Source organism: Nelumbo lutea, chromosome 3 (assembly GCF_056320005.1).
Source record: "Nelumbo lutea isolate HS-2025 chromosome 3, American lotus-T2T, whole genome shotgun sequence".
Classification (NCBI taxonomy): Eukaryota; Viridiplantae; Streptophyta; class Magnoliopsida; order Proteales; family Nelumbonaceae; genus Nelumbo; species Nelumbo lutea.
The window spans coordinates 114366854-114437255 of NC_142686.1; the positions used below are offsets into that span (position 1 = coordinate 114366854).

General features: G+C 38.5%; 3 protein-coding genes across 5 annotated transcripts; 1 reads left to right on the forward strand and 2 right to left on the reverse strand.

The window, feature by feature from the left end:
* Positions 1–1662: 1662 nt before the first annotated feature.
* On the forward strand, positions 1663–24187 carry LOC148867784 (Metallopeptidase M24 family protein). 3 transcript variants are annotated; one of them, XR_016110413.1, is made up of 14 exons: positions 1663–1900; positions 2721–2804; positions 2967–3230; positions 3567–3659; positions 5725–5931; positions 6525–6628; positions 8141–8207; positions 8298–8405; positions 21205–21297; positions 22526–22622; positions 22829–22894; positions 23110–23165; positions 23504–23564; positions 23692–24187. XR_016110413.1 is itself a non-coding variant. In XM_088980009.1 (14 exons), exons 1-14 carry the CDS (start codon positions 1853–1855, stop codon positions 23803–23805), a joined length of 1467 nt encoding a protein of 488 aa, XP_088836135.1. In that variant the 5' UTR covers positions 1663–1852; the 3' UTR covers positions 23806–24187. The 3 variants fall into 3 exon arrangements, 2 of the variants coding, with proteins under 2 accessions (XP_088836135.1, XP_088836136.1); XM_088980009.1 differs by having other exon boundaries at positions 22829–22899; XM_088980010.1 differs by lacking the exon at positions 21205–21297 and having other exon boundaries at positions 22829–22899.
* An 823-nt stretch (positions 24188–25010) lies between these two features.
* Positions 25011–47223, reverse strand: LOC148867785 (Chaperone DnaJ-domain superfamily protein). Its single transcript, XM_088978764.1, has 10 exons — positions 46964–47223; positions 43882–44805; positions 40069–40198; positions 39516–39964; positions 35531–35611; positions 35337–35435; positions 32994–33152; positions 32814–32900; positions 26638–26709; positions 25011–25768 (listed from the first exon to the last, which is right to left on the reverse strand). Exons 2-10 carry the CDS (start codon positions 44695–44697, stop codon positions 25460–25462), a joined length of 2202 nt encoding a protein of 733 aa, XP_088834890.1. The 5' UTR covers positions 44698–44805; positions 46964–47223; the 3' UTR covers positions 25011–25459.
* Positions 47224–67957: 20734 nt separating this feature from the next.
* LOC148867786 (uncharacterized) lies at positions 67958–68365 on the reverse strand. The gene has a single exon (XM_088976510.1). It carries the CDS (start codon positions 68363–68365, stop codon positions 67958–67960), a length of 408 nt encoding a protein of 135 aa, XP_088832636.1.
* Between the last annotated feature and the right edge of the window lie 2037 nt (positions 68366–70402).

A 70402-nucleotide genomic window follows, 5' to 3' on the forward strand; every position in this document is an offset into this window, starting at 1 on the left:
TTATTTTTAAAGCTTCCATAAACGACCAAGCGTTTATTCACTGTTATGCTGATATGGAGCGTAGTGGCACCTATTTGTCATAAACGGTTATAATTATTGCATTTCTCGGTTTTACTAGCAAATAAAGTACAAATATTTATTCAATAAACATAAATGGAACCAAACACATACAAAGTAGGCCAATTCAAAATTTGACAGAAGCATAACCTAGGCCAGTCCAAGTTGCACCCCTACCATATACAACCTAAGGCTTAGTTTGGAAGGAATACAAATACAAATATGTAGAGTGCAAAACCTTGTATTTTGTATTATTTTGCATGCATTTGCATTGCATATATTTGTATTTTCTAAATTGAACCTAAATGTTGTGATTAAACCTCACTTTACTTTCATACTAATCCTTAAAGGCTTAAACCACCTAATAGTCTCCTATAGGGATGGCAATTTTTCCTATCCCTGTCGGGTACTTGACTTCCCAGACCCAATCAAGTTGGGGTAAGTTTTGGAGTTTGTATTTTTTATTCTCATAGATCTCTTTTATTGGCTATAGGAGGTCAAATGAATATTTATGGAAAGCATATGGTAGAATTACTTTTTGCTTTTTAGTTTTCATTGGTTTTAGTTAATGAACGAATTGGAGGTGTATTTTGGTTTTGTCACATGTAAATACTTTTAAACTAGTTTTTCTTTCCCTTTATTGTGGAGGTTTTTGTCTAATTGATTGCATTTCACAGGAAAATAAATCGATGACCATTTTAGTCATAAAAATCTATTATCAAAAGGGACATTTTTGTCCCATCCAAGTGTTGGCAACTTTCCCTTAGGTGGGAAAATTATCTAATAATCCCATTGGCCAACTTTTCATTCTCTCGAAATCCAAAAATACGAACTGATGTGTCCGATTAAGTCTCTTGTTCCCTCCTTTTCTTTTGTTAAGTTTAATTTTTATTTTTATTATTATTATTTTTTTTTGCATAAGAGTCTTAAGGGCTGCCCATAAGTTTGCTTAGGTAGGTAAAGTTTTGTATTAGAGTTTGTTTGCTGGACCAGCCTCATAGATTATTGTATAGAACAATTTGTTTCTTCTTTTGTTAGTGGTATTTTTTTTTTTTACTTATAAAAAAGGGTTGTTAATTTATTGGAGAAATTCATGATTAGTACCTTGTAATTTGGGCCTAGTGTCACTTTGATCCTTGAACTTTTAAAATGCGACAATTCAATATCCAAACTTTCAAAATGTGCAAATCTAATACTTATTGTTAACTAATCCCTTAACTAACCGTTAAGTGACATTTGGAAAGACATAAATACCTTTCAAACATCATCTAAATTTATTTATCAACCATCCAAATGTTGATAGTAAATGAAAAGTCCCGAATAATGCCACTTAACAATTAATTAACGAACTGAATAACACAATTACTAAATTGATACATTTTGAAATTTGAATTTTGAGTTATCACATTTTTTAAAATGTAGGACCAAAGTGGCATTATGTATGGAGATAGGTATATTTTTAAGCCTAAAACTAAAATGTAGTCAAGTACGGCCCCAAAATGCTATGTGCTTGTTTTTGAATTCGAACTTGATTCGGTTAAGGGCGATCCGAATTTGGTCCGTTTCATCCTATAAAACCCGATCGATACAATCGAACCGAATCCCAACAATCAAAATTTGGATTTTTTTTGGTAGAAAACAAAGTTTGGATCAGCATTACCTACGCTTCGATCCGATCCGTTTACAGCCCTATACAAGTCTACAAGTACAAATACAAAGTAGAAGAATCGATAAAAAAGGAGAGAGAAAGGGGGTTGGTAACTGGTAAGGGGGCAGCGAGAAGCTGGAAGCAAGAATGCAGCGGTTGAGAGGAAACCTACTACGGAGGTTCTCGTTGAAACAAGTATTGCATTTCCAATTTCCACATTTTTCTATTTGATTTTTTTGATGTTTCACTTTTACAAATGCTTGTTCAAACAAGTTCACAAACTTTCTTCGTTCTGTAAATTTTTTAGTCGATTTACTGGAGGGGAACTTGCTGTCAATCAGAACTGACTCATTCTGGATATTACTAACTAGGATTTTGTTAGAATTGAAAAAGGCGAAAACCTAGCTTTGGTTTAATTCTAATGGAATACATTCACATGAAAGATAAAAAATATCGATGAGTTTTTGCTGGTTTTTGGTGATAGCTTAGAACTTCAGCTATTCCAAATTATTGTTCAAAGCCATCAATTCGAACAGTCATTTTTGAATTTGGGATTCTTTTGAAGTCTCAATGTTACGCGTTTCCTATGTATCTTCATTCATTTCGTTTTATTTTTATCGCTCATTTTGGATGTTGCAAATAAAGAGTGCTTTTCTGCTGAGTTGTTTCTGCTTATTGTTCTATGTTTTACCCTTTTGTGAGTTCGAGTTGTTATTTCCTATTTTTTCTCCTTTACTAAGTCTAACTCTATACTAGTCTGAATGTGGGTAGACGAGTTTTGATCAAATACATTGCTGTCTGTTAAGCAGCTTAAGGGTAACCTAGGTAGTTCATGTCTCTCTTTACATGCAAACAGTAATCCAAGATTCTAAAATCAATTTATTTTTTCCTCTCCCATTTTCTCTCCCTAATGTCGAGGAGGACTCAATAGAGGAAGAAATCAGAATTCTGCTGTCCAATTGCAAATCTATTGGCTTGGACTAATTGATGATATTTGGCGGATTGTTTTTTTCAGCATACTGGATTGAGTGGAATTTGCACATCTTCTACCAGGAAAATCTTTGATGCGGGACAGCCAACTGCCACATCTCATCCTCAGGTGTTGCTGCTTTACAGATGTCTGAGATTCATTTCTATTTTTTCCTTTAGTTAGATGTATGTGTCGATCCAATTGGAATAACTTATCTTCGATATTGATTTTTCTTTGTTATTGAAAGAAAAGTATTATTTTCTAAATCATGCTTTTCTTGTATTTTGCTAGTTGGTAAAGGAAGGAGAGATTACGCCGGGCATCACTTGCGATGAGTACATCTCTAGGAGGCAAAGATTGCTGGAGTTACTTCCGAAAAATAGTGCAGCCATCATTGCAGCTGCTCCAGTAAAGATGATGACTGATGTTGTGCCTTATCCATTCAGACAGGATGCTGACTATTTTTATATAACTGGTTGCCAGCAACCTGGTGGAATAGCAGTTATAGGACATGAGTGTGGTTTATGCATGTTCATGCCAGAATCAGATGCTCAAGTAAGCACAAACAATAAAACTTTATCATGAAAGCTAGGGTCACCTCAAAGTGTAACATTTTTATATCCTTTATACTTTGTTACCCTCAAGCATCTCTTATGGCTGACCTTGGTAAGAAGTCGAGGTGCTTCTGCAATCACATTGTTGTCATATTTGGGGTGCAGTTAGGAAGCATGGCCTGCCATTAATTCTGAATCTATTTCTACCTTTCGACCGGCTTGTATAAGTCACAATCCATCTAGCCTCTAACCAGAACTCTTTATGTATTAATTTTGAGCCATGGCTTACAAATCATTTATTTTTTTCTTCTTCTCCTTTTCCCTATTTTTTTTTAAGGATGTTATTTGGCAAGGAGAAATTGCTGGGGTTGATGCAGCTTTGGAAACATTTAGGGCAGAAAAGGCATTTCCAATGAGTAGAATGCATGAAGTAAGTCAGTTTCTTTTGATTCTTTTCTTTATGTTAGAGTAATGATGCTTTTATTCATAAGTTGGTCAAATCCATAGATGCATTAACAAATTTCATATTTCACACTTACAACTCAACTTCTATATGATAGATGTAGACTATCAACTATTATTATCATGGTGCAATAAATAAATATAGTTAGATTAATAAAAATGAGTTAGTGGTGGGTGAGTGGGTGGAACTAAAGAAATGCTTAAGGGCCTGTTCGTTTACCAGCAAATAAGCTTGGGAAAGTTGGTCAATGGGTATCTTTTTCCCATTGACCAACTTTACAATGTTCTTTTTGCATTTACTAATGGGCCCCACGATAAAATAAGTTCCACTTCCCCAGGTAAAACTTACCCATCTCCCAGGTGGGTAAGTAACTTTCCCACATGGGGGGAAATTTTATAAAGCATAATGGGACAACTTTTCCCATTTTTATATTAGATTTTTATGGGTAAAAATGTCATTCTGTAACTTACTTGGGAATCCTGGAAATCAAAAGAACATGCGTAAGTGCACTTACCTAGGTAAATATTACCTAGGAAACATTTACCTGGGCAAGTGCACTTACCTGAGTAAGTTACAAAGATGCAAACGAATGAGGCCTAAGTTCAAAGATGTAGAACACATGTGCATGCACATATTCCTCCATAGAAAAACATGTATTTGTATTTGTATTTGTATCCATGTCTCTCTATGAGAAAGTCTAACCTTTACCTTGAGCCTAGGACCTTGAAAGCTTGGAAACATGCTGAAGAGATATCATGGCCACATGCATGATGCAAGATATGCTTTTTGGGATTTTTCTTTTTTATTTACTCTATGAGATACAACTATAAAATCATAGATTGTTAGTTGACTCCTTGACAACTTTGGATGCAAGTATGGAGAAATGCCACTTAAATTCAAAAAAGTAGATGTGGAAACATCATAAGATCATATTTAATAAGATACCTGTACCTGTATGCTGTATTGGTGTCTAGGATCTTAGGAAATGGAGAGTCACATCCCTGTTTCCCATATCCAATTTTTTGTAGTTATCTATTATCTAGGCATCATAGTCTGCATCTAGTTTTTTCTTTTTCCATCAGTTATTAAATTATTTATCTATCAAATTCATCAAAAAAGTTATTTATCTAGCAATTTTTTTTCCTGAAAGTGAAAAAGTAAAATATATTATATTTCCTTTGCAATATCTGTTTACATAATATCCTCTGTGCAGTAACTGTACAGGAGCCAGAAAAACAAAAAACTTCAGCTTTTGTTTTTATTTTTGATAAATAACTCAGCTTTTGTGTATGTCTTTTATTTGCAAAAAAGAAGCCCGTTACAGCTTTATCTATTGCCAGCTTAGCAAGTCAGAGAATGGGATGTCTCCATGTCCTTACTTGCTGTTATCCATGAGTTTAATTAATTGGGCTTCTGCCTTCCTTGCCACATCTCCCAGCTCCAATTCCTTACCTTCAAAAATCTTGCGGGTGTTTGATGCATCTTTTCTGTGTGTCTTTCGGTCTGCAGGAAGCTCAAAAGATCAAAATATCTGAAAATCGGGAAGCTTCAACTGAAGCTTTTGGTCTTTCCACACTTAAAACCTTACAGTCTGTTTTTAACAGCCCAGTAGACCAAGATGCTTACCAACAGTCTTGGTCTTTAAAGATAAGACCTGAAAGCTCAGTGCATCTTCTGGTCTGTTGGGTTGTCGAAGGATCTACTTAGACTTGCTAGACAGCTCCAATGTTTCTTTCTCTCCAAATGGCCCATATAATCACCAAGAGAATTTTTTCCAGGTCAATTGTCTCCTTTTGTTTATACCCATATGCCATCCTGTTAGCAATTGTTCCACTGTGGGAAGCACTGAATCCTGCTTTTTGCGGTTATATTCATGTCCAAGTCCATGAATGACTCATCATAAATGACTATGCAATATTTGAGCAGAAGGTGCTGTCCCCTTTTACCTATTACTTGATAATATAATGAAGTTACTATAAAACAAAGGACATTCTTACAGGAGAATACTCAAATTTATCATCCTTGGTTACAGATACTTCCAGATATTATCAGAAGATCATCCAAGTTGTTCCATAATGTGAAGACAGCTGTACCAGCTTATATGGATTTGGATGCGTTTTGCAAGGCAGCTTACAATGGAAATGTGAAAGATCTTTCGGTTTATACCGATGAACTTAGATGGATAAAATCACCATCAGAACAAAAGCTAATGAGAGAATCTGCATCAATTGCATGCCAGGTACTTTCTTTCGACTTTCTGGTTGTTAAACCCTAACTTTAGTTGATTTTTTTAATTAATCTTTGGTTTTTCTAGTTTTGATGCAAAAGTCTTTAGACTTTTTTATTAAACATTATGAAAAGACCAAGAATTAGATAAAGTTAAGAAGTATAGGTAGAAAGTGAGATAGGATAGAGCAGTGATTTAAAAGGCGCGCCTAGGCGCACAGGCGAGGCACATTTTAGGGTAGGTGCCTCGCCCAGGTCCTAGGCGCAGCACTTTCAAAAGGTGCACACCTGGTGTGCCTTGGCCCAAGTGTGTGCCTTTTGAAAATTGTACGTTTTACTGGAGCTCCGAGAACCCCCTATTTGCTAATGTTTGTTCATTCATTCATCTTAAAAAGAATTGCTACTTCTTGAATGCTTTTGTGTTCATTTATCAATCCTTATTTGGACCATATACTTTTTGAATTAATACAAGACACTTTACCTTTCTTCCAAATAAAAGATTCTGTCTTTGATAAATATGTTAATATGGTGTTTATTAAATGAATGAGTATAATGAAAGTTAATGTGACGATTCTCATAATAATCAATATTTATTTTCTTGGACAGGCCCTACTACAGACAATGTTACTTTCAAAGGCATTACCAGATGAGGGTATTCTAGCAGCTAAGGTTGAGTATGAATGTAAAATGAGGGGTGCCCAAAGAATGGCGTAAGCATCATTTATCTTTTTGTGGTTAGCATTATTTGCTTCCATTGCTGTGTTGTTTTTTGATAATAAATAAAAAAGAAAATTTATTAATAAGAAGTAGAGAATACATAGAACATCAAAAGGTGATGAGGAAACACCCTAATAAAAGAAAAAAAAAATTAAAAACAACATAAGTGTAGACAACTCCTCCAAAAAATCCAAGTGACCCAGAAATCAGACCCAAAAGAATCTCTTTGAAATTAGAACCGAATCCAGCAGCTGGTTTCCTATTTCTGAACAGATCCTTCTCCTTGCTTTTAATCATGTCTTCGAATAACCTTCTATTTCTTTTCGTGCAAAGACACTAACATACTGTAAAAGGAATACAGCTCCAAAATATCTTCACCTTCTTGCTTCCTAAAGCACTGGCCAACTTGAGAAAATATCCTTAGTACTCCTTGGATTCCACATGCTTTTCTTATAGAGGTGGAAGAATCCGAAGAATAATCCCATACAAACTTGGTATAAGGACAACAGAAGGAAAGATGCAACACATCTTCAGTCTTATAGCCACAAAATAACACCTGCTAGCCAACTGAATTCCTCTGCTATTCAAGTGATCTTGGAGGGATGGAGTTGCCCCAAAATGCCTTTAATAGAGGAAAGTTCAACCTGATTTCTTGTTAGGGCTTTATAAAAGGATTTAAATGTAGAATGACTATTCTTCATTCCTTCCTCCACCTTGTATCAAACTTCCCGACTGATCTCTGCCTCTTGAAGCTTTAACAGCAGCATGACAGTCCTCAATCTCTCTGTCAAAGAGAGGCCTTTTAAATGTGGTACACCACAAAATCAGTACTTGCCTTACCTCAAAACCTTTTTTTTTGAAGATATTACCTCAAAACATTGACCGATGGGAATGCACTTATACTTACCTGAAAAGCCTCAGACATGATTTCCCAAAACTAGTCCAATCGTCCTCACAAAACTGAACGCTTGATCCATTACCCACTTTGGATTTTTCCAGATTTGAAAATTCTTCGATAAAAAAAAAAAAAAAACTTAATTGTGACTTTCCACACACTAACTCCATATATGGCTTTCACTTCTCTAGAAGCTCGGAAAAGTCTGGCCACACCATCCTTACAAGCTATAGCCTTTCTTGGTTCCTTCAAAGAGCTTATCTTTCTATACCAAATATACACATCCATAAGAAAGCTTTATTTAGTAATCCTACCTCCTAATCCCCAACCCCCCATCTTGGTCTATATGCTTAATCCCACTTTACTAGATATGCTTCCTCCCCTCCACCTTAATGTTCCAAAGAAAGTCTCTTTACATTTTCTATAATGATTCAGCCACTGAACTTTCATGGTTATTAGCCAGCTAATAAATGCCTTTTCTCATCATTTTGAGTTTTAATCTTTGGGTTTTCTATAATGATTCAGCAGTGCATTTCTGTTGTCATTCATGGAGTATAACTATGCGATAACTTATTGGTTATATATGCATCTTGTCATACACATTCACTAGGTTCAACCCCGTGGTTGGTGGTGGGCCAAATGGTAGCGTTATACACTATTCTCGAAATGATCAGAAGGTAAGATGATCAATTTTGCACTTGCATCTACTTTTGTTTGGTTATTAATCACACACATAAAAACATGTACATTAGTTTTTTTTTTCCTAGATCAGTGATGGTGACCTTGTCCTAATGGATATTGGCTGTGAGTTGCATGGTTATCTTAGTGACCTTACCCGTACCTGGCCACCGTGTGGCAACTTTTCTTCAGCTCAGGTACACTCTCTACTTTTAAAATTCCATTGACTTAATTTACCACAAAAGTGAACAAGACCATATTGTCTTAGTTTATCTATTGGTTCTTGATACATTCTTATAGTTCTATTGATCTTTTTTTTCCTAATTAAACTTGATTTATACGTGTTTCTTTTCTTAATAGTAAATAGATAAAACTTTCTTTAAGAGAATAAGAAGATTACAAAGTAAAAGATAGAATGTTGTGGTAACATTGAAACCGAAACCCCAAAATCTTTTCTCAAAAAAAAGGAAAAGGAAAACTAGGCATCATTTTTTTTATCAAGAACAGAATCAATTTCATTTAAAGAGGAAATTTAGTACAATAAGAAAGGGGAGGAATAAAAAACTAGACATCATCAATGACAATATATTAATGAAATGCTTCATGTTATTGATAAAAAAATCATCAATGACTATATTTTTTTGATCAGCAACAGAAAAATAGATTCATTAGGTTAAATATAAGAAATACAACAAGGATTTGTGGGCCAAAACAAATAGCCCAAATGGCCCAAAAAGAAACTATGTACTATTTACAGAGCTGTCCAGAACATAGATTGTCTCTGAATTCCTTACTTTGCTAGACCATCAGCCGTACTGTTTGCAGATCTCCTATATCCACCTAATTTGGATAATCGTGTCTTTAGAAATCTGCTTGAAGCACCTGAAGTCATTCCTTAACTTCCAGATGATTCCTTCCCCCTTTTTCAGCCAGCCCACAACTACTTTTGAATCACCTTCAACTAAAAGTCTATCAATCCCCATTTCTTTAGCTTTCTCTATTCCATTGACTGCTGCCATCAGTTCAGATCTCACCACATCACCATGCTAAATAGGCCCTGAATGCAGAGCTAGAATATTTCCGTCTTCTTCCCTAATTACCCACCAAATACCTGATGGGCCAGAATTGCCCATTCAAAAGATGAATGGCAATCTCATCATTCAACTTATATAAGGAGCACCAACTTGGGGACAAGAACCAATATGGTCTTTTCCTCTGAAGCAGATCATAGGTGTTAATGGAGCCATGAAACACTTCCCAACAAAAAACACCGACTTTTGGAGGGATGGGCTGTGACCATATCAACAGGGAAAGAAGGAGAGGGGGAGGTGGAAACCAGAGAAGTCAAAAAGGACTTACAAGAAAAGGAACCAGAACGATTAGGGGCCCATACTCCAGAATCTGAGCCGCCCTCCCCCAAAACTACTGAGCAAAGCAAAGACATTGGGAATTTCAGATTCTCTCAGATTTCTAGTGAAGCCCAGATTCGAACTTAGGTTTGAAAGGGACGATGAAGAACTAATAAAATCACAAATAGGTTTTCCTTTAAAGTTAGAAAGATCAAAGAGAGAAGGAGAAATCTCTGAAAGGGGGGCTTCCCCAACCCAAATATCCTCCTAAAATCTGATTCTGTGATCCAAAGCCAAATCATACCTTATGCGATTGAGGAACACAGGAAGGTTCTCATGGATAGCCTTCCAAGGAGCAGCCAGAATAGCTCTATGCAAGCAGCCCGCATCCCAACCGTTGTTTGACAGCCCATGGATACTTGAAATAGCTCTAGTCCTCAACCTCTCATTTTCTTTAGGAAACCTCCAAAGCTATTTGTTCAATAAAGCTGAGTTCTTCAATTTAACATTTCCAATGCCCAAACCCCCTTCAACCTTCAGTTGCATCACCTTATCCCATCTAACCAAATGATCCTTCTTCCCTTTACCAGGCTCCCATAGGAAATCTCTCATGATCTTTTCAACTCTTTTGACCACAGCTTGAGGCATCCTAAAAACCGACATATAGTACACTGGGGGGTTTGCTAAAGTGGATTTGATCAACATAATTCTCCCACCCAAAGAAATGTAATTCATTTTCCAACTTGCCAGTCTTTTCTCAAATATCTCCACTACTGGGTTCCAAAAACTAGCCGACCTAGGGTTGCCACAAGGAGGTAATCCTAAATAACACAAAGGGCAATTTCCTTTCTCACAACCCAATAAATCTGCCATAGATTTCAGATCATCATCTTCCACATTGATACCAGTCACTAAACTTTTAGACCAATTGATTTTTAAATTAGAAATCCTTTCAAAGAGTTTCACTACTGACTTCAGATTTTCTACCCCCTCTCTGCTTTCCCCATATTAAGGGTTGACTGAAAGCTCAGTCCATAGGATGTCTCTCATATTCTGGAATTTATTGTTGAGAATACCAATTGCATCTTTTGTAATGAGGGTTTAGAGTCAGTGGATCATTTATTTTTTCTTTTTTTTTTTTTTTGATAATTGAAAGCTGATTTCATTAATCAAGTAGAATAAGACTTTACAAGCATCCCTTGGAGAGGCACAGGGTGCAGCCTCTCCTAAGCATTACAAAGGATCATAAAAATGATTACATGGTTGCCCAAAATAACCCATCCCTAGAGGACCCTTGTTTAGCAAGAGTGTCGGCCAAAGTATTTGCCAACCTGCTCACCCATTGGACTCTAAGAGTTATATGTCTCATTAAGCACTTGACTTATTTATGAGGTCCCTATAACTCCAAACAATTGAATCTGGATTCATCAGCCGGCTCACAATCACCTTAGAATCCCCTTCAGTGGATTGTTTATTATTATTATTATTTTGTAAAGGTAAGGTAAAATTTTATTGATGATATAGGAAAATAGATTACAACTATAGATACCCAAGAGGTCAGCTTGTTACAGCATGGATTAGCTCATCTATATTTTTCGCCTTGTTACATAAGATTCGATTATTTCTTCAGTGGATCATTTATTTCCTCATTGCAATCTTTTCAAAAGACCTTGGGTGAGGCTTTTTGACATTTTTGGGATACAATAGTTTTTTTTCTCTGGAAACTGTGTTGGTTTTTTTGAGGAGTTGTTATCTATCTGAGCTGGGTAGGAAAGAAAAGGTGATTTGGGATGTCCTTCCATTGGCCCTAGTATGGACCTTGTGGTTGGAAAGAAACACCAGAGTTTTTGAAGAGGGAAATTGGAGGATGAAACTATGAAGGATCTTTAGGATAGAATCTGCTCCTGGATTGCAATGCAAGATGTTTTGGGGACACCCCTTGTAGTTCTTTTTTTACATTTCTGATACATTTTTTTTTTGGTAATTACCAAAGAGCAAATTGATGTCAGATGGTTTTAACATTGGTTTTTACAAAATGTGTTGGGATATAATAAAAACGATTGGTTGACTTTGTTTAAAGAATTTTGGGAGGATAAAAATTTGGACTTCATGGAAGAAAAACTACTTGTCTTTTGGTGGTAGGATAACCTTGATTAAAGGAACCTTGGCAAACCTCCCAATCTTCTTTCTGTCTGTGTTTAAAATTCTTGAGGGAGTGTGTGTAGGGTGCTGGAGAAACTTATGAGAGATTTCCTATGGGAACCGAGGGAAGAGAAAAGGGATCATAAAGTTAGGTGGGATCTAGTCACTAGAGCCAAAGATGATGGTGGTCTTGGCTTGGGTAACTTGCAGAAGAAGAATGAATCTCTGTTGGGGAAATGGTTATGGAGATTGACAAAGGAAAGAGATAACCTGTGGGCTAAAATTATCCTAAGTACTCATGGGCAAGAGGTAGATGGCTGGGACAAGGGTGTTTCATCTAGGGCCACAAGAGCTTCTCCCTGGAAGTCTATTCATGCTATTCTTCCATCCTTCCTTCCTTTTATCAGGTATGACCTTTGCTCTGGTAATTCTATAAGATTTTGGGGACATATCTGGGTGGGTGACACACCTTTGAAAGAGCAGTTTCCCTCTTTGTTCTCTCTCTCAATTCCTAACCTTTTCTAATTCTTTCCCTGATTGGAACCTAGGCTTTTGAAGGGCTCTTAGAGACTTTGAATTGGATTCCATTTCTAATTTGCTTAAGATTCTGGAGGTGGTAGTTGTTGACCCCTCTAGAATAGACAATAGGATTTGGGCTCCTACTCCTACTCCTTGATTTTCCTTTCTCGGGCCCGAAAGTTTGGGGTAGACTAATTCCTCCCAAAGTGGGTGCTTTTTGCTAGGAAGCTATCCTAGGAAAGTGTAACATTTGTGACATACTTCAAAATGAAAAGGCTAAGTTGGTTTTTATCCCTGCATTGGTGCATCTTATGTAAGAAGAATGGCGAGAGCTGCTATCACTTGTTAGTTTCTTGTCCTTTTGTATCAGAAATCTGGTGTTGGTTTTTCTCTCTCTTTGGTTGCAGGTGGCCCACCACCCCTCCAAGTGTGCAGAGCTTGTTTATGTCTACTTCAGTGAGGGGTTTAAAAAAGAGAGGTAAAATCTTGTGGAGATGTGTAAGAGCAGCTGTAGTGATTTAAAAGGCGCGCCTAGGCGCACTTTGGGGTATGCGCCCTGCCCAGGTCCTAGGTGCACCCCTTTCAAAAGGTGCACGCCCGATGCGCCTTGCACCTTAGCCCAGGCATGCGCCTTTTTAAAATTTTGTGCTTTTTGCTTTTTTTTTTTGTCTAATGCCTTGTACCTCACCCCCTATTTGCTAACGTTGTTCATTCATTCATTGCAATAAAATATCTTCTTAAAAGGCAATGAAAGTTATAAAATCATTGTTTTTTATGCGAGAAATAAGAATTTCAGACACTAACATAGACTTGTTCGGGCTTGTTGCCTTGAGGGGCGTGGTACAAAGGCAACTCATAGAATCAAGAATGCAATATGCTTTACATCACATTAGCTACTTGAAGCAATGCAATTAAGGAGAAAAAGAGATTGTGGGTTTTACATGCTTGAAAATGCTTTATATGTTTGCTTTTATTTTTAAAATTTCATTTGAATATGCTTTACATGTTATGTTTATGTATTTTAATTTTAGATAATAGGATTTTTAAAACATTTATTTTAAAATTTAAGTTTATATTTTTTATTGACATTATGTTTAATATTTTATTTTATTTTTTTTTAGTTTTTGGCTTTTTTTTTAATTTTCTGACTTTTTTTATTTTTAGCTTGTTTTTTTGTAATTTTGCGCCTTTCTTAAAAATGTGTGCACCTCAGGCGCAAATTGGCCCTTGCGCTTTTTTTGCGCCTTGCACTTTTAAAACACCGAGTAGCTGTATACTGGACAGTGTTGGGAGGAAAGGAATCAATATACTTTCCATGAAAAAGAAAAGAACAAAGAAGCCATCATTGACTTGATCTATGTTAGGGTGATTCATTGGGTCAAGTCTATGAAGCTATTTGAAGGTTTCTCAATAGGAGATATCATTAGAAATTGGAAAGAAGTGTAGCCTGGTCTGCTCGGTTGATTAATTCCCCTGTTCCAACTTGGTCTCCTCCAACTTTGGGGTTCACTAAATTGAACTTTGATGGCAGCAGTGAAGGAAGCCCAGGCCCTTCAGGAGTAGGTGGAGTGTTCAGGGACAAAGAAGGTCGAGTTTTGGCCATGTTTTCAGGGCCTATAGGTTGGGGGGTGTTAGAGTCGGCTATAGAAGAGTAGTATAGGCTTTTTATATTAAGTTATATGTTGATTGTACTGATGAGTAGATATTAAGTTAGCTGATGTGGCTCTCACTTAAGTGAGGTTATAAGAGTAATTCTTGTTTATTTAGAAAAGTATAAATAAAGGCTGGCCGACTAGAGAAGATAATTTTCTCTCTAGTTCGACTAGAACATTTCATCTTCTTCTCTACATCTGAATTTTATCAGGGGGATTCTCTGAGAGCTGAAATTTCAGCAGTTTTAGAAGGAATAAAAAGAGCCAAACAGCTGAATATTAGGAAGTTGCTGGTGGAGGGTGACTCTAGATTGACTATTAACTTGCTGCAAAAGGAAGATGTTAGTTTGTGGAAATTCTTGAATGAAAAAAGGACAATTTACCAGCTTACCCAAGACATGAAAATTCAGTTTCAGTGGTCCAAGAGGAGTGCCAATTCTTTCGCAGATTTTGTAGCTAAACAAGGGGTGTGTTGGTCCCTATGGGAAGAGTTTTGGTTGTGTTGTAATGTGATGTTTTACTTTTAGGGTGGGGTAAGAGTTTTTATCCCCCCCTCCTGTTGTATTTTCTTCCTTATCCTTTATTAATAAAAGTTTCTGTTATTGATCAAAAAAAATCTGGAAAGGTTGGCCAATGCAACTTTCATTTCCCTCATCCTGGAGGTGGACGGGGCTGTATGGGAGTGGGCTCTTTCCCTCATGGTTACCACCTTATGGTTTCTTGTAAGGGCACTAAAACTGTATGGGAGTGGGCTCTTTCCCTCTTTGGTGCTCTTGGAATCCCCCTGAGAGTGTTTCAGATGGCCTAAGAAGAGTGGGAGATTATGTGGAGGAGCAATAGGGCAGCTGTATGTTGGTCCCTATGGGAAGAAAGAAACGAATTTTCTCAGACAAGGAAAGAGGACCCCTAGTCCATTGGCTAAAATCTTTGGAGCTGTTCTCAGACTTTCCTGTGGCCGACTTATTATGAAATTGAAAAGAGATAGCTACTTCTGCTTTGTGTAAGAGGACCCCTAGTCCCTCATGGTCCCCTTCCTCTGGATTTATAAAACTGAAATTTGGTGGCAGTAGTTTGAGGAATCCAGGGCCTTCTGGGATTGGAGGAGTATTCAGGAATGAGGAAGGGGTTGCTATTGCTTTGTTCTTAGGCCCCATTTGGGAAGGAGACTCTCTTAGGGCTGAGATCCTTGCAGCTCTAGAAGGAATTCAAAGAGCAAGGGAACTAAATATCAAACGTTTGGTCTTGAAAGGTGACTCGAAGGTGGTGATTAGCTAGCTGAAGGAAGAGGACAGTGGCTTGTGGAGCTATAACAATGAAAAGAAAAAACTCTGTTGGTTGTGCAGAGACATTGAGATACAATATAGCTGGGTGAAGAGGACTGCTAACTCACTTGCATATGGGCTGGCCAAGCAGGGGGTGAATAGGGAGGTTATCTTTTGTGTTAATTTTTAACTTTCTGTCATTGTATTCTGTTGATGGGAGCTAAGCCTTTTTACCTCCCCTATTGTATCTAAAGCTTCATAAATATTCACATCATTGATAAAGTTTTTTGTTACTGATCAAAAAAAAAAAAAGGTGGACGGGGCTGTGAGAGTTAGAGACTTTAGGCCAATCAGCCTAATCTGCTGCCATTCAAGATTCTGGCTAAGGTGCTGGCTGGGAGGTTAAATTTGTGTTACATTTGGTGGTGAGCTTAACACAAATGGCTTTTGTTCAAGGAAGACAAATTCTGGATGGGTATTGATTGCAAGCGAGTGTGTTGACTCAAAAATTAGGAGTGGGGGAGAAGGGGTTATTTGTAAAATTGATCTAGAAAATTCTTTTATAAAAAAAGTTGATCTAGAAAAAGCTTATGATCATGTGGAGTGGGGCTTTCTGAAGAAGTGATAAGAAGGATGGGTTTTGGGGAAAGGCGTGCCTAGGCGCACATGCGAGGCGCATTTTGGGGTATGCGCCCTGCCCAGGTCCTAGGCACATCTCTTTCAAAAGGTGCGCGCTTGGTGCGCCTAGGCATGCACCTTTTTAAACTTTTACGCTTTTTGCTTTTTTTTTAGTCTAACGGCTGGTCCGGGGGTGGATTTATGTGAGAAATAAGAATTTCAGACCCTAACATAGACTTGTTCGGGCTTGCCTCGAGGGGCGTGCTACAAAGGCGACTCAAAGAATCAAGAATGCAGTATGTTTTACATCACATTAACTACTTGAAGCAATGGAATTAAGGAAAAAAATGAGATTGTGAGTTTTACATGCTTAAAAATGCTTTATATGTTTGCTTTTATTTTTAGATTTTCATTTGAATACACTTTGCATGTTATGTTTATGTATTTTAATTTTAGATAATAGGTTTTTTAAATCATTTATTGTAAAATTTAAGTTTATATTTTTATTAACATTATGTTTTAATATTTTTTAAAATTTTTGGCTTTTTTTTTGGAATTCTCTGACTTTTTTTTTTATTTTTTAGCTTTTTTTGTAATTCTGCGCCTTTCTTAAAAAGGCACACACCTCGCCTTGCACCTTGCGCCTCAGGTGCAAATTGGCCCTTGCGCTTTTTTTGCGCCTTGCGCTTTTAAAACACTGGGTGAATGGGGTTTCAACTGATTTTTTTTAGTTCTCCAAGGGGCTTAATGCAAGGGGATCCCCTCTCCCCAATGCTGTTTGTCTGGTGGTGGAAGTTTTGATCAAGTTGATTGATAAATTGAGAGAAGTGGGGCTGATTTCCGTGTTCAGGGTTGGAAGTGAAGATTTGATCATTTCTCACTTGTAATATGCTGATGACACATTAATATTCACGGGTGCATTAGTTGGGCAGGCCTTTTCTCTATGGAGTATTCTTAAGTGCTTCCAATTGTTGTCTGGTCTCAAGATTAATTTAAGAGTATAATGATAGGGGTAGGAGATATTCAGCAATTAGTGCTTGAGGATTGTGCTGGGGCCATGGGGTGTCTGATTGGGGACTTTCCTTTTTCTTATCTAGGACTTTCAATTGGGGCTAGTGCTGCTGCTGCATCTACATGGCAACCTGTTTTAGACTGAATTGATCAAAGGTTGGCAGGCTGGACTCTGGAAGGGGAAATTCCTATCCTTTGCAGTGAAAATAACTTTGATAAAAGGTTTTATTTCAAATCTGCCGGTTTACTATCCATCTTTACCAAAGGCTCCAGCTGCTGTGGTGGGGGAGTGAGAATTTAGAGAGAATTTTTGTGGAATGTTAGGGCTGAGAAAAAGAAGTTTCACTTGGTTATGGGAGGTGGTGTGCAGATCCAAAAAAGGATGGGGGTTAGGGCTGAGAAGGGTAGGATTCCTTCAAAAAAGCTTTATTGGGGAAGTGGGTTTGGAGGTTTGGGAGAGAAAGAGAGGGAGACCCTTTGGAGGAGAGTGGTGGCTGGTAAGTATGGGGTGGGATTCAAAGGAAGTGAGATACTCGTATGGAGTTAGTGTATGGAAAGGGATCATGAGATTTAACTCTTTGATGATTCCTTTTTTATACCTGGAAAGTAGGAAATGGTTTGAGTATAAGGCTTTGGGAGGATGATTGGTCAGGGATTGGGAAATTCTGTGAAATATGCTCAAGGTTATATAAGCCGGGTAAGAAGGAAGTGCCTATTTCAGAATGCCATGAAGTAATTAATGGTGCTGTGATTTGGAAATTGGAATCCAAAATTCAGAAGGCCTTGGAGATCAATCCCTCAGCTGCATATATCAAATTATGGATAGAGCAATGTCTTAAAAGGCATGGGAGTAATACGCCTGGAGGCGCTCCCAAAACACCCTAAGGCGTATGCCAGAGGCACTGACACCTCTGAGGCATACGCCTTGTGCATTTTTTTCATGAAGCGTGCTAGAGAGGCGTACGCCTCATGCACATCTTATATAAAAAAGACAGGAAAAAAAAGAGAAAAGAATGAAAGGAAAGGAAAAGAAAGGAAAGGGAAAGAAAAAGAAAGAGAAGAAAAAAAGAGAAAAGGAAAGAAAAGAAAAGGTAAGGGAAGGGAAGAAAAGATAAGGGGAAAGAAAGTGGTTTGCCCCCTTTCAACTAATGTTATGCATCTTTATTCTTCTTAATATAAAAGATTTTTATTAAAAATAATGAAAAAATGAGATCCCCCCTTCCTCCTCCTAACCCCCTCCTCTTAAGGAGGCTTACGCCCCCTTGTGTTTGGAAGGCTTACGGCTCTTGTGTTCTGAACTACGCCTCATGCCTCTAGGTAGTGGAACGCCTCACGTCACGCCTCCACGTTTTAAGACATTGAGATAGAGTGTAAGGATGGGAAGTTCACAGTCAAGTCAATGCATTTGGCTTTGATCAGAAACCAGGTGGAGGCTGATCCAGCTAGGGGTATTTGGGGTAAACCAGTGCCACCAAGGGCTGAGGCCTTTGCTTGGCTGATTGCTAGAGGTTATGTATTAGTTCCCAAGTTGATGTGCACTGTGATTGATAAAAAAAAGAAAGTTGGTGTGCGCTGTGTTTTGCTGGAGAGGAAGATGTTCTTCACCAAATGCTTCAATGTGGCTTTACAACTCCAGTTTGGTCCTACTTTTTCAAGCTGTTCAAGGTGGATAGGTGTTCTATGTCAGATCTAGCTGAAATTTTTAGTTGCTGGCCAAGAATCCAAGGTGGTATTAAGAGTAAGATTTTATGGACCTGTATTCCCTTCGCTGTTTGTTGGGAGATCTGGAAGGAAAGAAACAGAATAATTTTTTAGGAGAAGAAGAAAAGATTGGAAGAGGTGATGGCTGTTATCATTTAAACAGTTATTGGTTGGGTGCTGCTGCTTCCAGAGTTTCATGGACTGAAGAAAGAAGACTTTGGTGCAGATTTCTGGACTTCTCTGAATTCATAAAAGGAGTTCTGATGTCTGATTTGTTGTCTCTGAAAGCTTTGTTTTTTGAGGTTTCTGTTTTGCTTCACTTGTATTCCGGTGGGGGTGACCTTTTGTCACCTAGTCATGATGTACTTTCTTCTTTTAGCAATAAAATCTTCTTTATTTATCTTCAAAAAAAATTTGGTGTACAGCTTTCATGTTCAGGCACAGTTCCTTGATGTGCAGGTTTAGTGGGCTGTAATTTTTTGCTTTCTTAATACAACTCTTCACCTTTCAAAAAAGAAGTCTTCATATTCTGGATAAGCCATCACCTGGTCCAAGAAAAGATTTCTGATCTCAGAAAATCAGCTTTCTTGCTATCCTGCTTTTTTTTGAATAAGTAAATTAAGGTATTATTAAACATGGAACAAGATATGTACATACAATGCAAGCATCCCTTGGAGAGGTACAGGCTGCTACCTCTCCACAGTTAAAATCACATTACAAATTTACAACTGAGCCCAATCAAGGTTCAAAGTATTGGAAACACAAGGTGTATCAGAAAGGCAATTTTAATAGATGTGTCAGGATAAGCTTTGGATACACATGTATGCAGACGGAGTCAAGGCTAGCTGCCTTGTATTTACCATAAGGTAAAGTAAAATTACAAACTTGCACCCCTACAAGAAATTAAGCTTCTAGGTTAAAGAAAAGAACATGAGTGTGGGGAGTTAAATGAAGTACTTATGTGTAACTTGTAGAATTGAGACTAGGAGGTACAGAAGTGTTGGCTAATGATCGACAAAGATTTTTACCAAGAACCTATCACTAAACTAAGAGAAGGTGCTCTTGGGGCTTCTGTACACTAGAGAAACCTTTCCAGGTGCTGTAATTCCTGCTAATGTTGGCAATCCCTGTGTAACATTTGACGAGAGATGTGCACACTATAGTAGAATACTATGGTGAGAACAAATTAGGAAATGTGCACAGTATAATAGAATACTATGGTGAGAACAAATTAGGAAATGTGCACGGTATAATAGAATACTATGGTGAAGACAGCTAATTGGGTACTTACAATCAAGGAGTTCAAAGGACCAATAGCTGATGATATATTGATGGGCCACAGTTGCTAGATTCTCCCTTAGGAAGAACTGTATTGAGACTCCTTTTTTTATAAATAACAGTGAATTTTATTACAGATTGAGAAATTACATAGCTAAGGAGCTAAAAAATCTTTACTCCCTAATACATCAATGTACACTCAAACTGTAAATCAATTACAAAACAGCCCAAAAAATAGAGTTTCTGTTCACCCCTTGCCTAGCTAAACCATCTGCCCATGAGTTTGCACTTCTCTTTACCCATGTACAACTAACTTCAATGTTCTTAGTCAGCCACTTAAATTTCCTCTTCTCATTGCTGTAGTTCCAGAGCTTGGAGTTGTCCTCTTTTAACCAGTTCACTACAATTTCAGAATCATCTTCTATGATCAATTTATTAATATGCATGTCTTTGATCCTTTGTACCCCTTAAGAGCTCCTAGTATCTCAGCCCTCAAGGAATCTCCCATCCCAATTGGACCAGACTACATAGCTAGTAGATTCCCTTTTTCATCTCTTATCACTCCCCCTATTCTGGAGGGCCCTGGAACTGTACTGAGACTCCATGGTCAGCACTAGAGATGGGGAAACTGAAACTTAACTTTGATGGGTGCAGTCTTGGAAGCCTGGGAACATTGGGCATAAGTGTGGTAAGAGACCATCATGGAATTATTATAATGAGTTTTGTAGGGCTGATTGGTCTAGGGAACTTATTAAAGGTTGAGATATCTGTACTTTTACTCTTTAGTTTGTCAGCTTCATGCTGCTAGTAGTCTCCTTGTATCCTTCTGGATGCATTGATATTCTGAATTAATACAAAATTTCATTATTGATAAAAAGTGATTGCTCATTTCTTGAGAAAGCCATGAAACACCGTGAGTATCTTCTAATCAGTTGAAGACTTGTCTTGCCAAAGAGCCATAAGTGCAATCAAGCTGGTCGGATCCATGTGGGTGTGGTTTAAGAGCTAGTTGCTACCATGCTAGAACTTTGGGTTGCCTTCCTCAGGAGAAGCTCAAGTATTGCTGCCAAATTATTATTATTATTATTTTTTTTTATGAACAAGCTAGCTAGTGGTATCTTGAGGGGAAATATACAGTCAGGGACTTTATGTAATATTAGATTTATGGGGGTCCTCCTGTAATTTTGAGAGAGAGAGAGAGAGAGAGAGAGAGTAGGCATGTGTTTTAGACCCAACATCTATCTTATCCTTGTTCTCTCTTTCTTCACCATTTTTCTTCTCTTCATTTCATAAGTTTTCACTTTTTCGTAATGTTCTTTCAATGCAAATGGACTATTGTTTTTCTCTAATCCACGTCTAGAGAATTTTAGTCTTGGTTCTTGAGCATTCTTAGAGTTAAATTTTTAAATATTGCGGTCATGATAACCTACTGACAATTTTTATAATTGATGTTTCTGGAACCAGGAAGAGCTATATGATTTAATCCTAGAGACCAATAAGGAGTGTGTGAAGCTCTGCAAACCTGGTACAAGCATTCGTGAGATACATAACCACTCGGTATGGTTCAACATAACAAACTAATCCATCTATTTCCACTTCTCTGTTGCTCATGACAAAGCACTTTGAAAACGAGCAATGAGAACTGCTAAAAATCTGCCATCCGATTATAATTTCAGTTCTAATTTCAGGGGTGGGTAGGGAATTTATCTTCTGGGCTCAGTTGTAATTTCAGTTTTTGTGGGGCTCTAGTCTCAGTTGGGAGTTGAGAAAGTTTAGCTCCCCCCTCCTTGTACCTTTTGATTAATGAAATTGTTATTGATCCAAAAAAAAAAAAAAAGAAAAAAAAACTGGCATCTGAAGATATCAAAAAAATAAATAAAAAATCTGCCATCTGTTCTTTCGAAGGAAAGAAACAATGTCTATCGACATCGTCGATAAGGAAAAATGAGCTAAGCTAACTTTGACAATTTGCTCTCTTGGAAACTCAGGGTCTCAGGCTTCTGTGGCATCAGAAACCTTCTTCTGGGACCATGTTGGCCGGTTATACATTTTCCAGCTCTGATTTGATTTCTTTGTCTTGAAATGGTGAAGTGACAACGTTGTCCAATTGTTGTTGAAGGGTCATTCCCACTTGTAGATAAATAGGGCTCATCTAGACTTGCATTTTGTTAAAAGAATTTTCTTTTACCAAGATCAGAAAATGACTATTATTCACTTTCTTGTGAAAAAGGGCTTGTAGGGATCATTTATAATGTGTTTTGAGGTTGCCATAGTTGTTGTCATTGTCGTTTTTCTTTCTTTTTAAATAAACTTCAGAAACCAAGAAAAATAAAGTAAATATTATTAAGGAAATTTGTTATGGCTATTTCTGGGGTATTTTCATGCACATTATTTTTCATGACATAATTGGAATTTTTTAAAATATGTTATTTTTGGTATTACATATTTACACATAACAGGTGGATTAAGGGGTGGGGGCAGAGCAGGGTGCATTGAGGTCTACTGACCTTAACACAGAGGGCATGCAGTTATGCGGGTTTGATCCCATGTCCATATTTGGAAGGAGCCGCATAATCTGCTATTTCCAACACCTGAGATTGATTGCAAAAAGAAAAAAAAAATCCATGCATGAAAATGAATGCCAGAAAAAGCAGCATGAATAGAGGACCTTGTCATTAAACTATCAGCTGTCGTGGTTAACTGGTTTGGACGTTTATTGGTAAATGTGGAAGCACTATTGACATATAAAGGGCATTGATCCTTTTTAGAATACATGGATGCATAGGTTGAAATGCTGCAAACAGGACTTAAAGAGGTTGGAATCTTGAAAGATGGTAGAAGCTATTCTCGGACTTTCCACCAGTTGAACCCAACATCTATAGGTAGTTCTTGGCTTTCCTTCATTTCCACTATGTTCTATTGTTTTTTATTTAAACAGCATGATTCATACAGAAGTAGTGTGCCCTTCACTAACTGCAAGCTTAGTGAATTTGTTTCTTATGGTAGTTCATTTGTTGTGTAAGCAAGATATGCAATAGCCATCTTTTGCCTGATTAAATAGAAAGTTCTTTTCTTCATGATCAACCAGGTCACTATCTGGGAATGGATGTTCACGATTGCTCCATGGTTAGCAATGACCGTCCTCTGAAGCCAGGTGTTGTAAGTTATAAAGGCCTTGGATTCCTGATATCTTGGCTTTGTTGGAACTATCTTAATTTTTCCAGTTGTATTGGTCAACTGAACTTTCTATTCATGGCTTAAGTAGAAACAATGGCAAGGAAATCCCAGAAGATCATGGTTTCTGGTTTTTAATTTCCTTAATGTCTCTTGAGCACATTTTTTTACTGTAAATTCTTTTTTAATGGATAGGTGATGACAATTGAGCCAGGAGTTTATATCCCATCCTCCTTTGATGGTCCAAAGAGGTATTTTCTTATTACACTTCATTCAATTGTTCTGTACATTGAAATTATTTGATGATCCGTTGAAAATCCTAATGTGGTGTACACGCATGTGAATTGGGTTTACTATTTTATGGATTCCATAGAATTCTCTCAAATAGAAAACAACACCTTTAATGAATATAGCAACTTCCTTTCCTTAACATTCTTTTTTCATAACTGGAAACAAATGATCAAGTGGTAAGCGTTTCTACCCAATCACCCAATCATATTCTTTTGTGAGTCCTCAAGACCTTTTCTATTGAGGCCTATATTTCATTATTGACTATTATTATTAATCAGTATCCGTGTGGCATGTATAGGTACCAAGGCATTGGAATAAGAATCGAGGATGAAGTCCTGATAACTGAAACCGGACATGAGGTAGAATATAAATGTGTTGATGTTGAAACTTTACACTAGGAGATGATAATCGGTCTACATATTCTGTTTCACGTGATGTTCTATTTTGATATATCTAATTCACTTTATATTGGATATTTCAAATCAGGTCCTTACTGGATCAATGCCCAAGGAGGTTCAACACATCAAATCTTTGCTAAACAACTATTCCTGTGATGAAAGGATGGAAACTAACAATGACTCGAGGGTTGCATTCAGGTAAAGATCCTACGTTAGTTTCCAACTAATAATGACTCGAGTGCATTTGTAAAGGAGTTGGACAGAAGGATTGTTAAGCAACAAACCGGCTGCATATCACAGAAGCACATTTGTAGTCTGATACTTCGATCCTTCAAGTTGATAAAGGGAAGACATACCTTTATCCAATGCAACTTGCTGAAGGTGTGGGCAGCAAGTACTTCAATCTGTTACTTGGATTTACCAAAAGAACAAATTGTTACTATGTTATAAAAAAATGTTGTTACCAAAGGAAACGCCTAGCTTGAGATGATACCATGCAAGGGGGCGCTTATGATCCCGACTACTGTACTGAATCTCCAATTTATCTATATATATTGGGGGTACGGTCCTTTTTTTTTGTTTTTTTATGCACAGATACTCAAGACGAAGCATTTGGTAGAGGGTAGTCTGGGTTTACCAATAATCTCTCTTGTTATCGTCTCTGCTTGGTTAGATAAGATGTTCCATTCGACATTACAGTAAATTAAATCCATTCATATTTTCGAAGTTTCTAACAGGTACGTTCAGAACTGTATTGCTAGAATAGTTTGGATTAGCTTAACGGCGGGCTGTGGAACCAATATGGGAGTCACATTTCATACTGGGTCCATGAATTTACTATCGAAAATGGCTCCAACAGTCAACAGACTACCTTTAGTTGAAGCATTGATTATGCATAAAGGAGCCAGTCTTGAAAGTAATGTGGCGACCGGCTGATCCGTTAGGCGCACTCCTAACTCGTAATGAAAATAGAAATGAAAGAAAAGGTTCGAATTCTTGCGTTCAGAGATAGATGACTAATAAACAGTTGACACAAGGCGTCCTCGTTAAACATTTAAACCTCATTCATAGGTCACACAAGTAATATATGCACAAATGGAGCCTGTGGTTCCCATTTAAAAAGTGGTCTTACACGAAACCAGCCACCAACTAATGTAGGAGGCTTTTCAAGTTTCAACTATGATGCCATACCTGAAAATCTTATAACCAATCAACTGCATCATAAAAGTGGTAACCAATAGTATCCACCAAGTGTTCTAACCATACGAAGCAATATACGGTATATAGTCTGGACTATGGAGTTTTCAAAGAGAGTAGACTCGGGACTCGGGGGAGTTGAGAAAGAATAATCTCCCCCCGCTCCCCTGGGGACTAGAAGCCTAAAACTATACAATGGGCACCACAAACTGAATCTGAGAACCATTTAGCATTAAGGAATCGTAGCCTCAATGTCATTGCTTTCTCACAAGCAGATTATAATAATCCTTTGGTCAAGACTCAAGTGGCGGGGGCGCACCACAGAGAGAGAGAGAGAGAGAGAGAGAGAGAGCTTCAGGTTTTTTGTTTCCTGGAAGATGGACTCCTTTAAGTTGTTAGCCATCTTGTTAACCGAATATAGACACATTTATCTGTAATTTCAACCATTAAGGAAAAAGATTCGCCTATACAAACCTCTTGTATGATGGAAAGCTCAAGGACATACCAGCATAGACTCGCATATGGCGTCAAACAAATGCTCTCAGCTTCACTTTGAAAAAGGACACCCTTTTATAGATGGAACCCTCTCCCTCTCCCGTGGGAGCCCACAAACGCCATCCCGGGTTGGTACAAGAAAATCTAGCAGGAAGCAGAAATGCTCACCATTGCTTCTTGCCCCTCTTTTTTCTCTTACTGCTACCACTGCCACCACTCTTGGAACAGTTCCCAGCTCTAGAAGTGGAATTCTCTGCTGCAGCACTGCCACTAGCAGCTTCAAATATGCCCGACTGCATTGCATTCTGCAACCACTCAAAAAAGTCCTCCTCTGTCATTCTTTCTTCCATGTTTGTTGTTGGAATTCCACCTCCCCTTTGTCCTGAATTAGTCCCCTTTGTGTTGTGTTTAGACGTTAAACTGGTATTGACATGAAAGCTCGGTTTGTGAGTGTTGGCTGGGCACCTCATACCCTGTAACAAAAATTCATCATACAGAAGTGAGTTTTTATTTGTCCTTTTCAATTGGAAAGATATACTTTTTTATATTACCTGCCTTGGTTGAAGGAATATATAATCTATTTAAGTGATTAAAAAATAAAGCCACAAAATATGGCCAAGTCAAAAAGAATCCAATTGAGAAATCTCAAGACTTCTTTAGCACTCAAATTGGAGCATGCCAAATTTTTAAATTTCTATATAAATCTTGTTTACTTATCTATTTTATATACTCAAGCAAATAATGCATTAGAAAATTGCAATTTTTCTAGGAAGACAATTTGGAACTCCAGTTCTGGACTTCTGGTTAAGCCTACGGTGATCTTTCAGGAATTAGTAAACTTACAACTTTATACATTTCCATGCTATATGTGCTAATCTTCCATCCTTTCCGTGCTAAAACTCACATGAACTGTGGGAGACGATCATAATCTCAAAGAACTCACTTCATATTATGATGCAACACTGTTTCTTCAGAATCATCGAGCAAGGCTATTTTATCTTCTTGAGTAATAATTAGGAACATGCCCTCCTTAAAGAAAAATGAAATGTGCCCTATAATGGATCTTGTTTTGATTTGCATGTATGCCACATGCACCACTGAGTAGTTGGTAGACTCTGAACACTAAATAGCTTATTAAAGAAAAAACCCGGAAACATGCTATTTAAAGGAACATGGAAACATATAAATTGGCCCCCAAGAGAAAATTCCTGGCTGCGCCACTGTTTATAATATTCCATCCCCCCCCCCCAAAAAAAAAACCAAGTATGCATACAGACAAAAATAGAAATGTAAAAGAGTAAAGTGCAAGTGCCCTAAACAACAAAATCCATAGTTATATTACCTGGCAAACAAACCACTCAGTTGCATCATATATTGTGCTTTCAGCACAAACATATGCAGATGGGGCATCTACCTGCACAAAATGATAATTTGTTTAAATAACAAGACAATGATATTTTTTGATAAGTAAATGGGATTTTCTTAATTAAACAGTCACAGCATTACAAGTACACAGCAGTACAAGTATAAGCAAAATAAAGAAAATAAAACAATTACAACCACACCCAAAATAATTTATCCCTATTGTATAGGAAAGTACCCTCTACATTGACAAGTCCATCAGATAGGGAAGTACCCTCTACATTGACAATATGCTCAAATCCAAAATCCCATTCCTTTTGTAGAAATGGCATGAGCATAGCACCCAGAGTCCATTGTTGTTTGAAAATGCAGCTGCAGCACCTTTGGAAAATGCCCCTGCAAGGAGTGCCTTGAAACCAAAGCCATCCACATCCAACATGTCAATCCTACCCCCCCCCCCCCCCCACCCACACACACACACAAAAAAAAAAGAAAAAGAAAAGAAAAAACTAACTTAATCCCACTCACTTCACATACCTACTCCCCTCTCTTCTCAAACACATCCAGAAAGTGAGAAAAAACAAGGACAAACCAAGAAACAGAGTCGTATCAAAATGGATACAGCCCCAATTTCTTCTGTAAGCATATACACAGATAAATAATTAGTAAATATAACCACAAACATGTACGAGTTTAGAGATTTTTTAAGAATAAACATTTTAAAATAACTGAACTGTTTTAAACTATTACATGGCTGCCCCCCCGTGCACACACACAAAAGTGAATAGTCTGATATAGATAAGGTAAAAAAAATGCAACAAAAGTCAACCCCACACGACTTGACTAAAAGAAGAGAAAATCGCCATTGCGCAATCTCATACCATTGGTTCTTGATATCCAACCAGCTAATGTCCTTAAATGCCCAAGATCCAAGCCCAGTCCAAATATGAAAGAGTAATATCTATAAATATATTTTTGGGTTAGGATCTATGCAATGATAGTACAATGTTATTGCATCACTTGCATAACACATCTGAGACGTTACAGCTTTGTCCTCCCTATGACAAGAACTGGATTCCTAGGTGAAAATCTTTACAAATGTGGCATGATTGCAAAGAAGAAAGGATATGAAAAACTTGTATAAATATACATACATTTTTATTTTCCTGAAGGTTTTTATTTTCCATTTTAATTACAAATCAATGTGACAAAAGATTTAATCTCAGTGCATCGTGGCTGCAAGGCCACTCATACATGATGCTTTTTTTAAGGTAAGGTATTATATTGCAAAGAAAGAAAACTGACTGCACATTCATGATACCTTTTTTTTAAGCAAGGGTAACTTTTTATTAAAGAAAAAAAACAGAAGAAAATGTAGCATTTAAAGATCTCTATTTTGATAGGTTAGCATTTCAAGAAGTAAGTGAAATATAATCACAAAGCTCCAAAGTGGTTTGGCCAAGGGAAGCAATCAACAATACAAATTTTCATCAGATTGCAAAGGTAACTTTTTATTAAAGGAAAAAACAGAAGAAAATGCAGCATTTAAAGATCTCTATTTTGATAGGTTAGCATTTCAAGAAATAAGTGAAATATAATCACAAAGCTCCAAAGTGGTTTGGCCAAGGGAAGCAATCAACAATACAAATTTTCATCAGATTGCAAATGATAGGATATAGGACCATTGCTTGGTGCAATGATAGTATCTTGGGCTGACAAGCATGAGGACACAGGTTCAAGTCTGATAGTATAGATCAACATTTATAATAACTCTTTTCATGGATAATAATAAATAATTTTATTGATGGGGTTAAAAGAATGGTTTAACTACAAATATGCTGAAAGCATCCCAAAAATACCTGATCCTACTTAACCTCTTACAATGGTGCATCTGCCAAATTGTTTCTTAATCTATGGATCCATGAGAATTCAATTCCAATTTCTCATTAAAACCATCTCTATTGTGTTCCAATAGTGCCATGAACCTAAACTTTTGTTCTTTAGTTAGCCCACTACCACTCTAGAATCTCCTTCCACAACTTTTTTGGGAAAGGAAAAAATCTCCTTCCACAACTAAGGAATTAAATCCTACGATTTTTTTTTCAGTCTCAATCCTTGTGCCACTGCAAGCAGAAAAGTTCTTGTGGGGTTCTCATGTAGATAAATAAAAAAAAAGCTAAGAGTAGAAACAGAAATTTAAATAAACTAAGATTCAATGAATAAATGGAATTCCTATTTTCTTAACAAAGTCAACATCACTGGGGCTCTCTATTAGCCAGCAGCTTCTATGTTCGGAGTCAGCACCCAAACACATCAGTGAAGAAAACTCTTCATTCACTCATTTTATCAATTCTCAAAAGTGTGTTTACATTGATTTGTATAGAGGACTCAGAATCTCTTCTTGGTATCTATAATATATTAATTTTCCTAAAAATGAAAAAATACATGCCAGAAAATTGATTTTCTAAATCCTCCAAACAGTCAGAAAATCTTGAGGATCCTGTCGAAACATGACAAGGTTGACTATGGGAATCTTGAGAAGATTTGATTCAGATTGAATCTTTTGCATATCACATGAGATCCACATGAGTTCACAACCAACTTGCTAGTACTGTTCACGGGCTGGGCCTTGGGCTAGGTTTTACAGTATCAGGATCAGGCTTTGGGCTGGGCCCATTAGAATTTTGACAAAAATCAAGCCCGAGCCCGGCCCATTAACAGGTCTACTTGTTAGGCTTGTTGGCATAGGCTCAATGTTGTGAGCCTTTCGATTAACTCAACAATTTATTAGGCTAGGTCTTGCTGGAGGATCCCATGAAATTCGTTCTGATTCACATGGATTTATGAAATACTGAGAGCCACTGAAATCTCCATACAGATCTAAAGGAATGAGTTTGACTTCCTTTTTCATCAATCCTTCTTTTCATCACTTTCTTAGATTAGAAATAAATAGTAGAGAGAGAAAAAGATGGTATACCAAACAACCCAACAAGATTTTCAACCCAATCAGTTAGTTCAGTAATACAAAGTCTTGTCAAGTAACTCTCCCCAGAAGGTGAGTCCTCCAATGAATTTATTTACCATTGGACACAGATAAACATATTAAAGCTATTTATCAAAGATCTCACTTTTAGGATGTTGTGGGGCAGTTCCCAAGGGTGGTCACTTACCAGTTATAATTCACAGGTATTAATTTTATTAGTAGCCGATACTTGGTGGTTATATGACAAGCATTAATTGCAAATGTAATATAACCATCCCTCTATTCAATGAAGCTTTTAGGATATACTGTATCTATAATCAACAAACCCTTATCCCAATTTTTGCTCAGTCAGAAAAAAAAAAAAGAAAAAGAAAATATGCCTTAATAGGAGTCAGCAGCAAAAATCCTGTTTCACTTTCATCTTGTCAAAAGATGTATCCATAGTTAATTGCGAACCCTCAAATCATTTCTCACTGTCACAACCCATGTCCTTCTTGGCCTGTCCTATCTCTTATAGACCCTTCGAATTCTGATGCAGCAGATAGTCTTCTATCTATGATACCTAGAGACCTGTACAAGGGTTCCATATTGTGTTGGATAGTTCAATTTTTAGTGTAAATTTCATATCCAATACTCCAGACATGCCTTCCATATCTGAGTAATATGACATGCCTGAGCCATCTTAGTCTACTTTCCCTAATTTATCACCATCTTAGATTTCTAAAAAGTATACACTCACTATTAATCACATCCTTCCTAGTTTTGCCCCTTGACTACCAAAAAATGCTGGCCATATATCCCATCTTATAAAGTTTTCCCCTTAATTTGAATGGAGGGAGGCATGCACATTGCACATGGAAAAATATTAAAGTCGAAACTTCATTTTCAGAAGAGGCTTTATATACTTTTTCTGCATGCCTATGGTGGATATGGGGTACCTGCTTTATATAGTTATAGATTTGTATCCTCCTCAATCTCTTCACTACAAATTATCAATCCAAGGTAATGGAAATGGTCAGATTTTTCTCAACACATTTTTTCAAAAAAAAAAAAAAGAAATAACTTACCAATTTATCATTCAATTCTATTCAACCTTCTCTACAAGTGGTTGTGTGGTAAAATTTTTAGAGCATCGTTCAAAGAATGATTTCTAAAAATTTTTTAAATTTTAAATTTGCATTAGTGCAACACAATCATACATTATATCCAACAAAATCACAATTTCCTTAAGCAAGGGGCAAGGATTAAAATATTGATACGATATGCCCGTATAGGGCAATTGTATCGGCATTGGACCTGACCGGCACAGAATATGTCACGACTGGATACATACTTTGCCAGTCATGCGTATCGGTCCGATATACTATTGTATCGACGTGTATCATATAGTACCGAGCAATACAATCCGATACGCACTGACACAACAGCATATCGCGCGTCCGCATCCATGCCATCGTATAAACCATGTCTCACTTAAAAAAGTTGAGGCCTGCATGATTCGAACATAGAACTAACCTTATGAAAACAACCAGGAGCATGTCTCTTCAACCACCAAGCCACTTACAACTTTTTGATAAAAAAAGAAACACATTAACATTTATTACATTAACGTCTAGCAGTCTATATACAACCCAAATAAATAATATATATCAACAATTCCAACTATAAATTAAAAAGAATAATTTTTAAAATTAGTATTTTATGAACAATGGAATAAATAATTTATCAAATCTACATATATACCAAAATTTGATTTTTAATTTCAAGAAATTTATACAAATAAAATTATTATTAGTAGAATAAATATTTTAATACTTAAAATTTATAAATTTTCACATTATATATATATTTAATTTTTTATAAAGTATTATTTAATATTTTAATTTGCATTAAATAATAATGTCTTTACTATTTAAAAAAATAAAAATATTATTTACAAAATATTTGAGAATATAACATAAATTGAATTGCTCAATTCCACTAATCTACATTTATATAAAAATAAAATAATTTTGTATTTTAGAAATTTTATAAAATAAAATATTAATAATGGAATAATTATTTTAGTAATTAAAATTTATGAATTTTAATATGATATATATCTTTAAAATTTTAATAGATTTGGTATATTTTAAGTTAAGATTATATATTTTTATAAATTATTAATTAATACTTTACTTTACATTTTATAATAACATATTTATTTGAGAATTGTTTTTTTGTTGATTTTTTGTTAATATTAAAAAATAAAGTTAGTAAAATATAAATATTGATATAGTAATTCAAATAGAATAGTTGCATATGTTTTGTGCATTGGACTTTAATAGAAAATAAAATAATAATGACTTTGTGCATGTATTAATTTCTAAGCATATATATAATGTCTTATATTCTTGACTGATGCATTCTCAATAAAATTGCATAATATCTATGCATCTCTCTATATTAGTTGTAATATATTTCTTCATATATGCCATTAAAATATAAAGCTCCTATGTATTTATATATTATTATAATTAATTTGACATTAAACTTAATATTATTAATATATTTATAGAATTTCTGTGCATTTTCCTAGCGTATCCAAGCGTTTCTATATTTTTCATCCATATCCATGCGTTTCCTAAGCGTATCCGTATCTGCATCCGTATCCAAGTTGTTTGATACGATACCCGATACCGATACTTTGATCCTTGGCAAGGGGAAACCACCAAATAATACACTGTGCATTAAATAATCTTTTTTCAGCCTATTAATTTTAGTAAAGATGTCACGAGGATAATGGCGAAGAATATGGTTTTCCAGTTGAGTCAAAAAAGATAGCACGATATTATTGGTTTTTTCATAAGATATCTCTTAGATAACATATGAAGTTATTACATATCATAAAGCACATACTGTAATTTCTGTGAAGCACTGCACAAATCATATAATACAAGCATGTATATACACAAACACAACATAAAGGATAAAGAAAGTTCTTCCTCTAATAATCAGGACATGATATACACCTTGTGGCACTGCCTCTTTGCCAGGAACATTCCTAGGCACATCACACTGGATTGATGGTGCCATGATTCAGGCCCAGTGAGATGCCACAGGTGTGTACCTTTCTTGTTCTCAATAAAATAATTATTACCAAGGTAGCAACTTCATGACTCAATGAATATCACCTTTTGCAATAACCCGAAAAATATTGGCTGGAAAGACTGTTCAACCCATCCATCTCCATCTTTAGCTTGATGGAAATCTTTGCAATCCTTTAAAGCAAAATAGGCAACAGAAAATCAGCAAAATGTTTAATCCAGAAGTAATGGAACAACATACATATATCTTCAGTGGGAAAAAGAAACCTGGCACCATCTTGCTCGGGATTTTGACTTGCTGGTATGGATCCAGATGTGAAAATTGCCACACTTCTTGCACGCTATTCTTCTAGAATCTCCATGAAGGTCTTCAGAATCAGCCTCAGAATGTGTGAATCCCGAAGCAAAGAGACCTTGCCTTCCACTCTGGGGAGACAAGCATATTTGAATGCTCAAGTAAGACAAAAAGATAAGCCTGCAATTTTGCAATCTAAGATACTAATTAAGTCTAAGGAATATGCAAGCATCTTGTACAATTAAGAACAGTATGCTCTCACAATTTATATTCTAATACATAATAATCCCTAATGGTGTACCAAAGATGACAGAAACTAGTCATTCCATAGAAGATGGTAATTACTGAAAATATTGATAATAATAATAAGAACAATAAAAATGACAGAAACTCCCAGGAATTCAATGGGATATTAACTATCAAAAACATCTTGTATATTTTCTTAACTAAATATAACAGTGCATAATTGAATTTTAGGCAGTTAATACACAATTTGCATTGGATTCAGAATAGAAATATGGGATAAAGAGAAAAGCATTTGGGCCAAACCCAACTCTCCTTAATCTGAAGAGGGGAAGAAAATGAAGGCTATTTTTTAGAAGAAGATTGAATATTGTCAAAAAACCGTTCAACCTAAAAGCTTAAGCTGTTAAGTGAGGTCCCTGAATAGGTTTTTATTCTCTAACACACCCCCTCAGGCCGACCCATACCTTGTGCTGAAATTTAAATAATTATAATGGGGGCACTGAGAATCCAACACTAGAACACCTGGTCAAACAGGCTCTGATACCAATTGGCACTACTAACTCTGTGAAGGCAGAGCTTTTGTCATTGTGGCCTTAGTTTGGCAAAGAAATTAAGATTTAGACAGGGGGAGGTGGAAGGGGACTCAAAAGTAATCATCACATGGACTCTCAAACATATTTTTAAGGAAGTTGAAAGGCTGGTAAAGGACTTGAATGCTGATTTCAAGTGGGTTAGGAGTGCAAATGGGCTGGCTGATGCCCCAGCAAAACAAGGGGCCACAAGGCAGCAATTTTATTGGGCATCTTTGTAATTTACTTTGTGTATGTGGGGAATACACTCTTCGAATAAAAGTGTACTAATCCGCTTTTAATCAATTTAATAAAATAACCTTTGCTTATAAAAAAAAAAGGCTCTGATACCATGCCAAGGAACCGTTCAACCAAGAAGCTTAAGCTGTTAGGTAAGTTCCCTGAATAGGTATTTGTTCTCTAGCAAGTATGTTAAAAAGAGACAAAAGCTAGAACCCCGTGTACATCAAGGACCTGTATAAAGGGAGCATAGAGTACCTCGTGATTTACAAAAAGGGTTTTTGTAACAAGAAAGAATTGTGGCTTCCTTTTAAACAGATCATGCACACCAACCCATGATAAAATTCTAGCTTTTGGTTTGGCTTACAGCACAGGTCCTTGGTGAGAAATCAAATAGTCAACAAAGGAATCTCCTATTTTTGATTGGAAAACTGATTAGAGAATCCTACTGAACAGTTAAGAAAGTTAAGAGTACATGAAAAGCAGTGCCTAGTACTCCCTTGAAAAAGTTTATGAGGGCCAACCCAAAAAAGTGCCCACTACATCAAGAAATTGCTGCCTAAACCTGGCTAAAAAGAAACCCAATAAAATGCATGTTATTGGCACCTTGTTTCACTAAAAAAGCAGCCAAGTGTGCTGCTATATGCTATCTGGATACATCCAAATGAAGTGTTCAGACTATTCTTCATAGATCTGGCCTCCCTGATGAGATGTCTAAAGTGCAAACAACTTGCAGATCAGCCTGCATCCATCCAATTATTACATATGAATCTCCTTACATCTCTATAAGTATTATAATCTAGAAAGCAGTAGAATTACAGTTCCTGAAGTTGGAATAAGAGTTTTATTCCATCACCTACCAGGGAAGTGAAAGTCATCAATAATTTTCAATAATTAACCAATTTTTTTAAAAAAGGAAAAAGTACATCTCAAGTGATAAGAAATCACCAAGATTGCAAAAGCAAACAAACCCAACTCCAAACCCTAAATGCATCAATGCATCTCCTAGATAATTACTAAATGCTCCACAAACACTTGGCTGGCTAGAATTGCCAATATTACAGCCATTAAAACTCAATTTATTGAGGAGCTAATTGTCATCTTCTAGAAAATATTGCCACATATTACCAGCCTCTAATAATGGCATCAGTCAAAATGATCCAAACTCATGAAATTGTGCCTTCCATTTTCCATTTAAATATAAGTTGCAAGCAAGCAATTGACTGAATTTTCCACTTGAACAGATACAAGAAAAATTACCGTTTGAGAAGCACTTTGAAACCTACGAATACAATTCATTATCTCCTCTCTCCTTAGTTCATCATCATATGCTTTTCGTTTCAAAGAATCAAGTAAAACCTGGTTGCAAATAAATTCAACATATGAACTCAAAGAGATATAATCAGACCAAGAAAAAGCATAGCCTTTGGAACAGTGTACAAACAAAGATGTACCTCATATGCATTTTGAAGTTTTTTGAAGGCTTCCGCAGCCTTCTCATTGCCCATGTTTTTATCAGGGTGAACCAACATGGCCTGTCAAAATATCATAGAATATCAATTAATCAAACAGAAAATCTTAGTATTATCCTGAGAATCCTAATGTAGAAGGAATGCTATGCACTTTGTTTAGAAAACAAAAAACTAATGTTTATTTATTTCATCAGCAACACAGAAATGATTCATTAAATTAAAAGAACAAGTACAACAAGAAGTTGTGGGTAGACGAAAAGCCCACATAAAACCCACTAATTACAACACAGTCCCAACCATAACCCAAAAAACAATTCCACTAGTTACAACAATCCCCAAAAATAGCCCAAAGGAGATCCACTAACTAAAACATAGCCCAGAACGCATATTGCCTTTGAACTCCTTGCTTAGCTAGAGTATCAGCCACGCTGTTAGCTGATCTCCTAATCCATATTATTTGAATTAACATGTCTTTAGAAATCTGCTTAAAGCGCCTGATCTCATTCCTTAGCCTCCAGATTGCTCCTTCCCCTTTCTTCAGCCAGTTGACTACAATTTTTGAGTCCCCTTCAATAATGAATCTGTTAATCCCCAACTCTTTAACTTTCTCTACACCATATACTGCTGCCTTCAGTTCTAAACTCACCACATCACCATGCTGAATAGGACCCGAGAACATGGCTATCATATTTCCATTCTCTTCCCTTATTACCCCACCAATACTCAATGGGCCAGGATTTCCCAAACTACTACCATCAGTTTAGTTTCTTCCACCCAACATCTGCAGGGGGGGGGTGTTTCATTCATTTGCTATAGGTCTTCTAGATGTAGTGTTTGCAATTGTTCCCCATGATCTGAAGAAGTCTTCTGTCTTAAAATCAGAAAACAATTTTAAAGTTTTCACCCAATGTGCCACCCTTATAGTTATCACTTCAATCACAACTTCTCTGCAACTTCACTTATCATCAAATATCCTCAGATTTCTTTCTTCCCATATTGTCCAAGCCACTACTGCTCTAGTGCATCTTTCCAATAATTGCTAATCTTTTTCTAATTTTAGAAAGGACCATTTTTAGAAAGATTTAGCACCCCAAGATCCTTTCTAAAATTTAAAAATAAATGGTCCTGAAACACCGAACTCTACCATTTCTTAAGACTGCTAATTCTAATTTTCTCAATCAGGTAAAGGTTTTTTGCATATGTAAAACATGACATCATAATTGATCCAGTCTGTATCCCACACATTGGATGATTGTGTATCTCCACCACTTTATGGTATTAACAAGTTTTTTTTTTCATATATTATATAATAACACCCACATGGTAACTAGCAAGTTACTTGGGAATTGGCCCCCAGTCAAACTCATGCAAGCATGTTTGTTTGAACAAAAATTAGCGGTGATGACCGAGATTTGCAACCATATATGAGTTACAATCATTATACATATGGTTTTTTCAAAAGTGAAGCCTTGTGCAAAAAGGCCCACTTTTTTATCAGTAAATACGAACAGTTTTATTGATGAGATAAAAACGTACAGTAACAATATACAATAAGATATTATACATTATCCAAAATTAAGCTTTTATGGAGATAGCTCCTTGCTGCTCCCCCATATATCCAGGTCGCCTAATTAAGTTACAATATTAGTCTAATGGATATCCTCCCTTCTTGGTCTCTGTTTATTCTATTAACACCTTCCCAGGCTAACAAGTCCAGAAGGGAGTTGGCAGACCTTGAAATCCATAAGAACTCAGCCTGCAATCATCTAGCCCGGAGTCTTGCTAGATGTGGTGTCTGAAGCTCCATGGTCCAGCCATCTCATCTCTTATCCATCCTATAACAGTTCTGGAAACCCCTTAATCAGATTGCTGAATTTTTATGAAAGTGCTATTCTCATACCATGAAGAACAGCATATAGTTATCCTTATACTAAGTTGCCAACACCTAATGATCCTGGAAAAAGCCATAATAATGATTCCCCATACACCTGAACCCCCCCCCTATTTCCCCCAGTTAAAATACCCTCTTATGAGTTGCATGGTTCAAAAAGCTAAAAGCAAATGGGCTACAAAACACCATCAAATGTGTTGCATGGTTCAAAAATGTCAGCTTCATTTTGACAGAAATGGAGCATAGTTTTTCTCAACCATACCACAGGGTTCATAACCACCATAATTTTCAAGGCGCCAAGGTAAGTAAAGCACTAGATCTTAGGGTAGTTCCCTAGATTCCATAACCATCTTTCCTTAATAATTATTCATAATTTTCTTGAGTATAAAATTCATGTTTAAGTCTAGAAAATCAACATTTTATGAGAAGAAAAAGAACAAAGTAAAGAAAAATCAAAAAACATAGGGGCTGAACCCCTACTTTTGTTATAGGAAAGAAGAAAAGAAAAGGTGGAAGAAGAAGAAGATGTGGAAGAAGAAAATGTGTTGATTAGACATAATTTTTAAGTTCTTCCCTAGCTTATAGGTTCAGGTTTTGAAATTTTTTAGGGTTCAATCAAGGATCAAAATTTCGATACGATGCACCCCGTACTGGGTGTATTGTATTGTATCTTTGGGGTCCGAATACCTGTTTATAGGTGTTTTCGGGGACCCATTTTTTTAAATAATATATATATACATATTTAAAAGAGAAAATGAAAACCAAAGAAATAAAAAAATAGGGGGAGTATCGTTATAAGTACCGATACACCTCTGCCAATACACAGATCGATACTGTGAACCATGGGTTCAATACAGCAGTTAGCAATGTTTGCATTGATTAAACCCTAACAAAATAAGAAAAAAATAAAAAGAAATTAGTATATAAACACATAAAATGAATATTCTAGTTTAATAATGTCTATTTTATAATTATAATGTCAAAAAATAAAAAATCTAAAAGTATTTTATAACCCAGTGCACAAAACTGCTAGGCGACTGGGCAAGGTGAGCCTCCAAGGTCGCCTAGGCGTCACCTTGATAACTATGATAACCACCAACTGCACACAACCTAAATTGTTATAAAAAGTAAACAAACAAACACAGACACACAACGCAATTGACACTTGTGTAATATGACAGTTTAACACTCAAAATATGTAAAAGTTAGAAGCTTAATTAAATTTTGCAAGAAACTTAGCTTCAAAAAAAAAACAATAAGGGGTGGGTGATTCACTAAGAGCTGAAGCAATTGGCCCTACACCAAGGCTTGAGATTGGATAAACAGATAGGTTTACAACAAGTTGAGGTGGAGGGAAACTCCAAGCTGTTAATATGTTGGAAGCAACCAAACAGCTTGGGAATCTGGACCCTTAGGCAGGTTGTAAAAGAAATCAGGTGCCTAGCAAGAGAGAATGGGGTACTTTTTTAAGTGGACTAGAAGATCAGCAAATGGACTGGCCAATACTCTAACAAAGCAAAGAATTACCAGGGAGGAACTGTTTTGGGCTTTGATGTAATTCTGAGATACTTTGAGGGATCAGCACCCTATCTTTGGGAGGTTGGTATGTGTACTTAATTACTAATTGAATGAAAGTTACCGTTTCCAAAAAGAAAAAAATAATAATAATAATTAGCTTCAAAAAACCAGATGTAAAAGCATGATAACAAGCATATGACTGGTACCTGTACCTTTATCTGTATCCAGGATCTTAGGAAATGGAGTCATGTTCCACATTCCCAAATCCATGTCCATGTCAGTATCTGTATCTGGGCATATATTAGGAAAATATATGAAATAAGTTCTATGATTATCTCTAGTTTTTCAGGTTTTCTAAAGGCACCATATCACACACTAGTTCAGATTCTTTTTTACTTAGGTCTAAGCCATTTTGGGTCAGTTCATTTCTTAGAGAACTACTGTCCAGTTTTTATTTCTATTCTTTATACGAACAATAGAAGAAGAAGCAATTCCACATTTGGTTTAAATTATGGTTTACTATAATGATGAGCTCTTAAGAGGAGGAAAAACATGTACCTTTCTCCTGTATTCCCTCTTAAGTAAAGAAACATCTACATTCTCATAACGGGAAAAACCCAATGCAGAATAGTGGTCAGTACAGTTTAATAACCGAACAACTTCATCTTCAGACGTTAACTCTGCATCAGCCCCACTGGTTGAAGGTAATCCTGCACTACGATCTGATGATCTTCCAAAAGCAGCTTCAGAAGGTGAAGTACGACTTGGTTCACCATAAAAAGAATCCGATCGGTTCTGAGTTCCAGCATCTTGTTCTGGCCTATTCGATCTAGTATGCTCATGCATAGTATTCTTTAGGAAGTATGCCAGAATATCACTTGAAATGAAAGACAAATTCAGCACCAATAGCAAACCAAACCATCCAACATATATTTTTACACAATATACGGAATATACAGTGGTGATTAAAAGTGCAAGGCGTTCATGGCTCAATGCAAATGCCACCCCTGCATTTTAGAAGACCCACAACCTTAGCTGGTTTTGGCCAAAATTTATGCACATAAACAAAGAGAATATACAACTCAATATCACAAGAAAATTGAATGATCACCTCCAACAAGGATGATGCTCCCTGTGATCCAAAAGCTTCCATAAAACCACAGCAACAAAGCTGCAGAGATGATCAGTAATAAAACTGCAAGTGTGAATCCAACATAAACTGCAACTAGAGCAGCTATGGCCTGAGTCATCAAAGAATTTAAAAGATTTTAAGTAAACAATTCTTTTCTAGGAAGGGGCATCAATAGCAAATAAAAATCAAGGAATCTACAATAGGATATGGCCTGAATCATCAAAAAATTTAAAAGATTTTAAGTAAACAATTCTTTTCTAGGAGGGGGAATCAAAGGCAAATGATAATCAATGAATCCACAATAGGATATTCAAGATTGTTGGGACATAGTCAAAGAAGATTTATTTGAGGTCTTCAAGGAATTTGAGAATAATCAAGTGATGAGTCGGGGAATTAATGTTACTTTTCTAGCCTTAATTCCGAAAAAGAAAGAGGCTAAGCATCCAAAGGACTTTAGACCTATCAGTTTGGTGGCTAGTGTTTACAAGATTGTGGCAAAAGTCTTATCTTTGAGGATCAAACAGGTGCTTCCTTGTCTTATTAGCCGAGCGCAAGGAGCTTTTTTGTTCAAGGGAGGCAAATTGTAGATCAGATTCTAATAGCAAATGGATGTGTGGAGGAGATGAGGAGATCGGGGCGTAAAGGTTATGTTTGTAAACTTGACCTTGAAAAGGCCTATGACTTAGTGGACTGGGGATTCTTATCACTCGTGCTAAGGAAGTGTGGGTTTGGGGGTAAGTGGTGCAAATGGATAAACGGTTGCCTCTCTAGTTGCCATTATTCCATCCTAGTCAACGGGGTAGTTACTAATTTTTTCCCAGCTAGTAGGGGTCTGAGACAAGGTGATCCCATGTCACCTTTCCTTTTCACTTTAGTCGCCAATGCTTTTAGTAAACTCCTTTCAGAAGCGGATAGAACCAGATCTCTAAGAGGGTGGGGAATAGGTAGAGACAGAGTGTCAGTAACCCATCTCCAATTTGCAGATGACATAATAATCTTATGCAAAGGTTGTGACCTGGCAGAGGTAAGGAATCTGAAGGACTTAATAATTCACTTTGAGAGGGCCTCGAATTTGAAGGTAAATTTTGAGAAGAGTTGTGTTGTGGGGGCTAATTTGAACAAAGAGGAGGTGGAGTCTATAGCAGCCTTGTTAGATTGCACTTGCTCTCAGTGGCCTCTATCCTACCTAGGACTTCCTCTAGGTGCAAACCCAAAGGAAAGTAGGTTCTAGAATCCGATGGTTGAAAATTTTGAAAAAAGATTGGCAACTTGGAAGAGGAACTACATCTCCATGGGTGGTAGAATTACTTTGATTAAAGCAACTTTAGCCAACTTTCCTTTATACTTCCTGTCAATCTTTAGAATTCCTAAAAGGGAGGCAAAAAGGTTGGAAAATTTGATGAGGGACTTCCAATGAGAACCCGGTGAAGAGAAAAAGATCACTTGATTAGGTGGGAGGTAGTGAGTCGGAGCAAAAAAGGACTAGGCTTAGGGAATGTGGTGAGTAAGAATGAGGCTCTTTTAGGTAAGTGGCTTTGGAGGTGGCCCCTGGAGAGGGAGAGGTTGTGGCATGAAGTTGTGAAAAGTATCCGTGAATATTCTAAATCAGGTTGGGATGTGGGGGTATCTCGAAGGGCTTTCCTCACAACACCTTCGAAGGCTATCTCTGGCATTCTCCCTAAATTCCTCAGGTTTGTAAGGTATGATGCTTGTTCTGAAAACTCTATTCTTTTTTTGGAAGATACTTGGGTGAGCACTCAACCCCTAAAAGACCATTTCCCTTCTCTCTATTCCATCTCCCTCTTTAAAAAGAAACCCATTTCTTCAGAGTTGTTGTTGCTTCTAGAATCGGTGTGTCTGGACCCCACCAACCCGGACAAAAGAGTCTGGGCTCTAAACCCGGTTGGCTCTCACTTGCACATCTTTCTTTAAAGCCCTTTGCTCTAACCTTTCCTCTCAAATCTTCCCTGTTAAAGAGGTTTGGTCAAGGCCAATACCCCCCAAAGTAACAGTGTTCTGTTGGAAAGCCTATTATGGTAAGATCAATACTATGGAAAACTTGCAAAAGAAGAAACCTTTTTTTGTGTTTGTCCCCAAATTGGTGCTTTATGTGTAAAGTGAAGGGTGAAGGCTGTAACCATTTGTTTCTTTATTTGGGTGCAGGTGGAACTTGCCCTCTGAAGTAAAGTTGTTGTTCACTCCAGATGCTCTTGGGAGATTGACAAAAAAGGGGAAGATAATGTGGAAATGTATCAGAGTCGCCACCTTGTGGATCTTATGGGAGGAGAGAAATGCTAGAATATTTCAAGAAAATGAAAGAAGTCTTGCTCAAGTCAAGGAATGTATATTGACAAAGATAATTTCATGGCTGAAATCTTCACAATTGTTGGCAGATTTCTCTTTTGACGACTTAAGGAGAAATTGGGAAGCAACGGCTTCTACAGTCTCCACCAAGAACAAATTACAAGTTGAACGGAAACCCCCACCGAATGGGGTGGTAAAATTGAACTTTGATGGTAGCTGCCAAGTTAACCCAGGGCCATCCGGAATTGGAGGGATTCTGAGAGACAAAGACAGCACTATGTTGTCTCTTTTCTCAGGATCAGTGGGTGAAGGTGATTCTGTAAGGGCAGAGCTACTAGCAGCGGTACAAGGTATACAAATGGCTAGTCAATTAGGAGTGAGCAATTTGTTAGTAGAAGGAAACTCCAAGGTAGTAGTGGGCTGGCTGAATAGCCCAGACACAGTTTGTTGGGGTTACAGGGATCTGGTAAAGAAAGTTAAATGGATGACAAGAAATATGACTGTTAGGTTCCAGTGGGTTAGCAGATCAGCAAATGTAATGGCTGATTCTCTGGCCAAGCAAGTGTCAAAGGGTGATCTGTTTTGGGCTAATTTGTAATTTGTTTCTCAGGTTTGGGCATGTTTTAGTGCTTATGATTCAGTCCTTGGGGGAGGTAACATCTCGTGCCTCTTCCTAGGCTGCATGTATTTCTGATACTCTTTCAATAAAACTACTCTCATTTATCTAAAAAAAACAAAAAAAAAAAACAGGGGAAAAGATAACAAAAACATAGGTCCATGAAAACAGTAGTTTTCTCACAAGCAAATTTGGGGGCCTCCAGTCCAATCCAAGATAGCCCTTTTTTCTGTGAACAGCAATCCTCAACAGATACTTTAACCATGGACCAGCCACTGAAGTATGGAGCATAGTTGCCAGGCCCACTTGTGCATTGTGGACCATGGTCAAAGAATCAACAAATCATCTATTTCTACATTGCAACTTCAGTCATATATTTGAGCCCACTTTTTACACCATTTTCATATCAGTTGGTGCTTCCCTAGATTTTTCCTTGAGGTCCTCAGTTGTTGGCAGGTTGAGTGCCTAGCTTGGCAAAGAATCCCTTTCGTACTCTGCTAGCTAATTTGGGAAGAAAAAAATCAGTGGTCTTTCAGAGCCGACCTTCTTATCAGGAGGTGTATTAAGAAGAGTCATAGGGCAGCTCACTCTTGGTTAGCTATGAGAAAAGAATTCAAGAAAGCACCTGATAGCTCATTTTTGGATTTTGAATTTCTGGATGGATAAAATATAGTGCAGAAAGCTGCATTTTTGCTTTGAGGTTTTCTTTGTACATTCTCTTGATGTAAATGAGCCATTGTGTTCCCATATAACCACTTGAAAAGCGTCCACCCAAAGAAACTAAAGATAACAACAAATAACAGAACACTCTAACACATAGAGAAGAAAGAGAATAATGAATCATATAAACTCATGAGAGAACCGGAACTCACCATGACCACAAGAAACTTAAAGAATCCAATCATTGCAATAACTGATACAATGCTGCACCAAATAACTGTAAAGAAGGATGTTGTTCCCAAACGTAGAAATGAGTCAAGACCCCTCAGACTACAGTCCAACCATATCATGGATATGAGTAAAAATAATTTCCCAAACTGAACAAGCCACTTCCAAATAACAGGGTACACTTGCTTAGTCTTAAACCAAACATAGTCATGGGCATCAAATAACATAGTTGTTAGAAAATTAAACAAAGGTTTCTGCCTTTCTAGCCATCCACGAATCACCTTCAGGGCAGACAAAGCAGATGCCCCAAAACTTCTACCAACCGCAGTATCTGAGGACTTTGAATCTTTCATCATATCTTCAGCAGGCAAACCGTTCTCTAAGCCAAGATTAACTTTTTGGTTTTTTAAACCATGGTTACCGCCTAATAGTGCACCAGTTTCTCCTTTTGACCTGGGCACATCCAATACAGATGCATCCCCTACAGGGTTTCTTGAGTTACTGGATGTAGAGAGTGATTGAGCCAGGCCAGGCATTCCATCCACCACTGGCTTCCCTTTGCTTGGGAGATTTCCAGATTTTTGGTTGTCTTTTCTCTCATTTACTGCATATGTTGGATTAAGTACTCCCTGTTCCAAATGACTATCTGTTGGGAGTTCCTCAACAATTTTTCCCTCACTAGCTTTTACCCTAACCTTTTTTACTGGTGAAGGTCCACCTGCTGACTCAGAAACCCTAATTTTGTAGTTTGATGGGTTGCGAGCCACACCATTCCTTTGCTGATTTCCCTTCCGAGCCATTATCAAGACTTGTAATGTATGCTATGAAACAGAATCAAGCTCAATTGAGTATTGATCCATCAAGTATACCATGCACTGCAAACTAGATTCCATTGAAAGGGTCCACACCTGTTAGCCAACACATGTCATATGAATAATAAACACATCAAAAGAGAAGAGATAATACATAGACACACACACACACACACCTTTATGACTACAAAATGAGAAAAGGGCATAATGAGTATTCCAATCAGGTAAGGATTTTGACTAGGTGGGACTCTTTTATCAGTAACAAGATCAAATACATTTATTAGAAAAGATGGGGCAAGATAGCATAGAACTCTATCCCTTGGAAAAGGGAGACAATGGCTACATAGCTGAGACACAACAGTACGAATCTTACTAATATAATAAAATATGTTTACAATCAAAAGGGCAACTTATCCCTGACTACTAAATTGTAAGAAAATCTTTTAAATTAAAATCCCAGCCTTTCATATCAATGGTCTTACCAGCCCCACTAGTGCAAACATACACCTCTATGCTCTTTGTAGGCTATTGATACAAATCTTATCTCTGGCACTTTCCATGCACGTCCATAAACAATGGTATAAAACAGTTCAGCTGCCTCGCCAAGTAAATAAATATTCCTAGCTTATAATGTAGATGCAAACCAAATGAAAAAGTAACAAAAGGGTCCTCTGACCTCAAAATCATGTATAACCAACTTATCAAAACAAATAACTAAAAGTCTAAGTGTAATTAAAATATCAATAACAAAGGTCAAACATTAAAACCATGTAGGTGATAATAATATATTAAATTAGACACTGTGATTAAGCTCAATGAGTTTAAAGATCTTAATCTTCTTGCTGTGTGCCAAACATTTACAAGGAAAAGGGTTGACTAGTTATGTCATCAGGGTTCCAAAGTGTGAATATCAAGATTAGTAAAGTAATAAGAGAGTAGTAGGTGGTCTCCCATCACTTTTGAATGTACCAGTGATACATTAGCCTTGAAACATCCAATGTTCTCCTAACCAAATAAGAAAAAGCTAGTTGAACCATTTAAATCCAGATTTGAATATACAAACTACTCTCGCTATTGCAGTAAAGAGAAATCACCTATTGTGGACTTGTGCCAAGTTCACAGTCATTGATCCAAGTGGAATAATGATTGTACATTAAAATTGTCTCCAATTTTGTTCATATTCAGTTACAGAAGAGTTGAATTGGAAATTGGGCGTATTAACATACCAAACTTCACTTAGACAAGCCCCTTTCCCACTCTAGTGAAAGACCATATTCAACTATAAATAAACTGATCTTCCGTTAAGTCATGCTTTAAGTATAATATCTTTTGTTGTATTAATTTGCATACCTAACTGGTCATCCATCTGAATTTGCAAATTAGCACCCTCATAAAACTCAACTAAGATAAAGTGTGGTATATTTTCAAGGTGGACAGCAACCTTAGTTTTTATAATCTGATCTACTTCGAATTTCAAAAAGGAAAACTCACCATCAAAGATTTAATTCTTCATGATGGCCAACCATCAAACATGCCAATATGATCTTGTAGGTACCTAAAGGCACGGCTTAAAAAAAAAGCTCTTAATTTACATCAAGAAGGTTGTTTTATGTCAACAATTCAAATTAAACCTAATTCCTTTAAATATGCTGTAACAGCATAAAACCTTTACAACATTATAAACGAAAACGCTTTCTATATGCAAAGGTTCTAATTGCGTAGGAAGTGTAAAGGGAGCCATACGGCTCAAAAGGTGCTACGTGCACAGGGAAGGTGACCCGCAGAAAGAGCTAAGTAAATAATTGAACAAACAAATCCAGTACAGAAAGAATTAGGAGCCAATGAACGAAAGCAAAACTAATTTAAAGGGAACGCAGGAGCATTAGCATTCTGCATTTCCCAACGAAGATTTCAAAGTAAAAGATCCACAAAAATCATTCAATGTGTTAAAGAAAAGAAAACCACGCCCATTGGTGGTGTATTTACCATAATCAACAGTTACCAAACAATGTTAGAAAACAAACATGAAACTCTGATAAAACAAACCCCCAAATTTCAAGGCTCTAATAGAAGCCCAATTGAGGGAAAACAGGAACTAGAATACCCAAATGATGGAACGGTATTAATGAGGCCAAAGCACGATGAAAAATGAAAACAGCGAAAAGAATGGAGCCTATCAGCCTAGTACTAGATCATAAAACCTTGCAGAAATGAAGATTGGACATTCGAAGACAGATATTAATATGAGGAATACCTTGAATTGAGCTGCATGGAAATCATCGCGAAAAGTCGAAAAACCGGAAGCACCAAAGGGAAAGATGGAGAGAGAGAGAGAGACAGACAGACAGAGACGAAAAGGCAAAAGTTGGAGGGAGAAGAAAAGGGAGTGGGAGAAAACACTGAAACAGGGTTTGGTTCTTCTGGGTGAGCGAAGGGAGTTTGGGAGCTCTCTAATGCTGAAATGATATAAACGGCGGCCCTGCCAAGTTTCTTCACTCTTTCCAGAGGATATACAAGCTTTTATTATTATTATTTTATTTTTATTAACTCTGTTAATTTTCAATGATTTTTATTTGTTGCGGAGAGATTGCGTTTCCACTCGTGTCTCAGCCATCCATAATACGCATAAAAGGACACGTGTCAAATGAAGGGTCGAGAGACGCATAAGAGAGTGGGACCCTGTTAAAGAGGAGTTTTTACTTGTCCCAACAAATTCCTTGTGCGAGAACAAAAAACAAATTCCATGTGACAGAGATAGACTGTTATGACCATCTGATTTCTTAAAAAGTAACAAGATCCAATAGTTAAGAATCATCTATGGCCATGGAATGGCTGTATTTTGGCACCGGGATAAGGGAGATGTTACCAATGCATGTGTAAATGCCGTTGGTACCCAATGTTCGTTTTATTCATGGGTTACAGGATTGAAAGTCATTATAAAAAGAAAAATAATTTATTAATAAAAAATAAACTGTCATTTTAAATAAAAGAAAAATAAATGTTTTTCATTAAAATAAAAAAAATTAAATTTTTAAAAAATATAACATAACACCAGGCCCTATAGGGTCCCACATAACTCCTCTCTCTAAAACAAGGCCCTAAATAACCTTTTTCTCTCTCCATTTTGATCCACATGTTGTCCAATCAAAACAAAGATAGTTGAATAATAATAATAATAATACTATGTAACTAATAATAATGCTCCACTCTAGTCATAAAATACATAAGACATGCAACCTAAAATTAAATAAATAGATTAATTAATTTTATGTGATTGAATTATGTTAAATTGATTTAGATAATTGAATAATGTCAAGTAAATTAAATTCAAAATTTTTAATTTTTTATTAATTAATTTTAGATTTAATATTTATATTTTTAAAATGATTTTAAATAATTAAATAAATTAATTTAATCTAAGTAATTATATTAATTATATTAAAAACTTAATTATATGAAGTGGTTGTTAGGACGGGTCAATTATACCGTGTCTTTCAACTATTTGAAAGCTCATCGACTCAATAGCTTCGACAAAAACGATTCTTCTTAGGCTTGTATAGTCTACTATATAAAACATAAGGAAGAAGAAATTTGACACGAATTCTATAAAACTATCCTTTTAGGTAAGGTAATGATTCATATAGAACCCATCTCATATGTTAATCTATGTGGGTTTTCTGAAAAATATTGTGTAAGAGCAACTTGTCATTATATCCTACTGGTTTTTATTTGTCATTTTAAATCACTCATTCACTCTTTCTCTCTATTACATTATGACATTGAGTCCTACATAACCCCTTTCTTTCTTTCTAATCACATTGGGCCCCATTGGGTCCCATACGACCCTCTCTCTCTTTAATATTAGGCTTCTTTAGGGTTCACACAACCCCTATATATCGCTAACATATAAAGGGCCCCATCATGTTCCACACAATGCCTCCCTCTCCCTAATAATGGGTTCCACATAACCTTCTCTCATACACACACACACACACCCCTAACACAAGGCCCCATTAGGTCTTACACAACTTCTCTCTCTAACTTCAGATCATATTAGGTTCTACACAACCCCACCTTTGGCTAGAACACAAAGACTACAACTTTCTCGAAAAAGATCACTTAGCTAGATCCCAACTTGGATAGACTAGACATCTACCAATGCCACCAAGGCTCAAGAATTGGGCAATAATTGAGAACACCTAAAGACTCTGATAATCGAAGGGACAAAGGGTTATAGTCATAGAGTAGTATAATAATAGAGATTCAGACTGAGGGTAGGCAATATGCTATGCATGAAAACAACAAAATAGTATAATTCAATTAAAGAAATAGCATACTAGTATTAGGGCTGTTCATGGGTCGGGTTGGGTCGGTTTACTACGGTTTTTCCAACCGACCCAACTTGGTCGGGTTACCTGACATAGAAACCGAAACCGACCCAATGTTAAGCAAAACTGACCTAGTCGATTTGAGTCGGGTTGGGTCGATTTCGGTTCTAAGTTCATCCCTGTGATAAAATCTTGCTAATTTTAAAAACAGTCATAAATTGAACATCATTTCAGCAATCTCCTATGATAAAATTTAAATGAAAATTTAATCACAAAAGTTGTTCATTAATCACTATTCACTAATCCAAAGTTTCTTGCAACCATTCAAAAACTAAGTGGCCTAATGGGCTTTGGAACTTCATGTTTGAACTAGGAACTAAGTCGATTCTGTTCGGGTCGGTTTCGGTTTTTTTGTGCGAAAACTGAAACCGACCCGAATCATCGATTTAAGAATTTACACAACCCGAAACCGATCCGTGCTGATGAAAACCCGGTCAACTCGGGTTGGACGGTTTGGTCAGGTTGGGCCTTCTTATGAACAACCCTAACTAGTATCACAAGAAAAAGAAGTTTACAAAAACCTTAACTTACAAAGTGAAAAGCACATCGAAAGCACACTGGAATCACAACTTAACAATTACATTCATCAAACCTCTCAAGAACTTTCACTCGTATGAAATACACTAAGAAAATGCTAACAAAACACTCAAAAGAACACAAGAAGACTACTCATAAGGAAAACACTATTAGAGCACAATTCTTTGTCATGCTTTGGAATGAGAAGGCAATCTTTATTTATAGACTAGAGAGCAACTTTGAGAAATCTCTTTCAGATATGGTTTTATCTTAAGAAAATCTATAATTGAGATGCTTGCCTCTTTTGTCTTTTTCAGACAGGGTGAGGAGCTGAAGATGTTTCTTTATCTCTTTACTGTGGGAAGATGTTTATTTATATTCGACTTTTGAGGTGGCAAATCTTACTGTTGAAGATAAGGGCGAACCTTTTTTTTTAAGTGGACATATGTCTATCAATAGTGAGATTCCTCTGTAATAGAGGCCTTAATGAGGGCTAAGGGATAGAACTTATATTTTCTTCATATATTGGTATCAAGAAATGCTAAGAATTCTTTGAGACATGAAAGGGTTTTTACCCTTTGCTTTATTCTTTTCACTGTTTGAGTGAACTAATCATTCCACTATGGATGACTTTTCTTTAGTCTCCTTTGAAGCAATTGTCAGTCCCTAGCTAGGTCTTTGTAGTAGTCTGCTACATAATTAAGACTACCTAAAAATCTTTGGAATTGGATTTTATCCTTATTTTCATCAGGAAATTTGTTTGCAAATTCTATCACTCTTTGAATAAGGGTTGTTTTCCCTTTAGATATTTGATATCTCAAAAAAATTACTTCTATTTGAAACAATTTCATCTTATTAGCTGATGCAGTTAAGCCATTTGCTCCCATGATTTATAGAAATATATTCAAATGTTTTTAATGAAATTTCAAAGATGGAGAGTATACTAATACATCATCTATATAGACTATAATGAATTGAGTATAAGGAATACAAATCTCATTCATAATTCTTTAGAATTCATATGGAGCATTTTTTTTATCTGAAAGGCATAACATTCCATTCATAGTGCCCAAAAGGAACTATAAAAGTTATTTTGTATATATCTTTTTCATCTATTTGGATTTGCCAATAACCTGATTTTAGGTTGAATTTAGAGAATATATCTACGTCACATAACATGTTTATTAGGTCTTGCTTATTAGGGATGAGATATCTAATCCATCTCAAGGCTTTGTTGAATGGTTTGTAATTAATCTCTAGCCTTGGTAACCATCTTTCTATCTCTTCTAGTTTTCCACATAGAATGTTGGGAACCTCCAAGGGGACTTGGTCTAATTAGACCTTTTACTAATAATTCTTGATTTTTTTTGCAAATTTTTAATAATCTACTATTCATATGAATTGGTATGACTTTAGTGGAAAATTTTGTTTCACTAAACTCTTCCTCATAAGGAAGGCTTACCACATTCATTTTTCCTATGCCATAATGCACTGGTAATTTCAATATGTATTTCTTTTTCCATTTTTGTTTGGAACCTTTCTACTTCCAAGGATTTAACCAATTTTTTTCTTTTATTTCTAACTGTAACTCATAAATAAATTTGACCTTATTTTTCATATCTTCCCTTAAAGTATTTATAGTTGTTTTTTACTTTTGGCAATAATTGTAGGTGATGGCTATTTCACCTATAGTGGTAGTAATTCATGTAGAATCTATTTGGCAGGGAAAATTTGATAATAGGAAGGGTGTTCCTAATATGATATCCTACCTAAGGTTTCTAACCATAAGAAACGTGGTTTATAAGCAGGTTCCTTGGTTACAAATATGGGCAACAGGGATTTTGTATTAAATTCCCAACTTCCTTCCATTAACAACATTTAACTATTGGGAAGTTTTTTCAAAGTATCTAGAAGGAACAATTCCTTCCCTAATATAGTTTATATTTGCACTTGAATCAATTAAGGTTACAACTGAGAAACTAAAATCTTTAATCTTAATGGTTATTTTTGGTATTTTACCTCTTTATTTGAATATACAAATTCTTCATCCTCTCCCACAAATCCAATGGGTTCTACACTTCTTATTTTTGAAGATCTGGTAGATCCTTCATGTTGTATGAAATCTTTATAAGATTCTAATATCTCAATTCTTCCTTATAGGGATTAACTTCGATTTTAAGATTGCTAAACTCTTGCTTTCAGGAATTAACTTCGATTGAGTAGGTCTCCTGGTCAAGTACAGAAAGTGATTATCAAAGTGTCCAAGTAGCTTGACCTAAGGTGGGCACTCTTATGCTTAAGTTTGCAAACTAGTGATTGTTTGCAACAAAGCAAGAGAGTTAGGGAGTTGTGAGAGTTGAATTGCACGTACCTTATGAGTTTGGAGGTGAGACTTTATATAAGCAAGATTTCGTGATCATCACGAAATGCGTCCAAGATCTCTAACCCATCTGGTTCAGAGGTGGTTTCACGCCTAGAGATGGACTCTGTGTAAGTGGGTAACATTTATCCAATCCTATCCGAAGCAGGCGGGGTGATAACTGGCTCTTCCAATGTGGCATCATGATCTTGAGGAATTTGGAGGCGATAACTCGCTTAAGGGGGAGATCGTTCGACATGTTAGGTAGGTCGTTAAATAGAGTCAGGTTAGATTGGTGGAAGCAGGTCACCACTTATGCCAACCTGAGGTCTTGCATGGCTGTTCGCAGTTTGGCCTACCAAAGTGGCACCAAGGTCGTTGAGGCGGTTGTAAAGTGTTCGAAGTGCTACTGGGGTCTACTTAGATGCTGTCAAGATGTCACTCTATTGTTCTATAATGCCATGTGTTGTGATATCATTGAAGGACCAAATTACCCCTCATCAATTGTCCCCCACTCTTGAGTCCAGCGTGATCAGTCCATTGAGTAAGTAGTATTAACCCGAGGTGATTTGGTCCAAGTTCAGTCTTCGATCATGGTCTGACCAATGGCTTAGGATGGGGTTGGTTCGATTGGTCTGGCCTAGGCATGAGGTAGTGTTCTGGGGACGCGCGGATTCCACGCAACCATTAGGTCGTGCGGACATAAAAAGCACGCTAAACTAATTTTGCCTCAAAATATGAACCATTGCGTCCTTGCAAGTTATTGGATCCAACAGATCTCAACCGTCCATAGTTTGGTTCAACTATCTATAAATAGGGTCCTCAAGCGCCCATTTCACTCATCCCTAACCTTGGAATTCTAGTGAATAGTGAGGTCATAGAGCTTAATGTTGTTGAAGTCATCAGTGTAGTTAGTGAGGGCAGTTTATTCATTCTAGGTGAGTCATCTCCCCTTGAGCAATTCTTTGCTTTTATCATGTCAGGTGTCAAGTCTAGGAAAGAGAGGGGTCCGTCTTGCCAAGCCGAGGACCCCAATTCCAGTCCCATCAAATTGGCTACTGAGGACGTTTATGAGCTTGTAGACGGGTATAGGATATCAGAGTAGTTCGGATATTCCCTCCCCCTTGGGTAGTTCCCATGGGAGCATGATGATGATGAGGCCACTATTTTCAAGGAGGCCTTGAAAGTGGGTCTTTAGTACCCTCTTCACCCCAATTCTATTTGAACTCTGGTCGGCACCATCACCTTCTGTCAGCACATTAGCTTCCCCTAGATATTAAGACCTTCGCCGACATATGCCACATAAAGTGAAATTCCTGTAGCACTCCCGAGATGTATAGCTACTACTTGTCCTATCCGCTTGGGTGTAAATTGTTGCATGATTTCCCTTCAAAGGTACTGGATTGGAAGAGGTATTTCTTTCTTGACCAGAGAGGTGGATGGTCATTCTCAACGGCGTGGAGAGTGGGGACTAGGGACTCTGAGGGGCCAGGGGATACATTAAGTGAACGGATGCAGCTTAGGGTGCAACTCTTAGTGGATAGGAGGTCGGAGCCTAGTGAATTCTTGGCCGAGGAGAAGCTGATCCAGGTCGGGTTGAGTTCTCCAAGTAGGTCGTCATTTCAAGTTCTGGCATATTTCATTTTCTCTTTGGTCTTAACTTATCTTTGGACTTCTCATATAGGAAACATGTCGGGCATGCCAATTTTCGGGCTGTTCTGGGCTATGAAGAGGAAGAAAAGGAAAGTGACTCCCCAGGAAGCTCCTTAGGTTGTAACTTCTAAGCTCCTAGACGGAGTGAAGCTGAAGCCGTATTGGTGGTTGACATCATCAAGGAGGAATGGCTAGAGGGGACTTCAATTAAACCCGAGCCTGCTTGGACTTCTGAGGAGCCCCTTCCATAGCTTGGGGCCGAGGCGACCACTACTTTGGATGCCAAGGCTACTTTCGATGAGAAGTGCACCATCGTGGACTTTCGGATTGCCATAGTAAAGAGCAAGGAGGCCGTATTTCTAGAGGAGGTCACAGAGTTTCGTGAGTGGCGTCCCGGTGAACTAGGCATGAAGCTTATGTGTTGCGTCTTGGTGGTAAGTACCTGACATATTCCTTCATACTTAGCCAAATTTCAACTTGCTGTTGATACATCGTTTCTTTTTTCCTTAGGCAAACACCATGGCCCACACATTGTTGGGGCAAGCTGAGAGGGGAGCTGCTAAAAGCCAAGTTCTTGAGGAGGAGGTGGCAGTCTACCGATCTCACTTAGAATGACTAGCCAAGATTGTCCAGGCTGTGAATTGACTGACGAGCACCATTAAGAAGTTGACTACCGAGCTCGAAGCCAAAGGCCGTGAGTTATGAGACAAGGCAAATGAGTTTGCTAAACTTCAAGGGAAACTCCTTGATGACGTTCGTGCTACCAAGGTCCGAGCTATCGAGGACTTAAGACTTCGCCTAACTTTCTGAAGGAGAGAGAGGAGTTCGAGATAGGATCCTTTCGTCAGGTTCTCAAGCTATGCCAAATGATGGTGGCCTCGGTGTGCCCAAACTTTGATCTGGCCAAGATGAAGAGTTTTGTATGCACTGATGAGATGATGACTCGGGTCGATTAGGATCCTAACTCCAAGGAGGAAGACGAGGTTGACGGGGGCATTGAGGGAGGCACATATGATAGAGCTCATACCGACAGCAATGGAGTCGACAACATGGGCATTTAGGAGCTAAAAAACATTTGAACTTTTTGCTTCTTTCCTTGGACCTCCTGTATATATGTACGTTGAGCCTCCAAGCTCGACGGTCTTAGGAAGATCTACTTCTTTTTCTTCTATTCACTTTTTTTAGTGATGTGTGATGTACTTTGCATTACTCAATGAAATTGACTTTTTTTGCATATACTATGCTCCTTTCTTACCTTCTACTTTCTATCACTAGAAAATAGGCTAAGTATTAAAACACAACCTGAGGTTGTCGAGGCGCACCTATGCTTAGATCTCAAAGCGACTAGGCTTACGATTTCGAATAAGTCAAAACGTTGCCAACATCTTTCAGGTTAGCATAGGGGGCTTTAGAGCTAAAAGCAGTTTGGCTTCCCCTTGTTCGTCTGACCAAGTCTCCATAACAGAAGGTCTATACTTTTGTTCTCATGGACACAACTCAAAACTTCCGAACTCCTCATAAGTAGTATCTCCTTAAGTTATCAACGTTCCACACATGGGGTACTTGCCCCCCTTCCAACATTTTTGAGCTCGTATGTACCTTTGCCAATCACCTTTAGTACTCTATAGGGGCATTTCCAGTTCCAATGTTCCACTCTTGATACAACTAGCTTTCCTACATCGGGCTCAAGTACCATAACCTTCTTGAGTACTGATGAGGGCAGATTTGGCCCTCTAGTGAAATTGTGACACGTGGCACCTCGTGACAACTAGGCAAACACCAAAGCAACAACTTACCAAGTTGAACACCCGGGCACCGGTCTGGCTGACATGTTGCGGCTTGGCGTGACCTGCACGTGGCCTACAGGCGGCCTGCACATGACCTGGCGCGGCCTTCGCAACCTGGCCGGATCAGCCTGGCACATGATCCGACCTGGCCGACCTAGCTGTCCATAAGACGCCCACTGATGAAACACAATGGCTTACCCCGCGAGCTCGTTAGCTCACCAAGGAGCTCGGTAGCTCGCCAAGGAGCTAGGCATCTCTCCAAGGAGCTCGCCACCAAGGAGCCAGGCAGCTCGGCAAAGCTCGCCACAAGCAGCTCGGCATAGCCCAAGGAGCTCGGTATAGCTCCCCTGGGCAGCTTGCCACTTGTAGGGTAGCTCGGTACAAAAGAGTAGTTTGGCGTATCGCAAGAAGATCTCTTGCCTGGCAACCTGGCCCAGACACCGACCCGTCGACTGACATAGGTGCTGACCTGACAACCTAGCCCAAACACCGACCCACCGACTGACACAGGCACCAACCTGACAACCTGGCCTAGACACCGACTCGCCGACTGACACAGGTGCCAACCTGACAACCTGGCCCAGGCGCCGACCTGGCCGCCTGACACAAGCGCCAGCCTGACAACCTTGTGGAGTTCACCACTGTACCCTGGTTCTGACGGGATATGACGAGTCTTACCGTTTGAAGGCTTTTCACCCACCTAACCCGCGAGGACACCACTATATAAGGACTCCGACCCCCAAAGCCAAGAGGGGGGAAGAAAAAGGATGGTAACCCCTACTCTCTAGCTCTCTCATTTCTCTCCAATCTCTCTGTAATCAGAATGCTAACTTAGGCATCGGAGAATCCCCATCGAGAAAATACCCCCGGTCCTCTAATTTAGTTCTCGCAGGTCCCTCAACTCCTACCGCCTACAAAGGAGAGGAAATCACCTCATGCAGAGGGCAGTTGGGTTGCGGTGCACCAGGGAGCTCCACCATCCTCTGAGTTGCAGGCCGCCTAGGAGCAGGTCAAATGACGAGTCCACTAGGCAGTTCTCCCCCAGGCAGTTCGCCACCAAGCATTTTGCCACTAGGGAGTTCACCACCAGGCAGTTTGTCACCAAGCAGTTCTCCTCCAGGCAGTTCGCCACCAGGGAGTTCACCACCAGGCAGTTCGCCACTAGGCAGTTCTCCTCCAGGTAGTTTGCCACCAGGGAGTTCGCCACCAGGGAGTTCGCCACCAGGCAATTCGCCACCAGGGAGTTCGCCACCAGGGAGTTCGCCACCAAGCAGTTCGTCACCAAGTAGCTCTCCACCAGGGAGCTCGCCACCAGGTAGTTCTCCACCAAGGAGTTTGCCACCAAGTAGCTCATCACCAAGGCATGCCATCACCGGGTCAAATAACGAGGTACTTAGCCAAAAAAAATTTATACATCACAAAAAATTGGTACGTGACCAGAAACGGTTACATCAAGTACCATGTTGCCAACTCGAAATTGGCATATCTTAACTCGGTGTTGTAGTATCGAGCTACCCGCTGTTGGTATGTCACAATCCAAAAGTAGACTAAGTCATGGACCTCCTCCACTAAGTCAATATTAGTCCTCAGTTCATCCTTGTTAGCCTCCTCATTGTACGTATCGGACCACAAGGTCAACAATTCGACCTCGGTTGGGATGACAACTTCTGTCTCGTATGTCATGTTGAAAGGAGTCTTGCCGATCGTTGTCTTGATAGTAGTTCGGTAGGCCCAGAGAATACTGGGCAACTCGTCCACCCACAAACCCTTGGCTCATGAAAGTCAAGTTTTCAATCCACAGAGGATTGCCTTGTTCATCACTTCTGTTGGATTCCCATCTCATCACACTAGTTTTGGAACTTGATGTGTCCGAATTACTTCCCTTTGTTTGATATCAACACCTTAGGGAGTCCGAATCTGTAGATGATGTTCCTCTAGAAGAAATTTTGATCATTATGATCATTATGATCTGTGATGCATACGAGCAGCTCGGCTTCCACCCGCATTGTAAAATAGTCCACTACAACCACCAAGAACCTCCTCTACCCAATTGTAGGTGGGGAGGAACCAAGAATATCTATCCCCACTATGCGGGCCACAGGCTAGTGATCTACCTCAAGTCGGTGGTGGGTTGATATGGTTTGTTAGCGTTCTGCTAACACATGTCACACTTCAAACTAACTTCATTGCATCTATCTTCATTGTGGGCCAATAGTAGTCTTGTCTTAAAGCATTCTGGGCCAATGCCTTGCCCCCCAAGTGTCCTCCACAAGGACCTTCATGGATATCGTGTAGCACCTGGTTTGATTTTGTTGGTCACAAGTAGCGCATGTTGGGGAGTGTGGACGAATTGCAATACAGTTTCTTGCCAATGATAACATAGCGAGCTGACTACTGCTCTACCCTTCGAGTTGTGTTGAATTCCATTGGTAGAGTCCCTTGGCACAGATAACCAATGAGTGGGCCAATTTAGCTCAGTTCTACAGCCAAAACAAGAGCGACCTCATATGCCACCCTTTCTTTGCTAGGTCGTGGCAGGTCTTCAATGTAGCCCATTCTCTTCGTAATGTCTGTTGCACTGGCCAGCTTCGAGAGTGCATCGGCCTCGGTGTTCTCGGACCTCGAAACATGCTAGTTGTATCAAGAGTGGAAGTTGGGCAGGAGCTCTCTAACCTTAGCCAAGTAGGCCAACATGGCAAGATCTTGAGCCTCATATTACCCATTCACTTGGTTCGCCACTAATTTAGAGTCATTGCACATCATGAGATGTTTTACGCTAACCTCCTTTGCCAATGATAGCAGGCTATCAACGCTTCATTGTTCAAATCTCGGAATGCGAATCAAAGAGCGTAATCTAACTTTGCCTCGCTAGGTCCATAGAAGGTTAGCCAAGCTCCGCTTCCGCAATGATTGGACATGCCGTCCACATGCAAGATGGGTTGGGTGCCGCATTGGTAGATTCCTCCAAGGTAGTCATGGGCTCGACCACTTCAAGGGTCAACATGTTGAATGTGCACTTGGCGACCAAGTCTGCTAAGACCTTGGCCTTGATTGTTGGGTGTGGCTCAAATCGGATGTCATACTTGCTGAGCTCGATTGCCCATTTTGTTAACCTTCCCGAGACTTCGGGCTTATGAAGGACTTGCCTCAAAGGTCTATCAGTTAGGACCACAATGGTTTGGGCCTGAAAGTAAGGGCGTAGTTTACGGGTTGCTAGCACCAGCGATAAGGCCAACTTTTCGATATTCGAGTACCTTATCTTGGCATCATGCAGGACTTTACTTACATAGTAGACAGATCACTACACCCTATCAACCTCGTGAATTAAAATCAAGTTGACTACCTCGTCACTCGTTGAGAGGTAAAGTTTTAGCCTGTCTCCAGGCTCCGACCTAGTTAGTAAGGGTAGTGAATTCAAGTACCTTTTCAGCTAGTCAAATGCGAGCTAGCACTCTTTGGTTAGGCATAAACCAATTTAGGGTGGCTATCCGACTTGTTAGCCTTTGGACCTTTTTAATCGACCTAGGGGGTCTCATATCTAGGATGACCTGGATTTTGTCCGAATTGGATTCGATGCCACTCGGTTCACCATGTACCTGAGGAACTTGCTCGACGTGACCCCGAAGAGGCACCTGTTTGGGTTGAGCTTCATGTTGTATTTTCTTAAAATATAAAAAATGCAATTTAGATCAGAAATTAATAAATTTGAAAACCAGGTTTTCACAACCATATTATCAACATATGCTTGTATTTTATTTCTAATTAAATTAGAAAACACTATATTTACAAGGCACTGGTAGGTCACTCCAATGTTTTTTTAAAGCAAATGACATAACTTTATAACATTTCAAGCATGTTTCAGTTACAAAGGTGATATTTTCTTGGTCAACTGGATCCATCTAGATTTGATTGTAATCGTAGTAAGCATCCATGAAGCTCAATAGCTCAAACCCCGAAGTCACGTCTCTCAGGTGGTTTTATCATAGGGAGTGAGAAGTTGTCCTTTGGGCAGGCTTTGTTGAGTTCGATGTAGTCGACACACATGCGCCATTTTTCCACTGGCCTTCTTCACAAGCATAGGACTTGCAGTCTAGGTTGGGTATTGGACCTCTCTAACGAAGTCTATTGCAAGGAACTTCCCTACCTCTTCGCCCACTATCCTCTATCGCTCTTGAGCAGGTTTCCTTTTCCTCTGCCAGACTGGTCTAACTAAAGGGTCAACATTTAGCCTATGAGTTATGACAGAGGGGTCTATGTCGAGCATTTCTATTGCCGACCATGCAAAAACATCTAAATTATTAATTAAAAAACTAACCAGTTTAGAGCTTAGTGGCTCCGTGAGGCAGGCTTCTATCTGCGTCTTCTTTGTGAGGTCAGTATCTGAGGCCGACACTATGATGGTGTCCTGTTGTTGTTCTCTAGGGTGGCTCAAAGTTGACGTTGACAGCTTGTTTTCCTTTGCTTTTGAGTGCAGCCACATAGCACTTTCGTGACTCGAGCTGATCTCCTTGCACCACTCCCACTTCATAGTCTATTGGGAATTTTATCAATAGGTGATAAGTCGACATCACGACTCTAAGGGTATGTAAGATTGGTCGGCTCAAGATGGCATTGTAAGGCGAGGGAATCGCGACTACTAGGAAGTTGTGATCTAAGTGCGCCTGGTTTGGTGGTGAGCTCGCTGTCACTGGCACTCTTATGCATCCTAGAGGCTGCACCACTTCTCTACTGAAGTAGGTGTTAAACAGTGTATGCCCTTAGCTACGATCAACATGATGTACATTATGATAATTATTGTAAATGAATGAAGTACATATTTGATTCATGTTATTGTGGTGTGTTTCTGTGTAATACCCTTAAACTGGACACATATGAGACTCGTGTTAATTTAAGATCTTCACAGTCATTGGATAGATCTATGGAGATTTATTTTGCCAAGGCTGACATTGATGTACCGCCAAGTTGGTTTGGGTGGCTTGTCTCAGCTGCCAGGGTGAGACCTGAGGTACATGTAGTGTGGGTTTTCTTGAAACCCTGAACTGGACCAAAATTCTAGTATTGCCCTAGACCTTGGAGATAGATGGGCAAAATTAGGATGTTACACTTGTCCCCCAGACTCGATTATGATACTGCACCAGATGTCGAATTGGGTTGTCTTTGATGTGTCAATTAGTGAGATCCTTAGAGGGTGTCAAAACTTGAGTATGTCGGGATAGTCCGAGAATTCATCTCAGTGGGTGATCATAGTGACGGGACTGGCCCCTTTGTCAAACAAAGTGAATGATTGGGAAATGCACTATCTCTGATGGAAACTTAAACTACCGGTAGTGGATTTCAAATGTGTTTGAAATTTGGTCTTGCAAAATATATTTATATAGAGATATACTTATATATTATGGTTTCACAAATTGTTTGCAAAATGTTTTAATTCTCGGGATCCATGTGAGTTGAGAGAGTAGCACTGTACCTTGCAGCTGAGGGAGAGGTCCTCTCTTGTCGGGTAGTGTTTGATCATTAAGGGCTGAGAGGTTAAGTGTAAGACCATTGAGGGATATACCTGATGGGCTAATCTTGGATCTGCCCATAGTCCTTGGGCCTTCATAAGATGGCTGGACCCAATGATCATTTAGTGTAAATGTTGGGCCCATTAAGAGCCCACAGTGATGGATTCAGGGGTTTGCCGTATTCAACAATGAATTTGGTTAGGCCTTGTAACAGAGGCTAGGATAAACCCATGTGGCTGATGTGTAGATCGATGTTAGGGTCTCATGCCATACAAAGAGAGCCAAGCTAGCCAGCATTAAAAGGAAGTGGGCTTGAAAGTTTAATGGGCCTAAAGCCCATTTTGAACTGGGTTAATTGGATTAATTAAATAGGGGCGGATCTGGGTTTGAATCAAAAGATAAGGATAATAGGATAACTCTTATCCACTTAAGGGAACTCCTAATTTGATTAGGAATAAGCTGATCTTGAACTTCATATAAGATAATGGATTATCCTTATCACTTAAAGAATTCAGATCCAAATAAAGATTTGGATCAAGAGACTCTTAATCAAATTAGGATGTTGTCTCTTTAAGGCTATAAATAGAGAGCAAGGCAGATCTGAAAAATATACACAGGCATTACAGAAGACAACTCAGTTTGACTGATTTTTGCCTTCAGTTCTTTTTCTCCTTGCTCTTGCCACCTTACCTTGTTCAATTTCCTATTCTTGGAACTGATCAAGATTTGATCTTGATATTGTTTCTTTCCAGAAGAAATAATTCTAAAGCTGTGCTCACTACCCCATTCGATCATTGCTGAAGAATCAAAAGGTTTTGGTGAAGAACTACCTGCTGATCCTATCTCATCCTAAGTTGTGTCATCTTCAGTGTAGGGAGGATTTTGGTACACTCTTTGGGCATGAACACCTGTGTTGGGAGGAGTTTTTTGCATGGATTCCATGTCAGGTATATCCCTCCCTAATCTTGATTTCAGATTTGGTCCGGTTTGGTTACAAGAACGAACCTTGAAAATGCAATTTTCTAAATTGGGAATAGGATTCCCGGATATGAGCAAGTAAATTTTTGAAATTTCGCCCAACCTTCCTACAGGGTTCAGCCATCCATATGATGGATCTCCCATCCCTTCAGTAGGTCCTTCCTCTCCAGCTCCATCTGCTCAAATGCCCCTAGGAAGATGTTGTCTACGAAACTGCTGAAGTTGATTATAATCCATTTTACCTCAAAGTCGTTTATCACTAACTTGACCACAAGGGTGCCATCATGTGGATACTGGATTCCGAGACCGTCATCCTTAGTGAAGTGGATTACTTCCTCCACGCGAGGCCGCTTAGGCAGGTTCTTGTCCTCATGAACGAGCTCCCAAGTTGAGTTCTTTCCCATTGAAGTGCTACATCCTGCCACAATTGACCCACCCATGAACAGGTTGAACACACCATGGATGGGCCGCTTTGTTGGTGTTGCGTCTTGGGGAGGCTGGTTCCTGTTTTGATCCCTGCTCGATTGTGATGCTTCTCTGGGCTGGTTGGCTGGTCAGTGGTGGCTTTCCTACTTGATGAACTTCTTCAAGTAACCTTGGTGGATCAGCTCCCCGATCTCGTCCTTGAGATTACGACAGTTCTCTATATTATGGTCAATGTCTCGGTGGAAGTGGTAGCAGTTGTTCGGGTTCCTATTGGCAAGGTTTCCTATCATCCTGGGTGGCCATATGACATACTTGACTGCCTTTATATGCATCACGATTTCTCCCCTCTTCGCATTCAAAGTAGTGTAGTTACGGTTTTGGATGGGAGGGTTGTGAGAATGTTGGCCTAAGGATCTGCTACCTTTGTAAGGGAACTTGTTCTTCTCTACGACAACCTGCTACACTGGTTACGGGGGTCCTACTGCGCCTCGACAATATGCTCTTCTTCCTTTGTTTGCTACTCCCCTGTTCATCCTCTGACCTCTTCCATTTTTTGCTTAGCTTTAATTGGGATCCAAGTGCTTCCTCAACCTTTGTGAACTTGGCCGATTGGTTATGAAACTCCTCAATGGACTCTAAAGGGTTCAACTTAACCTTCCAACACAAGTTAGGGTGCTAGATGCCATTAACTAATACAGTGAGTTAGATGACCAGGTCGAGGTTCAGGATCTATAACTGCTCCAGTTGTTGACGTCAAACACCGCTGGCTCGTTGTGAAGTGGGTGGTGAAGAGATCGACAAATTGCTTCCAACTCTTGATCGAGCCTATGACCAGTCTTGAGTACCACATTTGGGATTTGCCCCGAAAGGTGGTCAGGAAGGCCATGCAGAGGCTTGCGTCGTTGGCCCTGTGTAGCTGCATCAAGGCTTGGAAGCTATCGAAGTGGTTGACTGGATTCGTGATTCCGTTGTAGAACTCTAGGCTAGGGGCCTTGAAATCCTTTGATCGTGGGGCCATGAGGATTTTCATGGTCAGTGGTGAGGTGTGGGTCACTGACTGTACTGATGTGGTGGCGATCTGGCTCACCTCTTTCTTGTCTTCTACTTTCTTTTTTGCCTCCTCGTTGTTACTTGGAGTGAGGCGACTCCTTCCTGTGTTGTGGCATGCACGTTTATGACGCCTTCTTCGGGACCCCTTAGTGGAGATGGTGGCCTCAGACGTCATGACTTGAGTTGATTCCACAACGGAAACTTGGTTCTGGTTGTCATGATGGCGAGGTGGGCTCGATACTTTATTATGATTTTGATTGTTGAGATGGTGGTTCTGGTTGGCATTCTTCCTTGCATCCTGATCTCACGGGTGTTGTTGTTGCTGTTGCTGTTGCTGTTGCTGTTGCTGTTGCATCCCTGTTAATGCCACAAAATGACCTTCCCACATTCTCATATGCAATTTTATCTCACATACGAACTACATCAGCTCATTGAACTGGCGACCATCAATTCTAACAGGAACCACGAATGGCTCGATCGGTGGAAGAGGCACATTCACGGTGGACAGAGGGTGGTTAAGGTTTTGCACGACAGGGACTCCAGGTAAGGTTAGGGGCATAGTGAAGTGCTCAATAGTGACATAGGGGATGTTAGTATGCATGGCATGTTGGTCTTGCCCCCTGGGATTATTCCATTAGCACATACGTTGTTGACGGGGTTGTTGCTGGAAGATGCCATTGAACTTGTGATTAGAGAGAGTGTGTGAGAATATGACTTTTGTGTAGCGACTCCCACAGATGATGCCAATTGATGATCCGTGATTTTGTGCTCCTTGTTGGTAGACAACTCGGACGCCAGATGAGTAGGTCACTTAGTCGAGCTGCAAGAAAGTGATTATCAGAGTGTCCGGGTAGCTTGACTTGGGGTGGGCACTCGGATGTTTAAGTTAGCAAACTAGTGATTGTTTGCAAGAAAACTAGAGAATTGTGAGAGCTGAATTGCGCATACCTTGTGAGGTTGGAGTGAGGCCTTTATATAGACGAGATGCCGTGAGCCTCACGAAACGCATAAGGGATCTCTGACCCATCTAGTTCGAAGGTGGTTTCACGCTTGGAGGTGGACTCTATGTAAGTAGGTAATGTTTATCCGATCCCACCTGAAGCTGGCGTGGTGATAACTGGCTCTTCCGACATGGCATTGTGATATTTGAAGGCGATAGCCCGCTTAAGGGGGAGATCGCTTGACACGTGAGGTAGGTTGCTAACTAGAGTCTGGTCAGATCGGTGGAAACACGTCGCCTCTTACATCGACTGACCAACCTACTTGGCTGTTCGTAGTTCGGCCTATCGGAGTGGTACCGAGGTCGTCGAGGCGGTTGTGAAGCGTCCGAAGTGCTCATAGGGTCTACTTACGTGGTGTCGATATGCCACTCTACTGTTTTGCAATGCCACGTGCTATAATATCATTGAAGGACCAAATTACCCTCATCAATAAAGTTTGCATTATTATTTTTTTTTAGAAATTAACATCAATTGTAAATGCACGGATATTTTGGACATTTTATTGCCTTTTTCTAGAGGGAGTATACTTGCAACATTATTAGAAAATTTAGGCGATGTAATTGCAATTACTAAACTTCAGGGAGGTTTCTACAATTTACCCTTTATGATATACTCATTTAAAGCATTTTTGTGCTTGGGGCGATGATCCAATCAATAAGGTGTCAATGGAGGCGTGTCAATTGCTAGTTGAAGATTATTTGAACCCCCGTAATGTAGGCCTAGGCCTGCCCTTGGCCTTCGAGAATTTCTTGAAGAGTCCCTTCAAAAAGAGTAAGACGCTATAAATTAATTTATTAGAACTTGGTTTATCATCACTGTAGTAGATTATTTTCAAAAGGGTATTACATATCACTTTCTTTTGGTGATGACAATCTTTCTTGTAGTGCACGGGTTTTCCACATACATAGCACTTTACTTTCTTTTGTTGCTTCTTAAACTTCTAGTCGTTTTTTTACATTCAAGCCCTTTTTGAATTTTGTAGTAATTAATTCCACCAAATTGATTTTGGAAATCTTATTTTTCTCAACTTAATCATTTTTTTCCTGTTATGCTCTTCTATTTTGATTCAGAATACCATTTGATTCAAAGTAGTTTATTTTATGTTTCATACTTGTTTTGAAGTCATTCCATATATACAACAATTTCTCTATGAGAGAACCAATTAGAAGTTCATTAAGCAGTACTATGCATTCCTTTGTTAATTCCCCCACAAGCACCTGAAACTCATCTATTTAGACATGTACATCCATGTCTTGTTTAATGGTAAATTGTAGGAAATTGGTAATAACATCAAGTTTATTTTTTATTTTTTTGCATATTCCAGGGCATATTTCTTGTCCAGAGCATTCAAAATTTCATAAGCTAAGTTGTATGAATAGTAAACATTATATAGTTCGTTGGACAGGCAATTGCGAATATGGTTCTTGTAGAGGTGAAATCAATGTTCTACAACAATAGAATGGGATGATTCCTCCATATTTATTGGGTTTGGTTCAATCAAACCAAAGGCTACCCTAACTATTCTAAGGCAAAGAGAAGGCGTTGTCTCCAACACTTGTAGTCGGATCCATTAAATGGTTCAATATTTGATAAATCTAGAATTGTTGACAATATTCGATTTCTCATGAAAGGGGTAGAAGATATAGTTTCCATAAATGCTATTTTAAGATTGTTGTAAAAATGTAATCAGAAGGCAGAATGAAACTTATCATTTTCGCTTTCCAAATCTGGAGTACAACAATATTGTTGTAGAATCGAAATAGAAACTAAGAAACCTTGTTTGAAACTAGTTCGAAGCGTTCCACTTGGTCACTTCTTAAAATTGCATTTTCCCCCTACGGTGCAGCCAGATGAATGCAAATCGGTCTCCAAGATGAAACAACCTATAGGCTTTTGGTAGACCTACACTCGCTTACCAGACCTTTGTGAACCAACAAAAATGATGCTTAGAGAAGATAAATGTTCAAGTATGTGTCATCGGGTTGATTAACATTATTTATAGAGTGCTCTCAAACACCCGAATGGACACAGTTGTATCCTTTCAGAGGGATGTTCCTCAAGAACAATTTACACCTATTTGAAGAGACATAGAGAGGAGAAGACACAAAGACAAAAACGTTATGGTGTGGTGCACACATATACACCCGCACCCGGCTTGGTGCACATGTGTGTGAAAAGCACCCCTAACTCCCCTTACATGCATGTGAGCATTGTATGATTCTTTCCTCCTATGGGTCCTTACCCTTAGACTATGTTTGGTTTGAAAGAAATGGTAGGAAAAGGAAGGGAAACATAGGAAAACCTATACAAGGTTTGTAAATACTAGTAATATGCTCAGGTCTATCTCTTTCCCAAATAATGTGGGACGAGATTTTTCCACATGCTTGTAAGAGGACAGAAACAAAACCAAAGGAGAGGGAGGTCATACTCTTGAAATTTTGAATCTCCCTCCAACAAGATGCTCTTACCCATGTTATTTGCTTGATGAATTTTGTAAAAATATAAAATTATTAATAATATGAATATCATTAAATATATTATAATTTTTTTGTAGTTTTAATAAATATTTTAAATTTATTATATAATCTTATTATAATATTTAAATAGTTTTTAATTTTTTAATTGAAATTTTCTTTATATAGATAAAAAGTGGGGGAGAGGATAAATAGGAAATAGAGATAATTTAGGAGATAAATGAGAATTAGAAATAATTTAGGAGATAAATAGGAATCATAGATGATTTAGGAGAAACTAAGGGATAGTTGTACCACTTGGCTAGACATTAGAAAAGCAAATCCCTTTTTCTTTAACTATTGGTTGTTCAAGATAATTTAGCCTATATTGTTTCCTTATTGGTTTAATGGGCAATTATGTGGAGTTAATAAATAAATAAATAAATAAATATTAGGAAGGGGTGTTTGGATCAAGGAGAGGTATGCATGGTGACGTGAACAGCCTTGCTTTATATATATAGAATAGATATCTCAACCTGGATCATAATGACTATCGAATTGGATTTGTTTTGAGTTCTGCAAATGAATTATATTCTATGTTACGAAAAAATTAAAAAAAGTATGCCTACTTGATCTTAACTCTGCTAATTAAAGAATGTTGACATTAGTTAGATTTCCCTTTCCTTTCCTTCAACTCCCTGCTTTTCCCTTCAAACCAAATATAACCTAAGGCTATGTTTGATTTGAAGGAAAAGGTAGGGAAACTTTTACAAGATTTGTAAAAGGTTTCTCTACCTTTCCCTTTTTTTTCTTACTTTTTCCTTCAAACCAAACACAACCTAAATGAAACCAACCACCATTGAAGACGATCAAGTTAGATTGGGAATCAATTTTGTTTTAAGAAGAGGATAAATATATTGCATGTTTTTAATTTAATTTCCAGCTTTTTGGTGAAGATACTACTATTACTAGAGTGCTCATGTGGATGAAAATAAGACAAATTTATTCAATTATTGGAGGGGTTATTATTGGGTGGGTCAAGACTTAAGACAAGTCGACCCACCCAATAATCAGGCTTTCACTTTACTAGCAGCTACTGGGCATTTACTGTAACTGTGGCATTAGCTTCCTTCCTAGGCTTCCTTATTGTCCCCCTCCTGGATCTCGAATGCAGAAACAGGAAATGTTCTGGTCAAACCCGTCGTAGCGTTGAAGGTGATCTTGCCGGTGGGTGGATCGTCGACGTAAATCTCGTTCACGGTGACCCAGATCAAGAGCTCCTTGGCCTTCACTCCGGTCAGCTTCTTGATCCTGTTTTTCTCAACATGGGCTGTGATATAGAGTGCATAGGACACTGGCCTCCCAATCGGCTTGAATTTGTGCTCACTCGCCTTCTTCTGTTTCAGCCAAACGAAGCCCGTTTTCTCTATGTACCCATATTCTTCTGCATCTTTTACTCGGAGGAGACCACTCGGCAATCCTACCTCCCTCAGCAACAGCTGGAATTTCTCTTGACAAACCTGATGATCTCCAACATACATCTCAGCTTTGGCTCTGATTTCTGGTAGTGATTGGAGACTTGTCCATCTTTCACAAACTTCACTCTCGTTTCTTTACTCTTTTAAGGCCTGCTCTCCTTTCCTCACTTGGACTGGGTTCTTATAGGAGGAAGTCATGAATCTGCCCCTTGTTCTGGGGTAGATCTCTACTCATTATGTCATTGTGTCCAGACAAAAGTGGTTGAATGTAGCTGTAGCTAGGGGGGGGGGGTTTCAATGGATCGGCTAAACGTCGTTTTGGCTTGAACCCCGTCCAAATCAAAATCAACTTTGGATGGACCAATAAGACATAATGAAGTAGCCTAGATGAATGGTTTAAAATATTTATTGGATTGAATTGGACGTAGTCCATCATAATAGATTTATATTGAATTGGGTTGAATTTAACCAATATCAGGTCCACTGATTACAGGTATCAATAGACCAGATCGGATTGGACCAAATCCGGTCCAATTAACACCCGTAACTGAATGAGATCTCGGACCACAGGAATCCGCATGCGAAGAGAAATGTACGTAGCTGTGTGACAAATAATTCATGGCTTAGTGATCATATCATGTATGTGGGCTTTGTTTCATGTTTCGGTGATGATTTCTGATAAGGGGGTAATTTGGTCCTCCCAAACAAATGACGATATGTGGCCATCATCGACAATATGACTCTAAGTCAGCACACCTACTCAGCAGGTTACCTCGGAACACCTCGCATAGACCGGCCTTAATTTTGACAAGGGTGAGCTAGCAGAGCCCCTAAGGTTGCTGACGACTTGGCCTAGGAGTCAGCCGAGTTGAGGCGAGCTAAGGTGACCTGCAAAGGTGAGTTCGTCTAACTGCCCCCACATCCCGCTCCTGAGGTAGCCAATATTGCGATCGTTGGAGCAGCTCGCCATACCGTGCGCCACAATCTAAGCAAGCAAACTATAACTGCCGCGTAGATTTCGTAATCGATACATTAATATGCCTTGTATTGCGGAAACAGCTCCGCCAGAAAAATGTTAGGCCTGAGCCTGAGCCCGGCCCGACCAACGGGCCTACAACTAAGGCCCGAGCCCGACCCTGATAAAAAGCCCGAAGCTCGAGCCCGAGCCCGAAGCTCGACCTAATAAAAGAAATTTGAATTTTTTCCTATTCAAATGGACATTATCTATTTTAATTCAAGTGTTTTTTCCCATGTTTAAATGAATAATGGGCCTACAAGTGAATCAACAACCTTCTTAAATCAAAAAATTTATTCAAATGTACATCACATAGGGTTTTTACTTAGGTTTAACTATAGGTTGGGCCGGGCTATTTTGGCAAAGCCCAAGACCGGCTTGAATTTTATGCGGGCCAGGCTTTTTGGCCCGAGGTTAAGCCCGTAGGCCAAAAAGCCTGTTCAAGCCCGTCCGGGGGCCGGGCCGGGCCACCCGACCCATGAATAGGTCTAGTTGCCAAGGCACCCTAAACCTTTGATAAATATAAAGGAGCCCAAATTCACCCGGAGAGGTAAGCGCACTAGTAATCTCAAGCTTTCTAACACTCTTAGAGAAATCCCCATTCACTTACTAACTTAAGCATCGGAGTGTCCTCTCGGGGTAAAAACCACCCGGGCATTCTCACCTTTCTTCCCTTGTAGTTCGCTTTAGCTCGGATATACAAACACTAGCTCGGCCACACAGTTTGGCCCAGCCAGATTGATGTCTAGTCAAAGTCCGAATTACAGTACAAGAGGGAGCGTCCAGATTGCGTGACATCAATCTCCTTCAACCTCCATCACATTTCACACACGCAACAGTGGGCCTTATTCGTTTTCTCGTCTCTATTAACAATAGGTACCCTAGAGTCTAAACCGATTTCCATGAGCATCCATGTGGTTGGTTGGTGTTGGTCCAATTCCAATTAAAGTATTGCTATCAGGTATCGTATCGGACAATTCAGATACAGATACACTTTGGATACGCATGGATATGGACAAAAAAGATGGAAACACATGGATACACTAAGGAAATACATACAAATTTCATAAATATATTAATAACAT

Bases quoted from the DNA above. Each gene is read 5' to 3' on its own strand.
- LOC148867785 (XM_088978764.1), bottom strand. From the start codon at position 44,697: ATGGCTCGGAAGGGAAATCAGCAAAGGAATGGTGTGGCTCGCAACCCA. The intron at 35,436-35,530 runs GTACATCTTTGT...ATTTGCAACCAG, and splicing joins AACTTCAAAATGCATATGAG to GTTTTACTTGATTCTTTGAA. The intron at 25,769-26,637 runs GTAATATAACTA...TTTTTGTTACAG, and splicing joins CTGAGTGGTTTGTTTGCCAG to GGTATGAGGTGCCCAGCCAA.
- LOC148867784 (XM_088980009.1), top strand. From the start codon at position 1,853: ATGCAGCGGTTGAGAGGAAACCTACTACGGAGGTTCTCGTTGAAACAA. The intron at 6,629-8,140 runs GTAAGCATCATT...CACATTCACTAG, and splicing joins AGGGGTGCCCAAAGAATGGC to GTTCAACCCCGTGGTTGGTG. The intron at 8,406-21,204 runs GTACACTCTCTA...TTCTGGAACCAG, and splicing joins GCAACTTTTCTTCAGCTCAG to GAAGAGCTATATGATTTAAT.
- LOC148867786 (XM_088976510.1), bottom strand. From the start codon at position 68,365: ATGTATGTTGGAGATCATCAGGTTTGTCAAGAGAAATTCCAGCTGTTG.